The 72,089-nt window shown below is 38.6% G+C and overlaps 3 protein-coding genes across 3 annotated transcripts; 2 read left to right on the top strand and 1 right to left on the bottom strand.

The window, feature by feature from the left end:
- The first annotated feature begins 18,175 nt into the window (after positions 1 to 18,175).
- Positions 18,176 to 24,307, top strand: LOC148281250 (uncharacterized). Its single transcript, XM_088227020.1, has 2 exons — positions 18,176 to 18,644; positions 19,245 to 24,307. Exons 1-2 carry the CDS (start codon positions 18,176 to 18,178, stop codon positions 24,305 to 24,307), a joined length of 5,532 nt encoding a protein of 1,843 aa, XP_088083146.1.
- Positions 24,308 to 26,876: 2,569 nt separating this feature from the next.
- LOC148281249 (uncharacterized) lies at positions 26,877 to 33,008 on the bottom strand. Its single transcript, XM_088227018.1, has 2 exons — positions 32,540 to 33,008; positions 26,877 to 31,939 (listed from the first exon to the last, which is right to left on the bottom strand). The coding sequence occupies exons 1-2, from the start codon at positions 33,006 to 33,008 to the stop codon at positions 26,877 to 26,879; spliced, it is 5,532 nt and encodes a 1,843-aa protein (XP_088083144.1).
- A 1,355-nt stretch (positions 33,009 to 34,363) lies between these two features.
- Positions 34,364 to 48,883, top strand: LOC148281248 (integrator complex subunit 6-like). Its single transcript, XM_088226987.1, has 7 exons — positions 34,364 to 36,273; positions 37,023 to 37,250; positions 38,315 to 38,722; positions 40,281 to 40,481; positions 43,090 to 43,417; positions 45,590 to 45,931; positions 48,201 to 48,883. Exons 1-7 carry the CDS (start codon positions 36,097 to 36,099, stop codon positions 48,455 to 48,457), a joined length of 1,941 nt encoding a protein of 646 aa, XP_088083113.1. The 5' UTR covers positions 34,364 to 36,096; the 3' UTR covers positions 48,458 to 48,883.
- The last annotated feature ends 23,206 nt before the right edge of the window (positions 48,884 to 72,089 follow it).

Genomic DNA, 72,089 nt, shown 5'->3' with positions numbered 1-72,089 from the left:
TGGTCAAATCTCGGAAACCTTTTTAAAAACATATTATAATATATTATTTAACATTGACTTACATAGGTCAAGGGTTATCGAGAAATAATTTAAGGAAATGTTTTTTTAGTGTGATTTGATTTCCATTCGTAGACTGGTAAGAAATTATTTAAGGTGAATAGGCAGGAGGTTATATTGAGTAGAGGCAATGTAGAGGAGTGACCTCAATCCGAATTTAGAGGAGTGTACAGTTGTACAGGGGGTAAATGTAGACAGTTATGTCATACCTCTATTGCATTCGAAATTGGATACAAAAAATGTTTTTTTGCGCGCGGTAAAAATTAGAGCATTAAATAGTAAAGCAAAATTTTTTGAAAATGCTCGAAAAAAATAGTAAAAATAGTATTAATAAATACGCACTACTTAAATCGACTTCACTGGTTCATATGAACCAACCAATTATATGAAAGCTGTGAAGGATATCCGGTTGGCTTACCGTAAACGAACCAATCGAATGAACTAACAGAGAACAACCTGTGACGTCACACGCGGAGTTATTTCAGTAATACAAAACTTTAAAAAATCATACCACTGATAATAAAATTTTATTTAACTTTTTGTACCTAATGTTATTTGTACATTGGAGGGCTTATTGCCAAATGGCAATTTCTTTAACCAACCAATAAAATAATATTTTTATTTTCAAAATTCAAGTTACAGAACATATTCATTAGAAAATAAAGATTACAAAGCTAAAGATATATAAAAATAGAAATATCGTATTTGTTTGTGTTTGTGACCTAAAGTCAAAACTATTACTCAATGGTAAAAAGGAAAAAGAGGAAAAAGAGGAAAAAGAGGAAAAAGAGGAAAGAGGAAAGAGGAAAGGAGGAGAGATTAAGGAAGAGAAAGGAAATGTTTCTTCAGATGTGATTTAAACTGAGATAATGAATAACATCTTTGATGGTGGATGAAAGATGATTCCACAGTCGAGCCGCATGGACACTATATGAGTTAGAGAAGAAAGAGGAATTGTGGATGGGTATTAAGAGAGTGCCTTGAGAATTCGAACGAAGACGTAAACCATGAACTGATAAGCGTTGAATTTTTTCTCGCAGGTATATAGGAGCGTTACGACTATGAAATATTTTTTTTTAATTGGCTTCGTTTAATAGTCTATTAACAAATCGAAATATATTTATTTATTTATTTACGTACATAAGGTTATTGAACATTTTTTTTGAGACCATAAGTTCGAACTCCATGGGACTAAAAGTCCTGTGTTGCGATGGGACGACCAATTATATGACACAGACACGTGAGTATATCACCACAAATATAAGATAAGAAAGATAAAAAATAATTCTAAAAAATATTTTAAAAATCATATATATCTCACATCAATATGGTAAATGTATTTGAAAAAAACACTGAACTTTTTCGTATGTACATCATATCTGCAATTTGTCTCTTAAGTTTCAAACTTTTCAATTTTAAAATACTCCAAGCGCTCTTAAATATTAGACTTAAACGACAAAGAACGAAGGATTCTTTCTGTTCAGTTTCAATTGTATTTTTATAAATCACATAATGAGGAGACCAAACAATTTATCCGAATTCCGAATTACTACGAACAAGAGAATTATACAAACAAATTATTGATCCTGAATTTTTAAATCGCTCGGATATTCTGTGCATGAAGCCCAACATTTTTAAGATTTAACTTCGACAATATCGCTTACGCTTCTAAATAATTAGCTGCGGGACCAAAATTCGTTTCTTACTTTACAAATGCAACGCCCTGTGCACCATCAGGTGATCATATAAGGGTTTGATGGCGATGGTCGTTATCTCGATGTTTTCACCGAAAGAAACCTGATAATCTCGTGACTCCTCTTTCCTCTTCACACCACGACCTTCTGGTGACAACCGGGTCAACCGCGAATCGAAGCGATTGTTTACCGGAACGCCATCGTCGACTGCGGGAAGCACTCGTCTGCTGCATTATACACGCCCCATTGTGGCGTCGGCCATTTTTACCGACACGTTGCTCCTTCGGCGTCTCGTGTTCGGGAGACCCGTCGACTGGCCGAAGGCGGAAGTGACACAAGTGTGTACTTCGGAGGAGGAGTGCGGGGCGGGGAAAGTTGTCGTCCGCGTGGAGCAGTCGTTCTGTAGCTCAATCACAAATAACTATCGACGTGCTTAAAAATATGCCGAGCATTTGAGCGATCACAATGAACAATAATAAACATGCTTGTTATCGCAGTCATAAGTCAACGCGTGTGTTATCTCTAAATAAATACAGTTCACTGACGAAAAAACGGCGTTTACTTTAAAAATTAATACAATATATTGCATTTGCAAAATAGTAAGGAGTATCTAATACAAAAAAGTGAAAATTAAATTAAAATTACTATAGGGACTGCTTTTCTTAGCGCCGCGCCGGCTAAATGCGATGAATAGCATGATACAAAAAAGATAAATAAATGAAAATAGCAGTTTTAAAATATTTTCCATATTTGATTGCGCAGCAAGATTATACATCGCGAAACGTAAATGTTTTGACATTTACTATTAGGTATTCACGGGTTTTCCATTGTGATCGCGAATACGGTAAAAATCCATGATGGGAAATTGTTATCACGTCGATAGTTATTTGTGATTGAGCTACTGACCTTTTTGGTGGTATAAAGATATATCTATGCCGACCCCCCGGGGGTTGACTCTGTCCTGCAAGGGGTCCATGTCAGTGAACGAAAAATTGGGGGTTCGTGAGATGTAAATGGCGGCCCACAAGAGTGAATCCTATCTTAGCAGACCGTCACAAAAACTTAGATTCCCCGTAAATGTAATAATCCCCTTAACATAGAAAGTACCTTTAATGGTATTTATTTTTTCTTAACATTGAACTTTCGTGTCTTTTATTAATTTTATCCTCAACTCTCCCTTCCCGGGGATGTGCAGCTAGTACACATTGCATCTAATAACTTTAATATCTCCATAAATATGATAAAAATGGGTTTAAATTTTCGATATTCCTTCATTATACATTTACGAATCTGTTGAAATATTTTGCTATTAATTAGTTAATGCTTATTGGGAACCGAAATAGCATTTTACCGAAAATCGGAGATTAATCACCAATACAATAGAAAGTTTACCAATGTGTCAAATGTTGCATAGTATATGTAATTGTCTCATACACTCTTTACGTCTCACTCTCGATAATACAGGTATATTCGGGAGCGAGAGAGACAATTTCGCGCGTCACAAGCGCGAACAGTAAAATTTCTAGTACTCTTCTTAGACGCCAGTCAGTAGCACCCTGAATTTTGTCAGGGGTGGTTCTTTTGCCCGCGCTGCGAGCATAAGCTAATAGTTTTTTCATGTTTTAGCAACTATATTAATAATATTATCACTTTTGACTTCAACTATAAATAATTGAATCAATGGCGTATGAACATTTTTTTTCCGATTTAAAATCCCCGCGTGCGTAATGACTACACACCACCGGAACGCCCGAATGTTTTAGGGACAGCGAGGGAAAGGTTAAATATATTTTATTATATTTTTCTTATTTTTCAAGTCCCCGTAGTTTAGTTACATAAAAAGCATAAATAGTGGAATGATAATAATGATAGAAAAGTTTCCTTATATAGTTACTCGTATCATTAACTGTGTATTGAAAATAAAATGTATAATATCTATATATTATGTGCTTTTGTACATTTATTAATTAAGTTTTTTAGGAAAGCATTATACCTTCATAATATCGAGTTTTATTTTCTCAGTTTTTTTTTATTTGCTACGCATTTTTGTTTATTTTTTATATATTTTTTTATATTTGCCAAATACAAGACTCTTTACACTCAGACTCGGTCTTCGAGTCTCGTCTCAATCTCGAGACTCAAATTCGTGTCGAGATTGGAAGCCCCGATCCTTAGCGTTCTTCTCCAGCATCATATTTCAAAACCTCCATATTATGCAGGTATAACGCTCTCCAATGGCAAAGGCATTTTTCCCTTAAACATAATTTCATTTATGTGAAAGATGTCGATCTTAGAAGTAATCACGTTCAGCTGTCTGACTTACATCACTCACACATATTTGACATAAAAATGTATATTGTCTTTTGTTACAATTTAAGTTTACTCGGTGATCGAATGTTACCTTGCAGACTTTTTACACTGATAACAGAAGAAATGCTGTGGACTGTATGTCCATTTTTTACTCACTTTAATATTCTTCCGTTTATGTTTCTTTTTTGAAGCACTTCACAATACACAGTTGCGCAGATACCGGTATCTGCGCAACTGTGTATGTTGATGAGATGATGTTATGTATGTTTGTTAGACTGTTTATGGAACATTGGTTTACTTTGTCAGAAGTATGCAGATGCAGGTATATGACAAGGACTTATCAGAATGACACATTACACGATGTGACTTGTTCACAGGACGGTAGGACAACAATAATTTGAATTAGGAAAAATGTAGGTAGGATCGGGATATTTATTTATTACTAACTGACCCGACAGACGTTGTCCTGCCCGAACGTTGGCTTGCTTTGGAAAAATACTTTTTATTGATAAGTAGGTACCTAGGTACTTGTTTGTGATTGAATTCCAAAACTAAATATATATATTTTTTCAAATATAGCATTCTTTTTGCAAACGTCAAACTCCGGTCTTCTCAGCAACAGAAGGGTGTACTTATGTGAGATACGATTTTTAAAAATGTATTGAATTTAATATTATTTTAGTATTACCAAAAATCTAGTAAAAAAAATAAATGGGTAGAAATTATAAAGAATTTCAGAAAAGAATCTGATTGAGATCCACAAAAAACAAATACTGTTTGTAAACATTCAAAAACAAACTTTTTTTTTACACAAAAAACAAAGACTTTCCATGGATCTTTCAATGGATCTCCTCGAATGCAACCCTGGTAGATTGATGAATAAAACAATAATGCTGTTTACTTCTTTTTTACACATTAGATTGAGGATTTTAATATCTACGAACACGCGCAGCGCAAAGATCTATATTTCTCTGAAAACCGCATGAGTTCAGTGACATCACACGTACAGATGAATTATATGTATATAGATTTTTTTTTAAAAGTTAATTTTTCCTCCAAATATTTACATAGAGTTTTCATTACAAAAATACACTTTGAAAAATACATCTTAAAATTAAGCCATACCGTAATTTGGAAAAAATGCCCACAAAGACTTCAGCGTCTGAGCGTGGGCCATTCCTTTATTAATGATTGATACGAAACATTAATTTAAAAGGTGTTTTTCACATTATAATATTTCATAGTTCCTAGACTGGTACCTGAAGCGCAAGACATCTTACCTTCATGTAACAAAAAACGATCAAGATACACTACGATTGGTATACCAATGCAGTGCCCTATGCACCATTAGGAGCTGAAAGGGAATGATTATGATATAAATATGGTATGACATAGCTATGAAAATATATGCTATTACAAAACAGGATTTATTTGCAGAATATATTTTATTTTTGATTTAATTTTTTTTAAAATATGTCTATCTGTTCCTTTCATGCTAATCCAAGACCTCAAATCTAATTTAAACTGTAAAGTTAACATTTATCTTCAATATTATCGACAAATTAAAATTAAGTTTTCTAAAAATGTTCAATTATAGGTTATCGACGACGATATTTCAAATGTTCATGCAAACACACTCATTTTCTTACACAAATATCGTAGTCAGTCGAATATGGACAGTCGAAGATAGCTCGGTCAACTTCCCATTGCAATCGGGGCCCTGAGATTCAATGTAATTCCTTAGGTGGAAGATTATTACTGATGCTAGTGTAAAACATGTAACAACCATATTTTGAGTTTGTACAGCTGTTAATATTAACATATTACAACAGTGATAGAAGTTGAATCCAGTCTACCAATTTAGATAAACTCAAAATATTGTTGATAAATCCACCTGGCCTATGAAGGAGTATAGAAATTGGAAAAAAAAATATATTCAGGCGTTGCCTAGTATGTAAATGAAATAATTCAGTTACACTAATCTCACTCGCATAAATAAAGGTTTCAGCTCTTTGACTTCACAAGCATCAACAGATGAAAGAATTGAAGGGATATAGGTGTTCAAAGAAAGAATTGAAGGGATATAGGAAGTAAAACAAAAATCGCTGGAAGGCCTAAAGAACATCCCGATAAGTGAATTTAAAAAATGTTTTGAACAACGGAAGGATCGTTTGCAGAGATGCGTTGTGGTCAAAGGAGAATACTCTAAAGGTGATCAAAATTGGTGAAAAAATATTTTAAAAAATAAGAAGTTATAACGAAATTCCCGTTTTTTTGGGTCCCCCCTCGTAGATGTTCAAATATGAGGAGAATGGTGAATGTTACACAGTGTGTAAAGTGGCCACTTAAACCAGCCGGTGACAGGTCATAAGCCCTGTAGATGCCTAGACTTAAATATCATTTTCTCTTAAATTTTCTTAATTACTGTTGTAATATGTTAATAAAAAATGTAAATTTAGTACTTAACAAAGTTTCTATTGTTTTACATATATTTTTTGTTGTTATTTTCCCAAATAAATGAAAATAATTAAAATAAAATGAAAAGTTATCGAATAATTCAGCTGTTGAATAAATTAGTTATTCGATTGAAGCAAAACCGGTTGCACGCATCACTGAAGTCGAGTTTCCTTCAGTGGCAGCCGCGAGTGGTAAGTGGTAAGTGGTAAGTGCGAGTGGCATAGAGCTGTCGGTGGCGACGCGGTCATTCCGTATTCCGTCCATAGTCGGTCGCAGTTCGCAGTTCGCAGTGGAGATAGCGCGCTCCGCGACTCCGGTCGTCCGATAGTGTCCGTCCGCCCGACCCTTCTGCGCTACCCTCCGACCCCGGGGTTGTCAGTGCGCGTAACTGCGGTCATCCGACAGTGACGACTCGGTGACGATCATAGTGCCGAGTGACCGCGGAGCGATGGCGGCCGTGAGGACCGCGCTGGCGGTGCTGGGGGCGCTGCTGGCCAGGGGGAGCGCCAGCGCCCAGCAGCCGCCGCCCTCGCCGTGCCCCTCCGTGTTCCAGTACCAGACGGACGGCTCCCAGTGGACGGGGCTCCTGCAGCTGGCCAGCCCTCCGCTGGGGACCACCCTCCGGCTGAACCTGCGCATGTCCATAGCGGTGCAGCTCCCGACGGTAACTTATCATTTAGCTAAATTCCTTTTCTAAATGTTTTTTTTATATTTAATTTTTAAAAATACGTGGATTTGGGAATCCACCATCAGCGTTTGAAGAGTAAGACTGACAATAATAAATAATTAACGACAACGTGATAATATTTTTTATTATCAGTACCTAATGGTGCACGGGGCACTACATTGGTAATTGCGTGATATCCACAATGTGATGTGATGGCTAAGACGCCTGACCCGCGCAAATGTTTTGTTTTTGTTCTTTCATTGTGCGTCTTGTAATATAAATAATATAGATGTACATAAATTAATTATAAACATAAGTACGTATTATAAAGTTTTATATTTGAAGCACTAACTTTGTGGTTATTCATTATAATAAAATAAATAAAACAACTTTGTTTTTAACCACTATTTTTTTTTCTATTGACCGGTTTCAAAGCAAACAAGCTTCTTCGTCAAGGTTTACGTAAAAATCTAACTTCGAAAATAGTGATTTCAAATTACCACCCGTGTAAGGAAAAACGACTTGATTTATTGGGTCCACGTGTAGTATTTAGTGAACATGATAAAAATAAAAAGGAATCAATTCATAAGTTACGTAAACCTTGACGAAGAAGCTTGTTTGCTTTGAAACCGGCCGGTGGAAATAAAAATAATAATAAAAAAAATTGGTTAAAAACAAAGTTTTTTTATTTATTTTATTATAAATACGTAGTGTTTAAAGAGTCTGAACATTTTGTTAAATATCTCTGTTTATTAAGTTTGTCTTCTTTGTTTATTCTCAAATGTAAAAATATTTTTAAAAAAAAAGTATATCGTTAAGTGTCCTCGGCACGGGTAACCCCGGTAAGATAGCTTATCGTAGAAAATAATATGAATAAATAAATAAATAAAAATAAATGGTGTATTTGTTGTGGTTGTTTACTGCGTTGAGATTCTCTTAATATTTTTAATCCAACGTTTGTAATGTACAATACAACTTGTATTTATTACGCATTCCATAGCGAGACTATTATTGTTTGTCATTTGCATGCTACGGATGCATCTCTGGCCCGGCGACGCGCGACGCGCGACGTTTCGTTTGTTGTTGTAAATCTCCCGTAATCTTGCCGGTAATTGTAATCTATAAATAAAACTGTTAGAAAAACAACAATTCATTTAAATATTTTTACTTTTTAATTCCTGATGGAGGTGCAATGTTTATACAACCCCAATTTACCAATATAAACATAAAATTATATTAGATTGAGTTTTTCTACCGACATTTCTTGGTGGAACTGCATTTTAATAAAAATACGTGTATAGTTTTATTCCACTTTTATTTATATTTTTTTACCAGTGACCGGGTTTCGTCGTGACCGACATCGTCAGACTGATGGGACACTAAACAAATTTATATGTTATATAGAAGTGCAAGCAGGGGTTGTAAATAATGATTTTATATAATTATGGAAATAAAAGAGCTTAAATTAAAATAATTTAAGCATAAAGTAATAACAATTGTATGAATTTAAGTTTTGTTTGAATGCATTTAATAAAAATAGGTGAAAATTACATAATTTTATGAAGTTTTATAATAAAAATGTATTTGAATTACACGTACTCAAATTGTCGGCCTCGTGGTGTAATGGTCAGCGCGTTTGCCTATCGTGCAAGAGGTCTCGGGTTCGATTTCCGACACGGTTGATTTGAAATATTTATTTAAAAGGATGTTTTCACACAAGAATGTTTCACAGTCCCTGGACTTGTACCTGAAGCGTAAGACTGATCATCTTACCTTCATGTAACAAAAATGATCAAGATACGCTACGATCGGTGTACCAATGCAGTGCCCTATGCACCATTAGGCGCAGAAAGGTAATGATGACGATGTATTAAAATTTTATTAAAACTATAACAGGGGCTGCTGGTTGGTAGTTCCATCGACATAATTTATAAATAAAAGTGGAATAAAACCATATACTTATTTTTATTATTAAAATATTGTATTATTGTAACAGCCAAATTGAATGTATACATTTTTTTTATTTCTTACGACAGAATTCATAAAATAAAACATTGAAATTACCGGATAAAGAAAATTTTCAACAAAAGTTTGTTCAAATTATAGAAGTGAAACAGGTTATACCTCCTTTAATTCGCAAATTCAAAACAAATCTTTTGTTTTGTAAATCTGAATCTCTCGTCGGCCTCCGTGGTGTGATGGCTAAGACGCTTGACTCGCGCGCGGAAGGTTCCGGGTTGGATTCCCGGTTAGAACGGTAAAAAATAACGTGATTTTTCTCAAACCTGGGGGTTCTGTGCCGTAATTAATCTCTGTAATTGAGTTTCCTGGCCTGTTGAGGTGCAAATAAAGCTAGAATAATTTTTACTACAACATATTGTATACAGCTGAAAGTATTATACATAAATGTAATATGTATATACAATACGCGTATATACAATTTCTCCGGGCCTTAATTATAAACTTCTTATTTATTTATAAATGCAAAAATAAATTAATTATTATGCAAAACATTCCCAGGGCCTCGATTACAATGGGAAGTTAACATGTATCTTTAATTTTATCTACAAAGTAAAACTAAGTTTTCTGTTTGAAAAACAGAATATGCATACATTTTTTCTTCCAAACATTTTCAATTATAGTTTACCGACGAAGATACTTTTAATGTTCATGCGAATATACTCATTTTCGTACACAAATATTGATTTTTCTTTATACACTAAAATATATCTTCTCTTCAAGACCGTCGAAATAAATCCGACCTTCTAGTCGCATTTAAAATTCTCAACTCACTCTTTGATGCGCCTGAACTACTGAGCTCAATAAAATTAAAAATCACAACTAGAAACCTCAGACTAAACTTACTCTTTTATAAAGATAGGAATACCATCCTTATTATACCACTATTATTTATTTATTTATTTTATCTTAAAATAGTACAAATCTTTATTCTAACTATACGTTAATCATCAATATTTAGGAATTATTATTTATTTATTTACAATGCCCAAGCGTAACTCTATATCAGGGCTAGTATTATAATAGGGAGTTGACACTTATCTTCAATTTTATCTAAAAAGTAAAATTTAATTTTCCATATGAAAAATAGAGTATGCATACATTTTTTTCAACATGTTCAATTACAGGTTACAGACAAAAATACTTAACATTTTCTTACGAATATATACATTTTCGTACATGAATATCGATTTTACTTTAAACCATCTCGATATATACCGATGGAGATATGAAGCATTTTTAATTTCAATTCCAATTTATTAATTCTTATACATGTACATAATAAATAAAGTATCTTAATTTACATATGTAGAAAAAAAGCATACTCGTATACGAAAATAACACGTAGGTATACATATTATTTACGAATTTTAGGAAATGGTCTGAAAATTTAAATATTTTAGTAAATAACGAGAACTCGAGTATTTCCCCTTTAAAAAAAAATATCTTGAGAATGAAAGAGACGTAAAAAATGTCAATATCCAAAAATATATTGTTTAATGTAAAGATAGCCCTTCCAACAGGCAAAACCATTGGCAGGTTAGTCCTGTATATTGGAATGTGAAACAGACCGGCTCAGAGGGCTGATAATACGATATATATATAAAAATAAAAATATTAAATTTTGGGTTAGTTTAACAATTAACATTAACAAATAAACAAAAAAAAAACAAAAATACACTGAACTTCTTTTTTTTTTCAAAGCTTTTCGCAAATATCTCGGTAACTTCTTCAGCGGAGTGTGCTTCTAATCCCCTCTACTATAATATGAATCACTTATGGTCTTACTGTAAAATACTAAAAGTATTTTATGATGATATTTTTTTTAATTGAACCATCGATACTAATGTGATTAAATTAAATTTTAAAATGATGTAATAATTAAAAATATTTTTATCAATGATGAACTTTATGATTTCCCTGTTTATGAAATTATAATTGTATTATTTTATTATAATCCTCGCGGGACCGGTTTTCGTGAAATAAGATTTAATATTATGATGTAGATATTTTGTCATTTGCATATTTAACTTACTCACTCAACCAATAAGCGCTTCGTATGACTAACAGCTCACACACACATCTAATAAAACTAATATTTCAAATTATTCCTTATTTATTTGATTCGTGTTTTACATAAAACAAACATTGAATATTTGTTTATTGTAATTTTTCCATGAAAAACCTTTAATTTTCTCTATCACACGTTGTACTATTTATTAGCAATTTAATGTTTTGTTATAAGTGGGTCTTACGACTCATTCGTCATGCCGCACATTAAGAGGAAACCCAGTCTCACTTTGTTTCATACAAACGAATTTCCGTATTTTCTCCCTGGATTATGGCGCTAGAGCAGTTATTTTTTTACACACTATAGATTTTTACTATTGGCATTGTTGTTTTGCTTTTTTGATAAATTGTGTCTTATGGGACTTAGGACCATCCAAAAGCCTAAAAAAGCACCCAGTTTTATTTGCAGTCTTCAAACGTACACAGTCACACATTCTGATAGGCTATCTAAAAAAAATAATCAAAATCGGTTCAGTTTTGAGGCGTGGAAAACGGGACAGCGAAACGTCGATTTTGACGATTTTGGTTGGGCACAATCAGTCTTTTTCGCACTGCATCGGGGAAGCATCTGCGAGAGACAGACAGAAAGACGACGTTCAAATACCTATTCTTAAAAATTCCCTGCCGTCGCCTATCCTCCGAAACATTTAAAATGTTTTCTGCTTTATATTTGTTAAATTGTTTGAAAAATATTTCGTAATCACCAGCACATAAGCATACATATTTTTGTACGTTTATTCAGTCAAATATTTTCCAAATACTTCTGTGATGGTTACGAGCCCGTCTGTAGATTTTTCTTTTTTTTTCTGTAAGTTATTTTATTTGTAATTTTTGTTAATATAAAATGCGAACGTAGTAATTATTGTAATAAATAATATTATAAATCCTGTATTATATTTAACCAGCCGGATTCTTTTAAAAAATATATTGATAAACCCTTACGGGTTACATACATTTGACAAAATATTTTCTCTTTTAAATTTCATATTCTACTGTTAATGATAATATTTTTAACATCTTTTGTTTACAAAACAACCTTTAGGTTGTCTGAGTCTTTTGTTTAGTTTTGTCTGGTAGTTAATTTTATAATTTCAGTCCCTGGTTTATTAGTCTCGACTGTCCTTGTCTCTTTTTAGAAGGTTGTATATAATATTTTTCTGAAATTCTCGTATTGTGTCCATGTTTACTACAATTTTTTTCAAGTTTTAGTTTTTCGTCTACAATTACATCAGTGGGTAATTTATGATTTTTTTAAAGCGATTCTAGTTTAAAGAGTTCAGTTACATTTAATTGCTTAGTTTGTTTAAAGAGTTCTTTAGTTGCCGTTAGATAGGGGAGGTCATATACTAACTTTAATATTTTATTTGCTGTCTTTGTAGTCTGTTTGATTGAACGTACTCGTACGCATGTACGGTAGGTCAAAGTGTTAACTGTAGCCCCACGAGGCGGAATAATTTCTAAGTAAATTCTAAGTAAATAGTCTCCAAAACAAATATTGGATACCAACAGTAACCTACGGACAACAAACATACACGTAGATGTCAATCGGAGGAAGGATAAAAGCAGATTGAACGCGCTCAAAATGCGATCTTTCACGATTTCAAAAAAAAAAACTTCAAGTACCTGCAGAGAATGAGTACTCTGACATAATATTTTACTAAAATCAATGTCTTCCAGCCGACCAAACAACATACAAAAGATATAAAAAACCCCAAGAAATTAAATGCATCGATTTATATATAGTACTGTTTAGCGCGTTTTCCAGATGTTTATTGAAATGTATGTTTTTTTATTAGTTTTTATTTTGCATCTTGAAATAGGGCACATGTTAGTGTGCTTTAATAAAAACAATGTAAATGTTTATTTGAACACGTACCCGTATTTCTAAACCTTCTGTTTAAACTTTGTTTTTATTTTTTCGTAAATGTTTTTTCCCATTTCGTAATATTTTTTACTGCCTTATATAAAATATAATTTTGTAACTTCGCCGTTTTTCTTAATGGGAGTCTGATTTTTAACCTTTCTCTGGTATTGTGATCATGTTCATGTTAGCTTTGATCATTTTTTTTCAAAATTCTATGTTTTTTTTTAATGTTTATTATTTTTATTATATTATACGCGTTTACCTACCATTCAAGAAGTCTCGGGTTCGATTCCCGGCATGGTTGATATAAAATGTTTTTGAAAAAGGGCGTTTTCACACCAGAATATTTCATAGTCCCTGGACTGGTACCTGAAGCGTAAAACTGATCATCTTACCTTCGTGTAATAGAAAAAATATGGTCAAGATACACTGCGATTGGTGTACCAATGCAGTGCCCTATGCACCATTAGGTGCGGAAAGGGAATGATGATGATATTATTCGCAAACATCATCGTATTGAAAAATATTATTTTTTAAATTTATTTCAAGAGAGAGGGAAAACATTTTTGAGAAGGGAATATGTGAGTCTAGGCATTTACAGGGCTTATGACCTGTCATTGGCTGGTTTAAGTGGACACTTTACACACTGTAACATTCACCATTCCCCCCATGTTTAAACATCCACATATCTTCAACTCTTCCATCTGTTGACTTTCGTGAAGTAAAAGAGCTGAAACCTTTATCACGTGGGTAAGATTCATCCGGCTGAACCAAATCATCCACTAGGCAACGCCTGAAAACAATTTTCCAATTTTCACACTTCTTCTTTTACCAGGTAGTAATTCAACAATGTTTGAGTAAGTCCAAATGCTTGCAGACTGGCTGGATTTCCTCCCTAGGGAGTTATTCGTATTTCAATTTATTTCGACAGAGAGGGAAAACATTTTTGAGAAGGAAATATGGAAGTCTAGGCATTAACAGGGCTTATGACCTGTCGTTGGCTGGTTTAAGTGGCTAATATTCTTTGCTTTCGTGTTGGTACTTTTAATTATTTAAATATTTGCACTTGTGTATTACATTCACATACAAGGCAACGCCGGAAAACAATTTTTCTCCATCCCTGTTGTAATTTGTTGATCTTAATGACTCCCGAGGGGGTGAAATCCAGTCTTTTGTCTACGAACATTAGCCAACTGGTCCAAGAAGAAGTTTAAAAATTGAAAAATTGTTTTCAGGCGTTGCCTAGTATGTGAAATAATACAGTCAGATGAATCCCTTCACAACAATAAAGGTTTCAGCTCTTTAACTTCACTAAAATCAACAAATGGAAGAGTTGAAGAAATATGGATGTTTAAACATAGGCAAAATGGTGATTATTACACAGTGTGTAAAGTGGCCACTTAAACCAGCCAATGACAGGTCATAAGCCCTATAAATGCCTAGACTTCAATATTCCTTTATTTAAGGTATTCTCCATCCCTGTTGTAATTTGTTAATATATGCTTCCATTTTCTATTATGTTATATCCCAACTCAACACAGGACTCTTAGCCTCATAGAGTTAGGGATACTTTTTTGTTTTTTTTTAAATATGTGTCTTTATATGAATACATGAATAAATAATTAAAATTCATTGATTTTTTTTTTAAGAAAAGCTGGTGTTTTTTTAATGGGGAGACTTATCTCGCACATATAAACATAACAAAAGTTAATTGCGTTACACATATTAAAGTATGAGGAATGTTGAATCAGATAATTTGGAAGGAGAGAGGAAGAGAAACCAGAAAAGAAAAGGATCTAATATTAAAGGAATTAAAAAAGGGAGGTTACGCTTCTAAGGACACATAGTTATGTTTCAGGCGTTGCTTGGAGGTGACCAGAGACGGTGCATTTTTTACATGTAAAGTTTTCATCATGAAGAGGTAGGTCCTTACAAATTCTAGCAACTTGAACAGAAAAGGAATGAGATTTTTAAATATTTTTTTTAAACTTTTTTATCGTATCGCTATAATTGCTTAAAGCTTTGTTCTTCTGAAATTACTCCGCATGTGGCGTCAGCGGTTCTTTTCTCTAGGTCAGTTCTGCCGATTGGTCCATTGACGGTAAAAAAACTAGATGTCAGCAATGTTTTCCGTACATCCAAATGTTTGCAGACTGGCTGGATTTCCTCCCTAGGGAGTTATTCAGATTAAATTTAAATCATTTTCAAATTGTAAACAATCTAAAGAGCACCGCATTATTTGCTATATCTTTCATGTACGTACATAGCTAGTATAGTAATAACGTGTTTATTTATTAAACGTCAGTGGTTTGGACGATATACCAGACCTGGCGCGCGAGTTGACACTCGACCCTGGAGGCTGTCGGTGTGTCGGTGGACACCGTGCGCTCCGACTAGGAATAGGAAGCCGACATGGGACAAGTGAGGAGTATTAACCCGATACAACAAGAAAGATAAGCCGAGTATTGTGACTTATTGAAATACCGAGACCTGACCTCAGTGAAAACCCCGCCGGGCCACTATCTACACGCTACGTCACAGTAGTCGATTGAACCATAATATTTGAAAATTAATTAATTTTAAATCTCGCAATAGGTCACGTATAAACATATTCAAATATGTTTTTTAATAATAATGTTGTTTTTTATTTGATTTGGAAAAGGTGATCAGGGGCTAAAAATAGGCACCAGAGTTTCTTCGAGTTAGTTCAGCTGGTCGCCTACGCGGAAGATCGGAAGATCTCTGCAAGCCACCCGCGAAGCATTCATAGCGCCTGAACTGAGTGCAAGGAAAATGAGACTCATCATTTATGAGGACAACACAAAACAAAATTGATGATTGCCTCCAAAACACTAGCCATAATCTCCCACACCTCTTCACAGCAGGAAACTACAATTTTGAGGTGATAAACTCGTTTATATACCTGGGTTCCAGAGTCACCAGTGACAACAATACGCAGGAAGGAATCAGGAGGAGAGTAATGGCTGCAAACCGATGCTACTGCGCGCTTTAGAAATGATTACGGTCTAAACTGATACAAAAAAATACTGTACAAAACTCTGATCAAACCAATCCTGACATATGCCTCCGAAACCTGGGTTATAACAAAGAATATTGAGGGAACCATTGCAGCTTTCAAAAGATGAATCATCAGAGTTGTCTATGGTCCTGTGAGCGAAAACAACCATGGGCGTCGTCGCTACAACAGGGAGCTATCTGAAATCTACGGAGCACCGGATGTAATCAACTCCTCGAGGTGGGCTGGCCATTTAATTAAAATGGACAACGGAAACCCTGTAAAACGCCAAACTCTCTCTGTGCCACGAGGATGACGAAGACCGAGAAAGACAAATGCGATGGATGGACTGCATCAGAGCGGATACGACAGTGTTGAAAGTGAGGAACTGGAGAGAAAGGGCCGACCGGCAAGAGTGGAGGAGACTCCTGGATTCAGCCAAGGGCCACCTAGGCCTTTTGAGTATATGATGATGATATATATTCAATTCAATAAAAATCGCAAAAGAGTAACTCGTTTATTAACAAAGAAACCTTATTTTTTTTAATGAGTGAAACCGATAGAAAGACCCACGGTCTTTAATACGGTTTCGGGTATGTGCAGGAATGAACTTTTACCGCTAATTTTTGTGAAGTTAAAGTATAGGCAACGCACGGAAGTTCGCCTAATAGGTACCTATTGAAATAATTCAGTCTGATAAATGATCTCAACCATATTTATCATTTTCTGCATTCAATACAGATACAGTATTAAAGATTAAAAATAATGTGTCCTCGCTGAAGTAAGCCATGCCGAGTATACTCAATATTATACTTTTTTATGTATGTAAGAACGCGCGTACACACATATGTATATATTTCATTTCTCTCTGTATACATATATTCCCAGAAAAGGTTTCAGTTCTTTTACTTCCCAAAAATCGACAAATGGAATAATTTAAGAAATATGTGTTTTTAAACATCGGTGAACGTAACATAACAGTGTATAAAATGGTCAGTTAAACAAGCAAATGATAGGTTATAAGCCCTGTAAATGCCTAAACTCTTTAATAAGTAAATATTAGTTTTAATAAGTAAATATTAGTTGCGGACATAATTATTATTTGATTGAAGCGAAGAAAGTAATCGTAGAATAAATAATGTAAATCTGCCGCTTATCTCGTTTTGTATTTTTATAATAAACAACAAACCGTTAATAACTATTAATAGGTGCAGAAATTATTTTTATTGCCTGTTTATTCGTTTTACTCATGTTCCGGACGCGTAAAATCGAATAAATTAAAATAATACAATAATTAGAAAGGATCCCCGGTAAATGTATAGAACTGATGGCTGGGCTCTCAATAAAGATAAAATGGTCACTTTCGAGCCTGGCCTCAGTATTACCGGGGAAAAATAGCTAGGTTAAAATGAATAAAATGTATAAAAATATATTATGTAAATGTCATGTTGCGCGCGTCGCGGCTGCCGACGAAATGGCCCGTACGGGCATTGAGCGCCCGTATTTACGCCACCTGCGGCCGGCGGCATGTAGCGAGTGGCGGGGAAAGATTACCCCCACCACTCCGAGGCAGCCGGCGCGGGTGGGATGGCCGACTCACGGAGCTCGACGCGCACCGCTTTATAAGGCGGTCAAATGGAAATATTAAATCAGTTGAGTTCCTAACTCTGAACAGTTCACACGTGTTTTATTCCGTTCTCCGTCCTGTTCGCCTTCCTGCACTTCGCTCCGCTCTGCCTGCTGACTGCCTTCGCCTCTCTGCACCACTTGGACCGGGTGGAAAGTCCTTTTCAGGGCTATTGAGGTTGACTTGCGGTCGGCGCAGCTGTGCTCCTACCTTCCGACTTTGTCTTTGGCTCTGTCTGGGAGGGCGGCTTCCCACTTACGCCGGGAAGCTTGACTGCGGCAGACGCGGGTGACGAACCGGCGAAACTTTCATCGTGGTAACGCGTACGTTACATTTGGTCCTTCGGAGCTAAGGATCGTCGCCAGTGGTCTCCAGTCTACAACACACCTACAGCATGCCGGTCAACAGATCGCCTGTGTCGACGCGTTCGGGAACGCGTCGAGACGCCGGCACGGAGCACGAAGAGGAGCTTCAGGAGCCCCAACCGGGGTCTGTACGAGCACATCAGGAGGAGCCCCAGCCAGGGCCTTCACACGACTGCCAGGAGGAGCCTCATCAAGGACTTCTGGAGGAACAAAAGGACTCGGACGAGGGATCCGCACCCTCGGAGCGGTCCAACTCATCGGCGACATTTCGCCGACAGATGGAGGAACGCGAGGCGCATCACGAGAGGCAGGTGAGCAGCCTCAACGAGATCATCGCCGCGCTGAAGGCCGCCAACGCGAGAGAGGACGCCAGACGAGACATGGCAACCCCCCTCACGCCCACCATCGAGAGGGACCTCACATCGCACGGGACGTCGGAACCGGCTCACAAGCCGCTGCCGCTGACGTCAGACGCGTCTAGGACCGACGCAGCCCTCAGTACGAGGGAGGCTGCCGCCGCACGCCACGCCGCACGCTACGCCGCTGATCCGGAGGATACCGGAGCGGCGTACATCCAGCAGCCGAGCCACTACGACAGCAGCCGGGCGAGAGACGGGGCCGCTTGGAAGCGCCCTGTCACCGACGCGGAAGCAGCCTTCAGCACAAGGGAGGCCGCCGCCGCACGCCACACCACACGCTACGCCGCTGATCCGGAGGACACCGGAGCGGCGTACATTCATCCACCGAGCCACTACGACAGCGGCCGGGTGAGAGACGGGGCCGCATGGAAGCGCCCTGTCGCCGACACGGAAGCAGCCTTCAGAGCAAGGGAGGCCGCCACCGCACGCTACGCCGCTGATCCGGAGGACACCGGAGCGGCGTACACACTTCCGCCGAGCCACTACGACAGCGGCCGGGTGAGAGACGGGGTGCCACGGAGGCACCCGGTCGCAGAGGCGGACTCCAGGACGAAGGAGGCCGCCAACACACGCTACGCCGCTGATCCGGAGGACACCGGAGCGGCGTACACATTTCCGCCGAGCCACTACGACAGCGGCCGGGTGAGAGACGGGGTGCCACGGAGGCACCCGGTCGCAGAGACGGACTCCAGGATGAAGGAGCCCGCCAACACACGCTACGCCGCTGAGCCGGCCTACGCCGGAGCGACAAACGCACATTTACAAGGCCGCTACAATGAGCGGCATCGGGACAATGAGGCGCCACCCGCACACAGCCGAAGGGAGGACGCCGACGTACGCTACGCCGCCGGGCCAGGCGAGCCCGTAGCGGCACGTACTATACCACTGGGGGGCTACGAGTTTCGTGACCCGGTGAGCGCGTGGGTACAAGAGGGGCTACCCACGGAATACATGCCGCCGGGTGCCACCGGCGAGCCTGTGACGAAATACAGACAGCCGCCGGAGTGGCACACGTTCATGGCGAGGCAAACCGGCGCTAGGGATCTACCGCAATTCTCCGGCGACCCGCTAGAATGGCGAATATTTAAGGCGCAATTTGATCAATCGACACAGATGTGCTCCCTTACAAACGCGGAGAACATTCTCCGTCTGCAACGAGCCCTCACAGGACGGGCCAAGGCCACAGTGTCGTCTTTGCTGGTAGATCCCCGAAATGTGCCGGACATTGTGAAGATGTTGGAGGCCGCCTTTGGACACCCGGAGATCGTCGTGGACAGAGTACTGGAGCGGATAAGAAAACTCCCTAAACTGGCCGACAACGCATCCCTGGAGGCCCTGACGGACTACGCGGTCGCGATAAGAAACTTCGTATCGACCGTAGAGGGCCTCGATGGAAGCCACCTCTCCTCCCCGAAGCTTCTGTCCGAGATGACTCAGAAGCTGCCACGAGTCGAGAGGATGATGTGGATTATGTCACGAGCGGATACCGTGAGAAAAGCTACCCCCAGGGATCTGGCACTGTGGCTAGCGAGACTGACCGGTGCAATACCGAATGCGGGTTGCATCGGGATCAGCACGGAACCCGCCCGAGTGGAGAAAAGGCGTACCCAAGAAAGGCACGTGTTTCTCACTCAGGACAAAAAATGCCTGTTCTGCGACATGAGTGGACACGCATTCGGACAATGCCGGAAGTTTCTCCGGAAAACGGTAGAGGAGAGGTGGACAATTGTGCGTGCCAAGTTCGTGTGCTATGGATGCCTAGAACCGGGACACAAAACGACCACCTGTGAAGCGGCGAAGTGCGACGAGTGCCACGGGCGGCATCATCGGTCACTACACCGCGAGAGAGTGGACAGTACGCCGAACGAGCAAGTCTTATTGACAAGGCGAACGGAAGTCCCAGTGACCTTCAAGGTAGTGCCAGTAACCTTGAAGGGCCCGCGTGGGTCAATGGAGATCCACGCACTACTAGACGAGGGTTCATCGGTAACTCTCCTCGAGGAGGATGTCGCCCGTGCAGTGGGCGCCACCGGGGCCTGCGAGGAGTTGAGACTCATCGGTGCCAGTGGGAACACGGACACGCTACAATCACAGCGTGTATCCGTAATCCTCGTTAAAGGAAACAAGGAATTTGGTGTCCAGGCACAGACGGTGCGGGTCATGGATCTGCCGCACCGCAACCGAAAGAGCACCAAGACACACGGGCCAGGCATCAAGCCGAAGATGTTAATCGGTCTTGATTACGCCACCCTAATGGTATCTACAGGCCCGCCAGTCCTACAAGAGGACGGGCGGCTAACCATCGAGACGGCCCTAGGAGCCGTCACCTACGGCGGGGCTGTGCACCCCGCCTTTGAATTACCCCCAGACGGCCAGGGTGAAAGGGACTTAGCGGAACTGGTAAAGAAGAGCTTCGCCGTTGACTCGCTAGGTGTAACCACCCTGGAACGTTGCCGCGCCGCAGATGTGCGAGCGGCGGAGCTCATGAGCAGCTCAACCACACAACTACCATCCGGACGATGGGAGACCGGTTTACTGTGGGCGAAAGACGGAGATTCTTTGCCCTGCAACCGGCAAGCAGCCATGAAGCGGCTGCACTCCCTGGAAAATAAACTACGGAAGGATCCGATACTGGCGATCGCATATCGCGCCAAGATGGCGGACTACATTGAAAAGGGATACGCCGTCAAACTAAGCCGCGAGGAGGTAGACGCCCACCATTCGCGCAAATGGTACCTGCCCCACTTCGCGGTGACAAACCCCAACAAGCCTGGCAAGATAAGGGTCGTGTTCGACGCCGCCGCCCAGTTCCAGAAGACGGCGTTGAACGACCATCTACTGACGGGACCTGACCTGCTTTCATCCCTCCTCGGAAACGTGATCCGCTTCAGAGAGGGACGAGTAGCCATCGCGGCCGACATACGGGAGATGTTCCTGCGGATAAGAATCCGGGAAGCCGACCAGCAATCGCAGCGGTTCCTATGGCGGACGCAGGACGGGCAGGAACCCGACACGTTTGTCTTCGCGTCCATGATGTTTGGAGCGAAGTGCTCACCCAGCAGCGCGCAATTCGTGCGAAACACAGTCGCACGAGCACACGCGAAAGAATTTCCCGCCGCAGCAGAGGCGATCGAGCACAATATGTACATGGATGACTACCTAGACGCCACAGACAGCGAAGAAACAGCTGCAAGCCTGGTACGAGATGTTACCCTCGTACTCGGCAATGGCGGGTTCCGGCTCACCGGGTGGGCTTCAAACAAACCAGATGTCCTGGAAGAAGTAAAGGCCGACGACCGGGCCAATACAGCAGTCACCATAGGGGAAGAAGTAATGACGGAGCGGGTCCTCGGGATCGTATGGGATCCCAAGAGCGACCTATTTATATTTCGGCACGGAGCCGAAAGTGCAGCCATCCCGGAGCGACCCACCAAGCGCGGCATGTTGAGCGCCGCCATGAGTATCTTCGACCCAGTAGGCTTCATTGCGTGCCTCACGATACGGGCGAAGATATTGCTGCAAGCCATCTGGAGGACAAACACAGGTTGGGACCAACCGCTGCAACCGGACCACGCCGAAAAGTGGTTGGAATGGCGCGACCTGCTGGCAGCGAACGGCTGTACAATACCGAGATGCTCGCTGCAAGGGCAGAAAGAACCCGTGACACTGCACGTGTTCTGCGACGCGTCAGAGCAGGCATGCTGCACAGTGGCATACTTTGTGGGGGCCGATACCACAAGTTTCGCAATGGCGAAGTGCAAGGTGGCCCCCCTAAAGCCTCTGTCAGTGCCTAGACTAGAACTCCAGGCAGCGCTACTAGCGGCAAGGATGGCCGCCACCATAAAAAAAGAGAGTCGAGCTCTCATCACCCAAACCGTGTTCTGGACGGACTCGAGCACGGTCCTGTGTTGGCTGCGAACCGACCCACTGCGGTACAGCACGTTCGTCGCAAACAGGCTGGGCGAGATTGACGAGCTCACAGACGTACGGGACTGGAAATGGGTCCCCACCAAGGACAACCCAGCCGACATAGGGACCCGCGACAAGGGCCCACCCGACCTTGCGAGGTCGGGACTATGGTTCGGAGGCCCCGGCTTCCTGAGAAAAGGGGAAGCCGACTGGCCGAAAGAGAAGAAGTTACTACAACAACCGGACGAGAAGACGCTGGAGCGGAAACAACCCCGCCACTTCGTGGGCCACATCAGACGGACGGAGGCCCTACCCCAGGTGCAGCGCTTCTCGTCGTGGACCCGACTCGTCAGGGCGACGGCATGGGTGCTGCGATTCATCGCACGATGCCGCCGCCACGAGTCCCTACCGTCCCCAGGGGGGACCTTTGAACTTCACGCCTCAGAAACACGGGCCGCAGAAATCATGCTGCTGAAGCGGTCCCAGGAGACGGCTTTCGGAGAAGAGCTGGAGCTCCTGAGACGAAAGGCGCCTATCCCGCCGCACAGCCGCCTCCATGCAGCGGCACCCTTCTTAGACAAAGAGGGAGTCATCCGGATGGGAACGCGCATCCAAGCGGCACAGAGCTTCGCAGAGGACTGCAGCGCGCCGCCTATCATGGACGGGACCTGCCCATACACCCGGCTGCTAATCACGCACAGCCACCGGAAGGGTGGCCACCCGGGAGTCGAGAGGACGATCGCCGACCTGAGAGCCAGCTACCTCATCCTGCGACTCCGCGGGGCTGTGAGGAAGATAACACGATGGTGCCCGCTGTGTAAAATGCTGCGCAGCCGGCCCCAACCCCCGCTGATGGGGCAACTGCCTGAGGCCCGACTGGCCTTCAGGACGCCGCCGTTCACGCACTGCGGGCTTGACTTCTTCGGGCCGATGATGATCACCAACGGCCGAAGAAAAGAAAAGCGCTATGGGGCACTGTTCACCTGCCTCACCACACGCGCGATCCACCTGGAGCTAGCGTCGTCCCTCGAAAGCGACTCCGCCATAATGGCCATAAGAAGGATGGCCGCCCGCAGAGGCTGCCCACACGCGTTATACTCGGACAACGCTACCAACTTCAGGGGAGCGGACAAAGAGCTGAAACAGGCCGTAGACGAGCTCCTGGCGGACCCCAGAATGCTCGCCGAACTTACAGTTCGCAAAATTGAGTGGAAATTCATTCCGCCCTCATCACCTCATATGGGGGGAGCGTGGGAAAGACTCGTGAGATCTGTAAAACGAGCCCTCCACGCAACCCTCAACGAGCAGGCTCCAAGAGAGGAGACCCTCAAAACCATATTGGCTGAAGCAGAGTACACCGTGAACAATCACCCGCTCACGCATGTGTCAACCAAGCCCAACGACGAAGCACCGCTGACCCCGAACCACTTCTTGCTCGGGTCAGCCAATACACATCCAACTCTGGCATATTATAACAAAAAGGAAGAAGGGGCCTGCCTTCATAAGCAATGGAGGATCGCCCAGAAAATGGCCGACATGTTTTGGCGCCGATGGCTGAAGGAGTACCTTCCCACCTTGGCGCACAGGAAGAAATGGCGCGAGCCCGCGCCTCCAATACAGGTCGGGGACCTCGCGCTCATCATGGACCCAAATCTGCCGCGGAATTCTTGGCCTCGCGGCAGAGTCACCCGTGCAGAACCAGCAGCTGACGGACAAGTACGAGTCGTCGAGGTGCGGACCACCAACGGCACCTACACCAGACCAGCGGTGAAGATCGCCGTACTAATGAAGGAAGAGGAACAACGCGCCCAGCAGGAAAATAGTACAGACTAGCTGCACGGGGGGAGTGTTCCGGACGCGTAAAATCGAATAAATTAAAATAATACAATAATTAGAAAGGATCCCCGGTAAATGTATAGAACTGATGGCTGGGCTCTCAATAAAGATAAAATGGTCACTTTCGAGCCTGGCCTCAGTATTACCGGGGAAAAATAGCTAGGTTAAAATGAATAAAATGTATAAAAATATATTATGTAAATGTCATGTTGCGCGCGTCGCGGCTGCCGACGAAATGGCCCGTACGGGCATTGAGCGCCCGTATTTACGCCACCTGCGGCCGGCGGCATGTAGCGAGTGGCGGGGAAAGATTACCCCCACCACTCCGAGGCAGCCGGCGCGGGTGGGATGGCCGACTCACGGAGCTCGACGCGCACCGCTTTATAAGGCGGTCAAATGGAAATATTAAATCAGTTGAGTTCCTAACTCTGAACAGTTCACACGTGTTTTATTCCGTTCTCCGTCCTGTTCGCCTTCCTGCACTTCGCTCCGCTCTGCCTGCTGACTGCCTTCGCCTCTCTGCACCACTTGGACCGGGTGGAAAGTCCTTTTCAGGGCTATTGAGGTTGACTTGCGGTCGGCGCAGCTGTGCTCCTACCTTCCGACTTTGTCTTTGGCTCTGTCTGGGAGGGCGGCTTCCCACTTACGCCGGGAAGCTTGACTGCGGCAGACGCGGGTGACGAACCGGCGAAACTTTCATCGTGGTAACGCGTACGTTACAACTCACTTAACCTAAATGCAATATAATATTTTGCGCATGTCCAAATGTTAATTTTATTTTCACTAATCATATAACACAAATTATTTATAGCCACAGGAGTCACTACGACTCAATTAGGGATTATTCTTTTCTCATTCGTGGTTGTTTACTATAGATAATGAAAGTATAGAGGAAACTAGCGACATCTTTTATTGAAAAGGGGTATATTTTAAAGTTACGGTTTATCTTTATTCTGTCTCTTTGTCGCCCCGACAAATGTTCTCCGACTCTTCCTCCCAACTACCGAGGTGCCCGCCGCTGTCTTGACCTGATCGGCCTACCGTGTAGAGGCTCTACCTCTTCCTCTGTTTCCCTCCGCGCCACCGACCACTTCCAATCGCTCCAGGCTATCCTCATTGCCGCGCGCAACGTGTCTAAAGAATTGGAGCACGCGTTAATCAGAGTTAAACGGTCAACGTTAAATTTCTTAGTAATCTTAATGGATAACATAAAATATTTTAATTTAAATTATTGCCATGTAACCCTCGAAATCCTTCATCTTTCAGGATTTTTAGAATATTTCAGGACGACTTTTTACTTTTTTTGTGAGCTTCCTTTTGGGAATCGGAATAAGTCTAATTTTCTTTTCAGAATTTTTTGAAATGATCGGAAACGACATGACCAATCACAGTTCATTATTAGCACACACATTATTTATTTATTTGTTGATCTTAAAGCTCATTCTTGAATGAATTGGCATTTGAGCAATGTTTTTCTGTCGAAAAGGACAAATGCACGTCTAAGTTATTTTGTAAAACTAAAATCGACAAAATCGGTGTTTTGCTCTTTCGTTTCAGGAAGAGTTTAAAAATGAAATTTTCTGTGTACCTCTTCCGTTTTTCAAATTTAATTATCATATTTGAATACCGTACGCTCAAAGACGGCAAACAAAACTAGGCACTTTTTGGGGTTTTGGATGGTCCAAGCTTCCATAAGAAACAATAATTCAGAAAAAAAATACTATAGAAACACGCCAATGGTAAATATCTATAGTGTGTAATAAAATCACCGCTCTTGTGCCATAATCCAGGAAGAAAATACGGGAACACGTTTAAATGAAGAAAGGTGAGACCGCTGTAACGTACGCGTTACCACGATGAAAGTTTCGCCGGTTCGTCACCCGCGTCTGCCGCAGTCAAGCTTCCCGGCGTAAGTGGGAAGCCGCCCTCCCAGACAGAGCCAAAGACAAAGTCGGAAGGTAGGAGCACAGCTGCGCCGACCGCAAGTCAACCTCAATAGCCCTGAAAAGGACTTTCCACCCGGTCCAAGTGGTGCAGAGAGGCGAAGGCAGTCAGCAGGCAGAGCGGAGCGAAGAGCGAAGTGCAGGAAGGCGAACAGGACGGAGAACGGAATAAAACACGTGTGAACTGTTCAGAGTTAGGAACTCAACTGATTTAATATCTCCAATTGACCGCCTTATAAAGCGGTGCGCGTCGGGCTCCGTGAGTCGGCCATCCCACCCGCGCCGGCTGCCTCGGAGTGGTGGGGGTAATCTTTCCCCGCCACTCGCTACATGCCGCCGGCCGCAGGTGGCGTAAATACGGGCGCTCAATGCCCGTACGGGCCATTTCGTCGGCAGCCGCGACGCGCGCAACATGACATTTACATAATATATTTTTGTACATTTTATTCATTTTAACCTAGCTATTTTTCCCCGGTAATACTGAGGCCAGGCTCGAAAGTGACCATTTTATCTTTATTGAGAGCCCAGCCATCAGTTCTATACATTTACCGGGGATCCTTTCTAATTAATGTATTATTTTAATTTATTCGATTTTACGCGTCCGGAACACTCCCCCCGTGCAGCTAGTCTGTACTATTTTCCTGCTGGGCGCGTTGTTCCTCTTCCTTCATTAGTACGGCGATCTTCACCGCTGGTCTGGTGTAGGTGCCGTTGGTGGTCCGCACCTCGACGACTCGTACTTGTCCGTCAGCTGCTGGTTCTGCACGGGTGACTCTGCCGCGAGGCCAAGAATTCCGCGGCAGATTTGGGTCCATGATGAGCGCGAGGTCCCCGACCTGTATTGGAGGCGCGGGCTCGCGCCATTTCTTCCTGTGCGCCAAGGTGGGAAGATACTCCCTCAGCCATCGGCGCCAAAACATGTCGGCCATTTTCTGGGCGATCCTCCATTGCTTATGAAGGCAGGCCCCTTCTTCCCTTTTGTTATAATATGCCAGAGTTGGCTGTGTGTTGGCTGACCCGAGCAAGAAGTGGTTCGGGGTCAGCGGTGCTTCGTCGTTGGGCTTGGTTGACACATGCGTGAGCGGGTGATTGTTCACGGTGTACTCTGCTTCAGCCAATATGGTTTTGAGGGTCTCCTCTCTTGGAGCCTGCTCGTTGAGGGTTGCGTGGAGGGCTCGTTTTACAGATCTCACGAGTCTTTCCCACGCTCCCCCCATATGAGGTGATGAGGGCGGAATGAATTTCCACTCAATTTTGCGAACTGTAAGTTCGGCGAGCATTCTGGGGTCCGCCAGGAGCTCGTCTACGGCCTGTTTCAGCTCTTTGTCCGCTCCCCTGAAGTTGGTAGCGTTGTCCGAGTATAACGTGTGTGGGCAGCCTCTGCGGGCGGCCATCCTTCTTATGGCCATTATGGCGGAGTCGCTTTCGAGGGACGACGCTAGCTCCAGGTGGATCGCGCGTGTGGTGAGGCAGGTGAACAGTGCCCCATAGCGCTTTTCTTTTCTTCGGCCGTTGGTGATCATCATCGGTCCGAAGAAGTCAAGCCCGCAGTGCGTGAACGGCGGCGTCCTGAAGGCCAGTCGGGCCTCAGGCAGTTGCCCCATCAGCGGGGGTTGGGGCCGGCTGCGCAGCATTTTACACAGCGGGCACCATCGTGTTATCTTCCTCACAGCCCCGCGGAGTCGCAGGATGAGGTAGCTGGCTCTCAGGTCGGCGATCGTCCTCTCGACTCCCGGGTGGCCACCCTTCCGGTGGCTGTGCGTGATAAGCAGCCGGGTGTATGGGCAGGTCCCGTTCATGATAGGCGGCGCGCTGCAGTCCTCTGCGAAGCTCTGTGCCGCTTGGATGCGCGTTCCCATCCGGATGACTCCCTCTTCGTCTAAGAAGGGTGCCGCTGCATGGAGGCGGCTGTGCGGCGGGATAGGCGCCTTTCGTCTCAGGAGCTCCAGCTCTTCTCCGAAAGCCGTCTCCTGGGACCGCTTCAGCAGCATGATTTCTGCGGCCCGTGTTTCTGAGGCGTGAAGTTCAAAGGTCCCCCCTGGGGACGGCAGGGACTCGTGGCGGCGGCATCGTGCGATGAATCGCAGCACCCATGCCGTCGCCCTGACGAGTCGGGTCCACGACGAGAAGCGCTGCACCTGGGGTAGGGCCTCCGTCCGTCTGATGTGGCCCACGAAGTGGCGGGGTTGTTTCCGCTCCAGCGTCTTCTCGTCCGGTTGTTGTAGTAACTTCTTCTCTTTCGGCCAGTCGGCTTCCCCTTTTCTCAGGAAGCCGGGGCCTCCGAACCATAGTCCCGACCTCGCAAGGTCGGGTGGGCCCTTGTCGCGGGTCCCTATGTCGGCTGGGTTGTCCTTGGTGGGGACCCATTTCCAGTCCCGTACGTCTGTGAGCTCGTCAATCTCGCCCAGCCTGTTTGCGACGAACGTGCTGTACCGCAGTGGGTCGGTTCGCAGCCAACACAGGACCGTGCTCGAGTCCGTCCAGAACACGGTTTGGGTGATGAGAGCTCGACTCTCTTTTTTTATGGTGGCGGCCATCCTTGCCGCTAGTAGCGCTGCCTGGAGTTCTAGTCTAGGCACTGACAGAGGCTTTAGGGGGGCCACCTTGCACTTCGCCATTGCGAAACTTGTGGTATCGGCCCCCACAAAGTATGCCACTGTGCAGCATGCCTGCTCTGACGCGTCGCAGAACACGTGCAGTGTCACGGGTTCTTTCTGCCCTTGCAGCGAGCATCTCGGTATTGTACAGCCGTTCGCTGCCAGCAGGTCGCGCCATTCCAACCACTTTTCGGCGTGGTCCGGTTGCAGCGGTTGGTCCCAACCTGTGTTTGTCCTCCAGATGGCTTGCAGCAATATCTTCGCCCGTATCGTGAGGCACGCAATGAAGCCTACTGGGTCGAAGATACTCATGGCGGCGCTCAACATGCCGCGCTTGGTGGGTCGCTCCGGGATGGCTGCACTTTCGGCTCCGTGCCGAAATATAAATAGGTCGCTCTTGGGATCCCATACGATCCCGAGGACCCGCTCCGTCATTACTTCTTCCCCTATGGTGACTGCTGTATTGGCCCGGTCGTCGGCCTTTACTTCTTCCAGGACATCTGGTTTGTTTGAAGCCCACCCGGTGAGCCGGAACCCGCCATTGCCGAGTACGAGGGTAACATCTCGTACCAGGCTTGCAGCTGTTTCTTCGCTGTCTGTGGCGTCTAGGTAGTCATCCATGTACATATTGTGCTCGATCGCCTCCGCTGCGGCGGGAAATTCTTTCGCGTGTGCTCGGGCGACTGTGTTTCGCACGAATTGCGCGCTGCTGGGTGAGCACTTCGCTCCAAACATCATGGACGCGAAGACAAACGTGTCGGGCTCCTGCCCGTCCTGCGTCCGCCATAGGAACCGCTGCGATTGCTGGTCGGCTTCCCGGATTCTTATCCGCAGGAACATCTCCCGTATGTCGGCCGCGATGGCTACTCGTCCCTCTCTGAAGCGGATCACGTTTCCGAGGAGGGATGAAAGCAGGTCAGGTCCCGTCAGTAGATGGTCGTTCAACGCCGTCCTCTGGAACTGGGCGGCGGCGTCGAACACGACCCTTATCTTGCCAGGCTTGTTGGGGTTTGTCACCGCGAAGTGGGGCAGGTACCATTTGCGCGAATGGTGGGCGTCTACCTCCTCGCGGCTTAGTTTGACGGCGTATCCCTTTTCAATGTAGTCCGCCATCTTGGCGCGATATGCGATCGCCAGTATCGGATCCTTCCGTAGTTTATTTTCCAGGGAGTGCAGCCGCTTCATGGCTGCTTGCCGGTTGCAGGGCAAAGAATCTCCGTCTTTCGCCCACACTAAACCGGTCTCCCATCGTCCGGATGGTAGTTGTGTGGTTGAGCTGCTCATGAGCTCCGCCGCTCGCACATCTGCGGCGCGGCAACGTTCCAGGGTGGTTACACCTAGCGAGTCAACGGCGAAGCTCTTCTTTACCAGTTCCGCTAAGTCCCTTTCACCCTGGCCGTCTGGGGGTAATTCAAAGGCGGGGTGCACAGCCCCGCCGTAGGTGACGGCTCCTAGGGCCGTCTCGATGGTTAGCCGCCCGTCCTCTTGTAGGACTGGCGGGCCTGTAGATACCATTAGGGTGGCGTAATCAAGACCGATTAACATCTTCGGCTTGATGCCTGACCCGTGTGTCTTGGTGCTCTTTCGGTTGCGGTGCGGCAGATCCATGACCCGCACCGTCTGTGCCTGGACACCAAATTCTCTGTTTCCTTTAACGAGGATTACGGATACACGCTGTGATTGTAGCGTGTCCGTGTTCCCACTGGCACCGATGAGTCTCAACTCCTCGCAGGCCCCGGTGGCGCCCACTGCACGGGCGACATCCTCCTCGAGGAGAGTTACCGATGAACCCTCGTCTAGTAGTGCGTGGATCTCCATTGACCCACGCGGGCCCTTCAAGGTTACTGGCACTACCTTGAAGGTCACTGGGACTTCCGTTCGCCTTGTCAATAAGACTTGCTCGTTCGGCGTACTGTCCACTCTCTCGCGGTGTAGTGACCGATGATGCCGCCCGTGGCACTCGTCGCACTTCGCCGCTTCACAGGTGGTCGTTTTGTGTCCCGGTTCTAGGCATCCGTAGCACACGAACTTGGCACGCACAATTGTCCACCTCTCCTCTACCGTTTTCCGGAGAAACTTCCGGCATTGTCCGAATGCGTGTCCACTCATGTCGCAGAACAGGCATTTTTTGTCCTGAGTGAGAAACACGTGCCTTTCTTGGGTACGCCTTTTCTCCACTCGGGCGGGTTCCGTGCTGATCCCGATGCAACCCGCATTCGGTATTGCACCGGTCAGTCTCGCTAGCCACAGTGCCAGATCCCTGGGGGTAGCTTTTCTCACGGTATCCGCTCGTGACATAATCCACATCATCCTCTCGACTCGTGGCAGCTTCTGAGTCATCTCGGACAGAAGCTTCGGGGAGGAGAGGTGGCTTCCATCGAGGCCCTCTACGGTCGATACGACGTTTCTTATCGCGACCGCGTAGTCCGTCAGGGCCTCCAGGGATGCGTTGTCGGCCAGTTTAGGGAGTTTTCTTATCCGCTCCAGTACTCTGTCCACGACGATCTCCGGGTGTCCAAAGGCGGCCTCTAACATCTTCACAATGTCCGGCACATTTCGGGGATCTACCAGCAAAGACGACACTGTGGCCTTGGCCCGTCCTGTGAGGGCTCGTTGCAGACGGAGAATGTTCTCCGCGTTTGTAAGGGAGCACATCTGTGTCGATTGATCAAATTGTGCCTTAAATATTCGCCATTCTAGCGGGTCGCCGGAGAATTGCGGTAGATCCCTAGCGCCGGTTTGCCTCGCCATGAACGTGTGCCACTCCGGCGGCTGTCTGTATTTTGTCACAGGCTCGCCGGTGGCACCCGGCGGCATGTATTCCGTGGGTAGCCCCTCTTGTACCCACGCGCTCACCGGGTCACGAAACTCGTAGCCCCCCAGTGGTATAGTACGTGCCGCTACGGGCTCGCCTGGCCCGGCGGCGTAGCGTACGTCGGCGTCCTCCCTTCGGCTGTGTGCGGGTGGCGCCTCATTGTCCCGATGCCGCTCATTGTAGCGGCCTTGTAAATGTGCGTTTGTCGCTCCGGCGTAGGCCGGCTCAGCGGCGTAGCGTGTGTTGGCGGGCTCCTTCATCCTGGAGTCCGTCTCTGCGACCGGGTGCCTCCGTGGCACCCCTTCTCTCACCCGGCCGCTGTCGTAGTGGCTCGGCGGAAATGTGTACGCCGCTCCGGTGTCCTCCGGATCAGCGGCGTAGCGTGTGTTGGCGGCCTCCTTCGTCCTGGAGTCCGCCTCTGCGACCGGGTGCCTCCGTGGCACCCCGTCTCTCACCCGGCCGCTGTCGTAGTGGCTCGGCGGAAGTGTGTACGCCGCTCCGGTGTCCTCCGGATCAGCGGCGTAGCGTGCGGTGGCGGCCTCCCTTGCTCTGAAGGCTGCTTCCGTGTCGGCGACAGGGCGCTTCCATGCGGCCCCGTCTCTCACCCGGCCGCTGTCGTAGTGGCTCGGTGGATGGATGTACGCCGCTCCGGTGTCCTCCGGATCAGCGGCGTAGCGTGTGGTGTGGCGTGCGGCGGCGGCCTCCCTTGTGCTGAAGGCTGCTTCCGCGTCGGTGACAGGGCGCTTCCAAGCGGCCCCGTCTCTCGCCCGGCTGCTGTCGTAGTGGCTCGGCTGCTGGATGTACGCCGCTCCGGTATCCTCCGGATCAGCGGCGTAGCGTGCGGCGTGGCGTGCGGCGGCAGCCTCCCTCGTACTGAGGGCTGCGTCGGTCCTAGACGCGTCTGACGTCAGCGGCAGCGGCTTGTGAGCCGGTTCCGACGTCCCGTGCGATGTGAGGTCCCTCTCGATGGTGGGCGTGAGGGGGGTTGCCATGTCTCGTCTGGCGTCCTCTCTCGCGTTGGCGGCCTTCAGCGCGGCGATGATCTCGTTGAGGCTGCTCACCTGCCTCTCGTGATGCGCCTCGCGTTCCTCCATCTGTCGGCGAAATGTCGCCGATGAGATGGACCGCTCCGAGGGTGCGGATCCCTCGTCCGAGTCCTTTTGTTCCTCCAGAAGTCCTTGATGAGGCTCCTCCTGGCAGTCGTGTGAAGGCCCTGGCTGGGGCTCCTCCTGATGTGCTCGTACAGACCCCGGTTGGGGCTCCTGAAGCTCCTCTTCGTGCTCCGTGCCGGCGTCTCGACGCGTTCCCGAACGCGTCGACACAGGCGATCTGTTGACCGGCATGCTGTAGGTGTGTTGTAGACTGGAGACCACTGGCGACGATCCTTAGCTCCGAAGGACCAAATGTAACGTACGCGTTACCACGATGAAAGTTTCGCCGGTTCGTCACCCGCGTCTGCCGCAGTCAAGCTTCCCGGCGTAAGTGGGAAGCCGCCCTCCCAGACAGAGCCAAAGACAAAGTCGGAAGGTAGGAGCACAGCTGCGCCGACCGCAAGTCAACCTCAATAGCCCTGAAAAGGACTTTCCACCCGGTCCAAGTGGTGCAGAGAGGCGAAGGCAGTCAGCAGGCAGAGCGGAGCGAAGAGCGAAGTGCAGGAAGGCGAACAGGACGGAGAACGGAATAAAACACGTGTGAACTGTTCAGAGTTAGGAACTCAACTGATTTAATATCTCCAATTGACCGCCTTATAAAGCGGTGCGCGTCGGGCTCCGTGAGTCGGCCATCCCACCCGCGCCGGCTGCCTCGGAGTGGTGGGGGTAATCTTTCCCCGCCACTCGCTACATGCCGCCGGCCGCAGGTGGCGTAAATACGGGCGCTCAATGCCCGTACGGGCCATTTCGTCGGCAGCCGCGACGCGCGCAACATGACATTTACATAATATATTTTTGTACATTTTATTCATTTTAACCTAGCTATTTTTCCCCGGTAATACTGAGGCCAGGCTCGAAAGTGACCATTTTATCTTTATTGAGAGCCCAGCCATCAGTTCTATACATTTACCGGGGATCCTTTCTAATTAATGTATTATTTTAATTTATTCGATTTTACGCGTCCGGAACAATAATTAAAAACATTTGCTTATTAAAAAAAATATTTTACACAGGTTTATATTTTAGATACATAACATTATTTATATAGCATTGGTTTTTTATATTGATTTCTGCATTAATGAAAAAAAATAAAGTAATATAATTAGAAGCCCGCACTGGCCACCATATTGTGATAATACGTTATGAAATTCATGCAAGCTACTGCCGCCCGCGGGAAGATTTTAAACTGGTGATGATTTTGTTCAAATTAGGGCTCTCGTCTGAAGCTTTGTTTGATACACTGAGGACATTATTTTGGATAGATGTCTTAGTTTTGTCATCTTCTAGTATGTTTTCACTTGGTTATCTCGGGAAAAACTTGAGACTCTTAGTCATCTGCATACAAGGCAAGTACACGGCGACTCACGCTAGATGCTAAAGTGGGCTTATCTTGAAAATGTTTTAATTTTGCCACATCACGCCACTACTTCAGGAATCGCATGGATCGTGCTTCTCTAAAGCGTGAAATACTAAATGTTTTGCCTCAGTGTAAATTAATGCAAAACCTTGCTCCTGAGTATCTAAAAGAGCTATGCATTCCAGATGAATTGGCTGAAAGACGTCTTACGCTTCAATCAGCTACATCTCCAGCCACACATTAAATTCAGTGAAGGTGCATTCGCAGTTGCATGCCCCAGGGCGTGAATGCTCTTCAAACAAAAGTGCAAAACTGTGAGAGTGAAGTTTAGTGATGTTTAAAAAATAAAAATCTACTTGTTCTCCTAGTTATTCAGATAATCTTAGCCATCTATTGAAAAGAATGAATCATTTTATGTAAATTTATTTAAATCAACTTAATATTTGCAAATGTTAATATTTTATAAAATATAGGTTTACTGCGTAAAGCACTCTTGAGGTAATGAAAATGGTGGTATTTCAGGAAAATTCATTAGTGAAGAAGTTATTAGTTTCATTCCTTTAACTGTCAAGTTAGTTTCTTTCTGGTATTGTCATACCTTCAATATCATCACTTTCAACACCAGTAACAAAAAAGCTCACGTTTTTGTGGTTGTCCCGCTAAGGCCGGGTTGTTTGATCATTAGTAACATATAGTTAAAAATCAAACCGATAGTTGATGTTTTCAAAAAAGTCTTCCATTTAAAGATTGTGTTTTTAAAATTGTCACTTTATATTATTTTTGAATTTTTACTATTACTAATGATCAAACAACCCAACCTATGAAATTTAACTTGTCCGTATTATTAAATATTATACTGAACTGCAATATAAATGTACATTTATTTCCTAAATTATAAATTTGTCCCGGAGAAGATTGTTGTATTTTTTAAGTGATAAAAATGAAGATTTCTTTGAGATCAAATATATTGTTACATTTAAGTGTCATAATCCAGGAGTTTGCAGTAGTGAATTTATGTTATTTGATTTAATTACCTACAATAACTGTAAAATTTTAACTACAAACGTATTTTTATAGATGTTGCATTTAAATTTCCAATAAAGTAAATAATGCACATTTGTTTTCAAAGTGGTATTTATAAGTTATGATATTAATGGACTATAAGTACAGGTATTGCAGACTAATGCATTCATTTTATCAGTATTGTTGTATTAATGAATAGTGGTCAATTTAATTTATTACCGTGAACATTCCATAAAAGTTTCACATACTTAGGAGATGTGACATATTTATTGATCCTTTGAATGGACTTAACTAATCAATGTATTTCTTAATCCATTTGGTATGTATGTAGTGCATAATAGTATGTGCATCATATTGACATGAAAAACTGCATAATAACTGTTTGTTAGTAAACATGCAAACTAATGTCTGTTGCTAAGCATTTTGTAAGCAGAATAGTTAACAAGTTTCCGTATTTATTTTGATTGATTTTATGATTTATAGATTTATATATGCACAGTTAGTTGACAATAACTTATATACAGTCACAAAACATTTAAAAAATCTGTATGTACATATATGTATATCTAAAGTAATAGATCATTATCACCGGGTCATATCAGATATCTCAACAGAGTACCCCTTAAAAAAAAAAACAAAGTCTAGGCATTTTCAGATCTTATGACCTGTCATTGGCAGATTTAAGTGATTAATTTTTTGATCACATTTCACAAAAAAACTCCACTGACGATAATAACTATTTTAATGCTACTTACTTACAAATACTGATTATAATATATACATATATGTATCTTGTTCATACTGTTAATATTTATACTAGTATACATAATTGAAAAATTCTTTAGGCAATAATGATTTTTCAAATGTTCTTTTTATTTTGTTTAATTCAGAAATCAACTTATGCATTCTTTCTTTATTTCGCAGCCTCCTAGATCAGCCCACCCAGCTGTGAAGTTTACATGTTCTTCCCAGGAACCGATGGTTATAGATAATTTGCCTTTTGATAAGTATGAACTGGAACCTAGTCCTCTTACACAATTTATATTAGCGAGGAAACAACCAACTATTTGTTGGCAGGTGAGAATTTTAATCAATTAGTAGGTAATACAATCTTATTTTTTCAGGCCATGTACAAAAATCTAACAAAAAACTTAATAAATATCAGATTAAGTTTTTATGTTCTTACTGGAAATCGAAACCAAAACCTTCTGTGCTTGAGTCGCGGGAGGCTGCGTTTTCTTCGCAATAATGCAGTTGATTAAAAAATGTATCAATTGACCCATTTACTCTGAATCGATGGCACAACATTTTGTGTTAATTTGTAAATAAAAAATGTTTGCCTCAAAACATCAATTTTGTGCTGATGCTTGGCATCAGCACAAAATTGTGTTTTTCTTTTATGTAAGGTGCACCGGTTTTTGTGTCTCCATGCAGATTATCAAAAAGTTATCTTGGGAGTAAAAGTAATTCTCTTGAAAAAATAATTAAGACAAATAAAGTATAGTAATTCATGCAATGTTTACAACAGTGTTTTTTAACCTTTTTGAATACGCGACCTCTTACGTATAGAAAAATGACTGGCGACCCCCCCAGGATGCCAGTTTTTCATCTTTTACTTTTGCCTTGCTTGTGCCCGCGACCCTCTGGGGGGGTCGTGATCTACAGGTTGAAAAACACTGGTTCACAAGATAAAAAAGAGCAATGTTAATGTCTTTTAATCGGTTATATTTTATTAATAAACTCATAACTGTGATAACCTTTATCCGACTAGATTGATTACTTGTGCATTTTTATTTGTTTTAATATTATGTATATTTCTATTTCAGGTATTTGTAGCTAATAACTGCAAAGGCGCAGAAGTAAGCCACCCTTTTGGCTACCTGAAAGCGAGTACCAATCTCACCTGTGTCAACCTGTTTGTCATGCCATACAACTATCCCATTCTTCTTCCCCTACTTGACGATCTCTTTAAAATCCATAGATGTAAACCAACGCCGGAATGGAAACTAATGTTCCAGCAGTACATTGACCGAATGCCTTCTTATTATGTTACCGTGAGTTACCCACTTTTTCCTTTTGACTTAACCCTTCAAGTTTAAGATTCGAAAATGCTTTTGAGAATACAATAATTTCACACCAACCAGAATCCTGGACGGGTGTTTTCGACTCTATGGTTGCTCTCGTGTATAAATCCTGGATAATGATATCGAGTGGAGATAAGTCCGCCTCCTTGTGTATTGTTTGAAACATTCGCCTATCATTCTACCATTCTTCTGTTGTTCTGTGCACAGTTCTGGGTTAGATTCCTGGTGGGTGGACATGAAATATTGATTTTGAAGGTTTTAAAATTGCAGTATTTCATTTTTCACCTTACTTTCATGTAACAGATGATCGAAACTAAGCTGAGTTCGATTTACCAGTGCAGTGCCCTATGCACCTATGCAGTGTGGAAAGGGGATGATGATAATGAATAAAATAATATATTCTTATAAATGTGAATGTTTTGTCAAAAAATATCATATGGGACCAAAAGTGGCATGGCTTTACCATTTTAGGTGTGTTGAAATGGCAGCAAAATTTTTCTAGGTAATTTACCTGCAAAATGTTCATCTCAAGCTGGGCCGTGGGCCAGATATTTTTCACTTTGTACTTTAATTAACTGTGTTAATCTCAATAACAAAAAAAAAGAAAACGTATAAAATAAGAAAAAGCGATATTATTAAATTAATTCCAAAAATAACAATATTATTGAAATATGTTAAGTTTATATGGAATGGAGCCATAGGAATAACATTTTTCATAGCCAATTTAAATGTATAAAAACATAACAGAAAGAAATTACTTCAGTACATAATTTAATAAAAAACTTTAAAAATATTTAATTGAAAAAATATATAACAATTATTGTTTGTTACAATGTTCTTAAACAATTGAAATTCATAATGCAACTGTATTTCAATAATTTATTATTTACAATGTGCTTAAATATAAACACACTTAGAATTTCAACCTGTAGATAATTTAATGTGCTTGTTATATATAAATATGAATAAATACATATTTTATTTGTATGCAGTAAATTATAGCTATGAAATTATAAAAATGATTTTCTTTCTAGCCTTTAAAACGAGCTCTTACAAAGATGGGAGCGCCTACACCATTAGTTCAAAGCTTAGTCCCCGACTCCCAAGACAATTCTTTGAGTTATTCCGTTGTCAATTATCTGAAGCGCCTTAAGAACCAGGCTAAATTAGAATTTGATAAATTATGCGGAGATGTATTGAACAAAGTAGGAACAAATTCTACTCCGGTGAAGGGAACCGAGAGTGTACGGGTCAACCCAAGATTTCCTCTGAAGAAAGACTTGACGACCCACCCGTGCTTACAAGACAAATTCACAGCCTTACGAGACCAATTAAATGAATTTGGAGGATTTGTGGTAGGGCTCTCGAGAAGTCGACATAGAGCACAAGCGCATACATATAGAAACCCATTTGATATACAAAGAAGAGATTTACTAGACCAGGTGAGTTAAACAATTTTGTATACTTGCGCCGTTTTTCAAAGCTGGGGTGTAAAAATTAAGGAATATTCAAAGGATATTGCTCAAAGAATCCTACTTCTCTTTTTCTTAAAGTGCTTTTTATGGCTTATATCTTAAATTCTTATTCTGCAAATAATTGAATTCTCCATATGTATGTATTTCATTGGACGCCAAACACTTCCTTCATTCACCGTTGTAATAAATGAAAAAATTATCAAAATTTTAATAATATTTAACTTCATTCCATTATTATAATAGATTATTACAAATGAATTAGACCTATTATATGCATAATCAGTGTAAAAAGTTGTATGCTTTAGTTTTAATTTACTTAATTTAATTTGTAGTATTGTTGCATCACAAATTTTCATTATTATATCTTCTCACTACGTTTCATACCTGGAATGTATTAACACGTTCGCCGTTATGCTGGGTGCCTACAAAATCGTGTCCCTCATTTAAGCAATGATGGTTATAGTTGTCAGTCTTAAACCAGTCCAGTCAGTTCAAAACCAAAAACAGTCCATTGGTAGTGAAAAGACTGCTATAGTCTATGCGAAACTGAAGTAATTATATGGTAGGAGGAGATATTGTGCCCCTATAAGAAACAGTCTGCCGCAAAGGTATCTCAGTATGTTAGTCAAATATAATTTACTCCAATCTGAAGATAAATGTTCAAAAAATATGAAAGCTGTGATATATGTACATATGAGTGAATCTAATGAGAAAAGTTTCCGCTGAGCCACTCCTATGAAATAAAAGTATCCATGAACATGTTAATGAGGAAGTTCTATATAAAAATGTTTTGTACTGCAAAGTTTCTTGAAAATTCATGAAAAAAATATTTCAATAAAAATTAACCACTTTGAAAGTCACTGGTTCATATGAATCAACCGATGATATGAGAGTTGTGAAAGATTTCCGGTTTACGGCAAGTCAACGGACCAATTGGCAGAACTGACCGAGAAGAAGCAGAAGGGAACTTGAAACGTGGAGTAATTTCACCATCATTTCCTTTCCGCACCTAATGGTGCATAGTGCACTGCATTGGTACACTAATTATAGCGTATCTTTATCATTTTTGTTACATGAAGGTAAGATGATCAGTCTTACGCTTCCGTTACCAGCCCAAGGGTGGTACTCCAAATGCTTTCGCGGCCGTATTATCTCGTACGAGTATTTCCATACAAAAGACACGAAAAAAACATTTTTTTCGTGCCATGAGAGCGGCTCAGAATAGCACCCCAAGGACTATAAAATATTCTAGTGTAAAAACAACCTTGCAAATAAATATTTCACATCAACCATGTTGGGAATCGAACCCGAGACCTCTTGCATGGTGACCATTACACCACGAGGCCGATGTAATTTCAGTAATACACTTTTTTTTAATCACTGCACTGCGCTGACAATAAAATGCATAAAAATCTTTAAAAATAAGTTTTGGCTTAGTTTATCAATAAATAAAAAAAAATCTACTGAACTTCCTTATTATTGATAGAGATACATTTTGCGAATATTTTTTTGTTTGCTGTTTCAGGTTGTAAGAATGAGAGCAAATTTCCTTCAACCATCTCTTGCGCACACCAAATTAGTGGATGACGACTCCTTACATTCAATGCCAGTGGCCCAAATGGGTAATTACCAAGAGTACCTCAAGAGAATGACTCCCCAACTTCGGGAAATTGAGTCAGCACCAGTAAGACAGCACATGTTCGGAAATCCATTCAAAATTGATAAGGTTTGTTGACAATATTTAACTTTTCTTTGCACGTACAACATATAACCAAATTTTATACATCCCATAGTATGACCCATTTTTAGGAGTAATTTTTTAAGATAAAATTACATTTAATTTTTTTTTTTCTAAATAAGTATAAGTTCATACTAAAGTTAATCTCAGACATAGGAATGAAACAAAAAATGTTTACATCTCAATATCTTTTTTCTTAACCCGAAAATCTAATTTCTTTCGGTTTTATTTTCTTATAAAATTGACATAATTTATGCTTAAGTATTTTTTTCTACATTTAACTCTAAGGAACTGGTAAAAAATTATGGTACCCAATTGTTTTTGATTATGGAAGTTTTCCTCGGGTACACATTTTGGAAGAAACTTGACCGCAACGCTAGTTTTATAGCGGGTGATATTGCTACTGTTGGATTTTTTTCCCTACTTTCAATGATTTTATTATATTTCGATTCGTTTGTAATTTCGGAAGTACAAGCAATTGTTGTTTGTTGTAGGGATTGAATTATTTTTAAAAAAACAAAAATTAATTTAATAGAATATCTCTTTATTAACTGAAAAATAAAATAAGCAGATTTTTTGACGCATTTTTTGTCAATATTTTACGAAAATATACAACTTAGTAGAGATTTAAATGGTTCAAGAATTTAATGAAGGCGTAATGTCGCAAATTATTGAAAATGTGCTTTTTTTTTCATAGATGAATATTTTATGTACATCCCTTTCATATAAAACCTACTGCTCGACCAAACAGTAAAAGAAAACCAATTTCGAGAGCGAACAAAGGTGTTATATTATCAATAAATGTACTGGTGTTCAAAACTTAAACCTCAGATATTTCTGCTTTTTTTTTTGTCTCATAACACCTTCATCCACTCATGTCTTCAATTGTCAATTTTAAAAATGGAATAGATTGGTTTTTGGAAAGGTTAAAGTGCGTCAACAAATAACTTACATTAAAATGAATTTAAGCATATCAGCTTTAAGCTGCTCACTTAAAATTAAAACATTAATAAATAATAATAAGAATAATAATATCAAGGATTTACATTAGTTATGATAATTTTTAAGATGATTATTTTTTTAATGTCAAATGCAATATAAAAAACTGAAACTTCATAATGTAAAAAAATATTTTTCCCTCAAAGTAAAAAATGTTATTTTAAATATCACTTAAAACATGTACCTGTCACTACGACAACACTTTTTTCAAGGTTATTTGAAAGCTCTTTTAACAATTTTTTCTTCACAGCGCGTTATACATGCTACTACGTTTTATAACTTTCCGTATTGTAATTAATATAAAAGGGATGAAGGTAAAAATTTCTGAGCGACATGTAGCCAACTTTCCAAGAGAGCCAATGATTTTTTTTTTCTAATCCAAAAAATAAATTCTGGTGCAGAATGGGGGGGGGGGGGAATGGTGATAATGGTATAACTTGTATGTACCATATGATTAAACATAAATGGGAATTTCTAATTTTAAATGCCCGCGCTGCACCAATCGTTATTCTTTTTTGTAGCCACGTTGACAGCACTGTTTTTAACAATCTGTTTGACGGCGATCGGATACTCAGTATTCTGTCAGCGTCTGTTTGAGTGAGTGGAAAAATTGCTGTGTGGCGATTTTTACAATGGGTAAAAAATTTGCACAACGAGCGTGCCGCAAATTTTGTGTTACTCATGAAATTTTGTGTGCTGAATCATTGAAAATGTTGAATAAAGCCTTTGGAGAATCAACACGGGCATACGAATGGTACCAGAGGTTTAAAGACATTCTTGAATGCATGAGCAATGAGTATGAACTGGACGTCTGGCAACGTCAAGTACCGAAGAAAACATAGAATCGGCAAAGCAAATCGTGTTGAAAAATCGATGCGTACCAATCCGAGAGCTTGTTGTGTTATTGAGCATCTCATCATTGAGGTGTTCTGGGTATGAAACGCGTCACTGCCCCCCTCGTCCCAAACACACAAACGCTGTTTCATACAGCAGTGATTATTTCGGAGTTTTTGGCCAAAAATTTGACTAATCTCACGAGTCAAGCACAGTATTCTCCAGACCAGGCCCCGTTTGAGTTTTTTCTTTTTCCAAGACTAAAATTGCTATTAAGGGGAACACGCTTTGAAATGATTTATGTCATAAATGAGAATTCATTGCGAGAGCTAAAGGCCATACCTTTGCAAGGCCTATGAAAAGTGCATGGACAATTGGATTAAGCGTTGGCATCACTGTATCGTCGCAAATGGCGAGTATTTTAACGGGGATTATAAAAAAAAAATTGAAAATTAAAATTTTCCTTGCCAATTTTTTGCCAAATTCCTGTTTATTTTTGATCATAAGGTATATCTAGGTACAAATATATGATAATTTTTTTGCAAACCTCTAAAAAAAACCACCACTCGCTCCTGCTGTTCACCCTGTTCCCGGCACTCACCCTCCTTTCAATATCTTTCTTAGTTTTACCATCCCTAGATAGTAAGCAAACATACTTCTCAGGTGCACAAATTCCTCCCTATTTTGTTATATATAACTTGTCAAATTAATATTAATATTTTTTTTAGTAGACTTAAATTTTGCAATATTATAACTTTTCCAGCGGATGATGGTGGACGAGGCGGACATCGACCTAGTGGGGGGCGGCAGCGCTAAGCCAACCAAGCGACCCGCGCCCTCGGCGGGCGGCGAGGCGCCTGGGCCGCGCGCGTCCAAGCGCAAGCCGGGCCCGCTGCCTGCGCACGTGGCGGCGCGGCGGCCCAGCAGTCCGGGCCCGCCGCCCAGCAGCCCGGGCCCGCCGCCTGCGCCGCCCGAGCGTCCCCGCCTGGTGGCCAGCCCGCCGCCGCCGGACCCGGGTCCGCCTGAGGAGGCGCCCTGCCTCCCGCCCCTTCCCGCCCTGCCGCCTGTAGTCAAACCAATGCTCAATGGGGGTAATTTACAGTTTTTTTTATTTAAATTTATATATTTTTTTAAAAAAATATTTAAAAGTTACGAAAAATACATTTAAAAATATAAGACTGCCACTTTTATTGCACTTAGTCGAATCATTTAAATCAGTGTTTTTCTGGCAACCCCCCAGAACTTTACTTTCATTATACTATTTGTATAGTGATTTCAATGATGGTGTATTGAATTTTCTTTCTATGAAAACCATATTACCAATAATCGAGAAATCAAATGTTAGGTAGAAGCAGTAGTATGATCTGTAAGATTCGTACGGCATGCTTAAAATTGAATTCGCATAAAATTGACGTTCTCTGGTCAATAAAATAATGATTTGCAGGCTTCTCTTTAACTTTAAACAATAAACAAAATATTAAAGCTTTGAAATTAATTGTCATTTGCCACATTCTACCCATGTAAACTGTTGTACTATGAAAATAAAACCATGATTTGACAAATTTTTGAAAAATAACCAGATGGTCTTCTCACTGAAATTATTGTATTTTTATTGCAGTGTAGGACCTAAAATACTGGCTTGTTACTTTTACCCTACTTGTGACCCTGACCCAGGGCAGGGCTTTGCGTGACCCGCAGTTTGAAAAACACTGATTTATATAGATTACTACAATACCTTATAAATTCGGCCCTTTCATAGTGTAATATAGTGTTTACACAAATGCTGAAAAATTCATGAAGAATCTCGTGATATACATGGTGTTTCCGGAAAATAATGTTATTTTTATTTTTTTTGATGCGACTGTGCATCGGAGCACTCGTGGACCAGTCGGGAATGGCAGTGGGAGAAGTCAGCTAAAGAACGCTGGTTCTCTTCAGTCTTCTCTGGCCATCCGGAGTGTGAGGACCGGCATTTCAGCGGAAGCTGTTTTGGGACTTTGTACAAAAGTCAAAATGCAACGCTCGGTAGAGCAAAGGATGGCGATCAAGTTTTGCGTCAAACTTGGAAAGACTGCCACGGAAACTGTTCAAATGATCAAGACAGCCTTTAAACTTCTTTAATGCTCTGACGGATCGGCAAAAGGTCGGCGTTCCCTCGCCCAAGAAGGCCAGGGTGAGCAGGTCCAAAATCAAGACGATGCTCATTGCGTTCAATCTGGCACAAACAATCAATATAAAAGAAGTTTTCCATCACGAGTTTGTACCACCCGGTATAACTGTGAAAGCTAAATTTTACTTCAAAGTGCTAAAAAGATTAAAACACAGGATTTAACGCGTCCGGTCAGATATTGCAGATGAGTGGAAGTTGCGTCACGACAACGCGCCGTCCCTCAGCGCCTTCCTCGTCACCGACTACCTGGCCAAAGCAGGGGGTTCCAATGATTCCCTCGCCCCCTACAGTCCGGACCTGGCTCCCTTCGACTTCTTTTTGTTTCTACGCCTGAAAGGACCCATGAAAGGAAAGCGTTTCGAGACCATCAAGGGGATCTAAGCAGCTTGTACCGCTGCCTTAAAGATCATTCCGGAGGAGGCTGACCGTGGCGCATTCGATGCCTGGAAAAATCTTTTGAGCCGATGCATCAATGCAGTGGGAGCCTATTTTGAAGAATTTTGATGTGTTGTAACGAAAAGTTGAATAACTTCTTTGTAATCGACTCACTGACATTACTTTCTGGACTCACCATGTGTATAACTTAAGATGCATTAAAAATCGTCATGACGGTTTCTATCTTTCTACTGAAATATTTTTACATATTTTCAATGATCGGATTAATGAGTGCCAGACATTATCGGGATATGCAAAAATCTGTATAATTGGAGTATCCAATAAATTAAGTCAATGTTTTGGAAGAAAACACAAAATTTACTCTTATCACATTTTTAATGCTTTTGAAATAATACAGAGAATTCGAATCACATTTAATACTTACTTAAACATGCGCGCCCGCCGCCAGCGCACCTTTTTTTATTCTTTTTTATAACATATCCTTTGTTTTTAATTTTCTGATAAAGATCCGGATTTTGGCAATCCCCATGACTGGAGTTCGGATAAACGGAGTTCTATTGTAATCATTTTGTATAAATATACATATTTAAAAACCATAAGCCTTGTTAATATCTAGACTTCCACATTCCTTCTCGTAAATGTTTAATCTCTGTTGAAAATATTATTTTAAAATTGTTGTTTTCGTTTCTCTTTACAGATAGCTATCTGTCTGTGGGCTTAAAGCAGCCGCGTTCCCCTTCTCCTGAGCCGCCTCCGTTCCCCTCATACGCTGTCTCACCGATGGAAGACGACCGAGAGATCAACATGATCCTTCACGAGGCGGCCGCCGCGGGCATGATTGGCCTCGCCAACCGGCCGCACTGCGGTCCGCTCACTGCCCACATGCCCCACACTCCTACCCCGCACACGCCCCACCCCCTCGCTCACACCCCGGTACACACCCCTGCCCCCCTCACCAGGAAGGAACTGGCGGAGATCCGGAGACATAATCTCAATGTGAGGGCGCAAATATACAAAGCGGTTAGACGCCCTGGGAAAGGTAAATATCCTGTTGTTTTCCCCCCCCCCAATATTTGTTTGGTTTTTCAGGCAGTTGAAAAATTCAGTTCTTTGTGTGAAATCCCACCAGAATTCATTGTTCCTGGAATGGCACCTGAAGCTTAAGACCCTCATATAACATATGATAAAAATACTATTAAAAATAATATTCTTGGAATTTGTGTGGAAAAGGGGGGAATGATGATGAATTGAGAATAATTGAGGACACAGGTGGAAGAACAACCTAACGTTGATTATCCATGTAAATGCATATTTAGTATACTATGCATGCCTTAGTTATCACCATACAACAAATAGTCTTCCTAGGTTGCAAGCAAATGTTGCGGCATGCAAAAATATCAACGAGCCTCTCAAGTTGGTCCCTGCTTTTGGTAAAGAAAATGTCCAACTTGACTCACTTTTACTTATCGGTTGTAAGAACGATTTAAGACATTGACTCATTCAGAAGGCCGTATAAACATGACCATATATGCAAATAACTTTAAAAAATACCTCATTTAATAGCGGAGTAGCAAACACAACTTTCATAGAAAACAAAATATGCAATTTTCATAACAAAAAATTCAAACACAGGTTGAAAATGCTTCAAAAACTTTAACAGCGATTATCTTGAAACTCTTTTTATTGGGCTAGGTTTTTTTCCACCTGTATCCTCAATTACAACTACCGGTGTACTAAATTTAGTAAATGTCCATTTGCGGTACCAGGCCCTATAGCATGGAATGCTCTCTCAATGGAAGTATGAAACTGTGAGAGTGAAGAATATTCCGGAAAAACTACTTGTTTTCTAAATCATTTGAATTAGCATAAATTTTAATAAAAATTGAATTCATGATTGTTAAAAATTGTTAATTTTGAATGCAATAATAAAAAATCATAGAGAAAAATACATTTTACGATGAAATACTCGATTTATTTTGAATATATTTTATTAGTGTATTATGTTGTGTAACAATTTTTATACTCGGAACAAAAGAATATTTGTTTAGATTATTTTTTTTTGCAATCTCAGCTTTAGTGTTCTGGATATGTGGGGCTAAAAGCAAAAACGCCACGGTCCATGATCACTGTTTTTGGGAAAACCAACAAAACCAGTAGCGAAAAGACTCTTCCGAAAATGCAATACTCAATAATATACTAAAATAGTCGAGAATTTCCCTTTATCCTAAACGCCAAACACTCGAGATCATTCATATAAACTACCCTGAACGGCTAGGATACTCTTGAAAGGCAATTATTCTTTGAATTCTTCACAGGATTTTCTTGCTTTTAACAATTTTATAATAATATCAATTTTACAATACTCTGAAACGTGAAGTCTAAAAAATCGCTCTCCTGCACATTTTGTGTTTCGGATTGATATATCAAATCAATAAACGTTCCATACTCACCAATAATATTATTAGGTCAACCAGTGGTTACCTAAACTTTATGATCACAATATTATCTCAGAATTTTTTAGTACAGATTTATTGCATTTATAGGAAATATGTAGTATGTAAAGATAAGAGGTTGTCATAATACATATATACATTTTCCTATGTTTTATTATACATATATATATATATATACATATCAATATAAATTACAGCAGAATAAAGACTCTTAATTTAGTATTTTTAAATAAATATGAATTTATTTTGTAAAAACCTTCAAACATACAAACAATTCTATTGTGAGCTATATTTAGCATTTAGGTAGTTTTGGGTCGACGAAACTAGCGTTATTTTCATATATGCATGTACTTTAAGTGAAGCTTTTATGCCATTTTATTAAAAACTCTTAACTCCAATGGACTATTGAATGATCTTGTATGTAGTTCATATCCAAAACTTGATTATCCTTGACTGCAAATAAGGTACAATTTTCATAGACTGATTTGTAACTAAATTCTTTGAGCAAATTTTAAAGGCATACATACATAAAAACACATTTGTATAAATAAAAAAAGACAATGCATATATTACGCATATATATAAATATTTTAAATGGAAAACGAAATTTTTAGTGTTTGATATCTTACATTGGGAAAAATATACAACTTTTTCATTTTTCGTTATATATATTTTTACAATTTACGAAATAAACTACTCGGCAAGTTATATAATATGTGCAATTCTAATGACTAGTGAGGAATCAAAATTAAAAAAATTGTATTAGAAATTGGACTCTGTTAATTATTATAATACGTATAAATTTTTCATATGGATGGATTTATTTTGATAAATAACAAATTATTTTCTTTTCAGATTTCACAGACTTATTCAACCTTCTAAAATGTCTCAAAGGCGGGGTGGCCATCAAAAAAGTTGTACTACAGGAAGTGATAGACGAATCTCTCAGATTCAAGAGAAAGGTTTTATCCAACCTTCTGAGGGACTTTGTAACAGCCATGGAGAGAAACGGCAGTAGCGCAGGGCACGGCTACCCTTCTATCAGGAATGACTACATGAATGATTGCATCAGTGAACCAACGTACGCTCCGCATAGCAATCACCACAGCTAAGATAGATCTGTGCCCGGTTTAAAACGAGACGCGAGCACGTTAATAAATAGTAAAAAAACAATATTTAATTTCTATTGAATTGCAGTAGAAGTCTGACTGACTGAACGGCCAACATGTTATTATTCCAACACGATGAAAATGATTTTATTGTAAATATAATTTGTTTGTAAATCTCTCATGGCTCTGGCCATCTTTTTAAAATTCCGAGTACTTTATGTACATTGTAATATTTTACCGTACAAAAAGCTGGTGGAATTAATAACCTAATGAATTTTATCGAGAAATCTTTTTCCATTAGCAATTTTGTTTATAATATTTATCATGCCCACTGTAAATTATCCTTCACTGAAACTATAGTTTCTTTTTGTTATTAAAACTAAGCTTGAGTTTATAATTTATATGGAATATAAATAGTATTTGGAGAAAGTTTTTGAGTATTATTAATTGCAGAATTCTACTGTGATTCACAACCTCACAAATAAAATAAATTAGTGTTCGGTGAACTCTTGCGCTTTTGCTTCTACGATAATGGTGATGAAAGTTCAATGTGTATTATTAAATTTATGTTTTTGAATATATAAATAATATTAATAAAAAAGTAATTGCGTTAAAATTAATTTGTTGAATAATTTTTAAAACCACGATTACATAGCTAAAGCGTGTTCTACCGTCACGCCACCAGTGTTGACAAGTTCAGTTCCGGGATTCATGTCATAAAAGTGAACAAGTCCGTGTCAGAGAAACAGCAAATGGATCCGAAGGTATCAAATAAATAAACATCTTTAAATTACGAACATTTAATAAATGTGAGTTTAATGAGTTTGGTGATCTCCCAGCTTTAATAGTGATCAAGTAAAAAGGGACAGAGTTTTGGTATGAAGTTTTAATACCAAATATGAAATCTAGTTTAAAATTTTTACACTGATATGATAAATGATTGATTTGATGTAAAATGCCAAATATTTATTACATGATTGTTATATTTTTATGAGAGGTTTTTATTTGTTAGGAAACCCTATTACACATTTTAGGGTTTTTAGGTTTTGATGTTCAGTGCCATCTGTGGGTATCTTGTGGAACCGTATCAGCTGCTTCTCACACAGTGGATAGGTAAGATAATTTGTACCTTGAATAAATTCCTGTTGATGGCAGTGTGATTTTTTAATTATTATGTATGCGGAAAATTAACATATTAAAAAAAAAAAAAAAAAACAATCTTGATGCTTAAATAATATGTTTGAGATCTTATCTTATCTCCGATATTTAAATTTTCAGATTATTTCCCAAAAGTCAAAAATAACTTGTGCTGGAAAAATGACAATCGAATTGTGGTGGGGTGGGATTTGAACCTCGAACCTTTGATCCATGAGTCCACAAAATTACCACATTATCACTACCCGGTTAATTTACTTGCATATTATATTATATTATGAAAGGTATAAGAGGTAAGTGTGTATAATAACACATATATGTTGTGTAAAAACCTCGAGAGTAATAATAATTCGCCAGAGAAGCCCTCTAGCTGTATTGCATAGAATAAAAGTGTTCCAAATTTTTGGTTTATTTTTAGTTTAACAGCAACAGATAATTTCGGTTTGCCCTTGCAATTCTCGACCTGAGTACATGCGGCCCCGTTGTATTGCTGTAAACTGTAGCTATCTTCATGGTTGATAATTATATAATGTTTTTTGTCCGTACGGGTGACTATTAGGTGGTGTGTTATTACTCTATGGTAAAAACACTAAACATGGAATATCACAAAGTTGCTTGAAATATTGATTTTAATAATTTTGTTTAATCAATTCACCATTTTTCGTTTTTTTTTAGGAACTTTTTAAAATAAAAAAACCTCATTTTTATAAAATCCAGTATAAAGAACAAAAAAAATGTTTTATTTGGAAACGAAGATAACCAAAAAACATGCAAAAGATAATAGTGTAAATCTCAATTTAAGATAATGATTGTCTATGCATTAAAAAAATTCTATCAATAAAAAAAGTTGGATATCTGAACAGAGACTTAAGTTTTTACAGGGATGTATAGTATAAGTACATACAGTAGAACCTCGACTATCCCGATTAATCGGGGACGAGAGTAGTCCGAATAACCGAAAATCCGGATAGTATTTTAAAAAAAAATATATCATCAAAGGAGAAAGAAAAATATATAAATATCTACATATTTTTTTTAAACCAGGTTGTGGTCACGTGCTAGTATTGTAGACTCACAAACCAAAGGTCCGAGGTTCGAATCCCACTACCACAACTCGATTTCCATTTTTCCAGCACAAGTTATTTACTACTTTTCTGAAATGGTCTGAAAATTTAAATATTTGAGTAAATAATAAGAATTTGAACATTTCTCTTTTTTTTAATAATTTTTTTTATTGTAAATGTGTTTATTGAAATATGTACATATATATAATATGATTAAAGCTTTATGTTTACATAGTATATGTAGATATAAAACTTTTGTTTTAAATTATTGACAATAAATACATCAGTGATTGATTTTGACTTAAATTTAGCTTTCCTTTTAAAAGCTGCCGAATCATGTATATTTTTGAGACATATAATATATAAGTTGTCTTCAGTTACATTTTTCCTTTCTGTCATACCACTTCATGGCGGCATCTGAATACTGAAAAGTGGAAGCGAAAAAGCTTTTCCCCATGTATTTTCAGTTTTCCAATACCATATCACCCTTTATATCTTTCGAGCCAACCTGAACTTGCTTTAAAATTTGGATCTCAGCTCAAACTTGTGTTAAAAAATATCGCTTTTTACTCTTCAATATAATCATAAGTAGATTTTTGGCTGTTTAGGAATATTGAGACAACTAATTTCAATAGACAGCGCTGTGCAAATGAGTTAAATTTGTAAAAAAGTAAGTTAAATCATTGGATCGAGATCGAGATTTTACTGTACATGTATTTACAGGGTGCAATAAATGTTTCTTGGGTTTGCATTTCCAGGCATTGACGAGGGCCATTTTAGTCCAGAAAATAGTATGAATTATAGTTATTAAAATATTACATATTTAATTTTGGTACTACCTAGGTGTTTTGTGATAATACAGTATGTACTTGTGGTCTTATATTTTTATTTTCTTTTATTCAAATAAATGGCACTTAAAGTCTATTCATTATTGCAAGAACTAAATAAACTAAATAAACTAAATGAACTAAATAAACAAACCGGCCACGTGATATCCGACAGAGAATAGCCTATTTCCCACATATCATCTTAATCTAAAAGGCATGGTAAAATGATGGAGGATTGACATTCATTAGATTCATTTGTACCTATTTAAATTTGATAATATTTATCTTTTTAATTTTTTTTTATGAAACTCCATAGTCAATCATTTTTATAAAAATATCAATAAAAACACTTCGGTTAATGTGTAACATTTAAAAAAATATTAGTGTTCTTATAATTTATGGAAATATTTCAATTTTGATGAACATTTTCAACGAGTTGTAAATAACTTACTATTAGAAAATGGAAATCAAGTTGAGGTAGAGTGGGGTCCGAACCACGGACCCCTGATCCGTGAGTCCGCAACACTAGCCACGAGACCACAACTCGATTAAAATAATATGGTAAAACTTAACAAAACAGATTTTAATGATAATTTTATCAAAATCATTATTTAAATTGAGCAAGTACTCTCAGGTAAAAATCCTGCAAAAGGAAATCGACTGGAGATTAGTCAGTCTCATGGCGTACTGGTTATTGCGTTTGCCAGGCATTAAATAAACAATAAATATCGATCTACCGTATTGTATTTTATCATGCCATGTAGATTTTTGCCGTGGTGTGAAATGGGCCAATCATGCGATATCACGCAGTGTGCTCGTGGTTTGCACGTGCACAGTGGTCCAGTCTCCGTGAATGTAGGGTAGTACCTTTTACATATTAGGTTGAAAACCTGTTAGTAAATATATGTACGTATAGGGTAAGTAAAGTTAAGTTATAAGTAAGGCCCGGACATTTTGTAGCGTAAGTGTTTGCATAGTGTGGTGTTACTCAGTAAAATATTATAGTAGGTTCCTATTATTTAATTTTAATTCTCTTCAGTTACGAGATTCAGATTAATTTAGTCAATTAGTTTGTTTAAATAATAACAGTTTAGGGCAGGATGGGTAAAAGATCTGTTACAACCAGCTGTTGAAAACCAGCTTTACAAACATAAACTGTTTCTGACATAAAATATTTGAGAATTGAGATGATGAAAATTGTACACAAAATACACAAGACGAAGGATAACATTAACTAAAAATGCTGACATACCTGCACAAATATATTACCTGACAACAACACCACCACATTAAAAAAAGCAAAGGCAAACGTAGGACAGACAAAAATACTACACACTGGACTTATTTAAAATGAACCTGAAAAAGCACACGATTACTTCACTTACCAGACGAGACATAAAATGACTAGACCTTTTAACATTTCTTATATAACTCTAACGAGTTTTTAAAAATAATAAATAATTCAATTTTTTTAACCACCTCTAGTACCTATGTAACTGTCGAAGCGTAAGACTGATTATCTTACCTTCATGTAACAAAAATGATCAAGATACACTGCGATTAGTGTACCAATGCAGTGCCATATGCATCATTAGGTGCGGAAAGGGAATGATGATGTTTTTATTTATTTAAAGTAAGTCTTTATCTCAAATATCGCGCATAGGCGAGATTCTTAGTTGATATTTTTGAATTTGAGGTTGAATTGATTTAAGTAGATCAACAAAAGTTTCCACTATTTAACTCCTCCAAGTTATTTTTCTTTATATTCCTGTAGCTCAATATTGTTCCTTGTTATCAATGGTGTTAATAATAAAAACCAACTATAGCGAGAACCATAACTTTAAAAAATGTGCACAACATCGTGAAATCGTGACAGGATCCGAATTTAACTCGGAAGTGCTGTGAAACCGCAAAAAAACAAGTGTAAAAACTCAATCTGAACTCTATGCGGGCGTTATCGTGTTAGTGGGTAGTAGTAATTTTGCAAAATTTCATCGCTATGTCGCAGCCCACGTTTGAAGATGCAAGATAACGGCAGAATAAGCTTTACGAACGAATTATAGAGGACGCTGACTACTGACGATGCATACTGCTTCGATGGCACACCCTGTAGGCCTTTATTGCGGCGGCATCAATCTTCACGAGGGACAGAAACATTGAAGATATGGACCCTTTAAAGAATCTATCTCTCCTGTTGACAGTGGAAGCGGATAAGTAACAGAGTTTCGGGACTCTGTTTCAACCTTTACAGACCTGATACAAAACGCTCGAAATAAATGATCAAAGCTGGATCTTATGCTCGTGTCCCGAATCTTCTGACGATGCCGACGGCGACGATGCGAGATATCATGATACTACCTAGTTGAATTCGAAAGTTAGCGCATAAAATACCACTTGCCTTTTTGATTTGACCATCCAGAACCATAAATCACCCAGTAACAATAACTCCGCCGCCTCACACTTTGTGATGTTAGTGCTTTTTAACCCACGTAACTGACAAATTGTAATTTGTATAATAGAGAAATATCACATTAGTATGTGATATACCGATAAATACCTATAAAAATATACGAATACTGATAAAAATATATGAAATGGATTTAGAATAATTAATCGTATTTTCAAAATCAATATGGATATTGTAGAGAAATGTTTTCATACATAGATTTAAAAAATAACTTTTAAAAAAATACATCACTAGAAAAACGCAAAGTTGTGACATGAAGATTCGTGACAATGTTCTTAACAAATTTGAATGGTCAGGAACAAATAAACATAAATCAACAACAAATACAATTTTTTTTAAATTAAAAGAACAACTATAATTTCGGAAGGGCACTATTTCCATTCCTAATAAGACCAAGAGTACAGATTCGTTAAGGATTTAATTAGGATAGGAGAACAGATTCATTAAAACCCCTAGGGCCGATTAGGTGAGCCCGAAGGGCCGAATTTACTAGCACATAACAGCTGACTCTTGTTATTTTAAATTACAGATTCTTCTCTATTCAATTTTAATCGCTTACTTACCGAACTTTTTGCGTTGATGTTGAATATATCTGTAATAATATTACTGAGGTCTGTAGGACCGATTTGATAAAATCAATAGGACATCGATTATAGCTTACCATTATATTTGACTAACCATAATAATGTTTTACTGTAACATTATATTAATTACTATTTATTTTAAATCATTTCCACCGTTTGTATTTTTATCCTAATATAAATATTAATATTAATAAAGCGCGCCCAGCGCCTGCGGTGAGCCAAGAAACTAGCCGATTATTCCAGCTTATTTTTTTATACAAATAAGTATACTTTTAAATTGAATTCAACAGAGAGGGAAAACATTGTTGAGAAAGGAATATGGAAGTATAGGCATTTACAGGGCTTATGACCTGTCTTTGGCTGGTTTAAGTGGCCACTTTACACTGTGTAACATTCACCATTCTACCCATGTTTAAACATCCACATTTCCTCAACTCTTCCATCTGTTGACTTTTAACAAATGTAAAAATAAATTTAAATATGAATAACTTCCTAAGGAGTAAATCCAGCCAGTCTGCAAGTATTTGGACATACTCAAACAATGTTGAAAGTGTGAGTTTTTTTCTCATATATTAAACTTGCAGATTACACAAATTATTTGAAGATTCTTGATTTGAAAACAGTATTTCAACTATTTTTCTTTGAGATGGTACTTTTGACATGAGACTATAATTACTTTCGTGCGTTATATTACTCGACGCGACCGTTTTTAGCACTATTAATTTCTAAAACAATTCAGCCAGTTGACATTTCAATTGAATACCTAATATCGACTGAATTCATAGTGCTATTTTTTATTTATTTTTTAATGATTTATGTATTAAAGTAATAGATAATATATCTATATAATATCATATATCACGAAGTTACGTCGTTTGAGTTGATTTCATGGATGAGAGTTGTTGCAGAACCTCAGAAAAATATATATTTATAGTAAGTATATATTACTTACATTATATTATGTACCTTCTATATAGGTACAAAGATATGATATATTTTTATAGCTTACCTGTAAATAAAATCACCATTCGCCACTGATATTCATTAAGGTCCGTAGGGCCGATTACATGAGGCCCGAAGGGTCGAATGTACTAGATAGTAATAGTGTGCGATAGACGACTGTTGCCTGCTAGTAACAGTTTGATTGTGGAAATACGGCGTCTAATGGATAAAATAAATTTACTTGCAATACAAAAAAAAATCATAAATGAGTGCTTACAGTATAAAGTAGGTACTTAACAAAAAAATATTTGACATAAAATTGCAATGAAATATTTTTAGCACCTTCACTATGCATAAAAATACCTGTTCTAAAAGCTACAAATATACAATATAATAAATAAGAATTAAGAAATTATAATAAAATGTCACGAATAAAAAAATAATTATAACCTCTCCATAAAAAAAACATTACAAACAAAAGTAAAACATATATTAATATATTTAACTAAACAATCTAGACAGCCAACGATCTAATAAAAAAACTAAAACAAGGTTTAATAACGTTGAAAAATGGATGTATTAGCTTGTGTTATCGTAAGAATACGCAACAGAATAAATAAAAAAAATCAATAAGTTACCTTAAATATTTCTAATAACAACGGAAGGAATTGGGTGCTCTAACAAATGTCAATCTGTCAATATTTGAATGCTGTTTTAAATAGGATTACGGGTTGCAAACTAGCGGAAAAAAATAGACGCCATAGAGGAGACTTGCAGCAATTAGAAAACAAAATCCGAAATTATTATTTCATTTATTAGGGGAAAAATAAAATCAGTGTTCAAAAAGTAAGTGTTCGTTCGTAAATCTCACCATTTTCACAGCCGCGTTGCAACTTGCAACCAGTATAGTACAATAAATTATAATATTTAGTTAGAAATGTAACGCGTTATGTCAGTACCATCCGTGACGTCACGTCACACGTAATAAGATGTCGCATCACGATATAAATCGCGCACGAGCTGAAATCTGTGTAATATTATATTATAGTGAATGTTCAAAACGAAATATTGTGCAGGCATGCAAGTATAACAGGACTGGAGGTAAGTCGCCAAAAGGGTTTTTTTTGTGTAACACCGAAATAAAAATAAGTAAATTTGCTACAATCCTTTTACATAGGTAACAAAATAGTTTGTATAACATTGTGCATGCAATTCTCTTTTTAAAACTTTAGGCCTAACTTATAAACCTGGTATAAAGTTATACCTAGGGATAGTGACATAACTTCTTACCAGGTAAGGCTTTCATACACGTTCCTCAAAATTGTTTTCGGTTAAAATCTTTATAAAACACGGTAGTAGGTAGGTACTAGGTACTCGTATGAATATTATGAATCGGGTTGTGGTCCCGTGGCTAGTGTTCACTCACAAATCAGAGGTCCGAGGTTCGAACCTCACTCTACCCCAACTCGATTCCCATTTTTTAAGAGTGAGTTATTTACAACTCGTTGAAAATGGCCCCAAAAATTGAAATATTTGGGTAAATCATAAAAACGCAAAGATTTTTTTATACTTTTAAGTAATTTTTTTGTCAAACAAGCAGATGAGTGGAATATTTTTTACCGCTACGTGAAAAAATACCGTTTTAAAATAACTCTGCTTCTGTTTCCTTTTCTTGGGTCAAATAATACAGTCTGAAAACGCGTATTCTGTAAACACTAATCAAGTATATTTTAAATGGCAATATAAAACAAAAAAACATGTATATTTGTAAAATTTCTGGGTAGTAGTTCATTGACTGGTATGTGGCAATATTGGGGCTCCCGTGGAAAATAATACATAATAGATAAGAAATTCGACTCGCGCACGGGGGCTTCTGGTTCGAATACCGGACGGATCACAAACTACTTGTTAAAAAACTATCAAACCTAAGTGAATTTTTCTGGCATTTAAAAGTGGAACCTCGTAAAATTATAAAAACAAACTATCTGTACCCACTATACGCCAAAACATGCTGAACATCAAAAAACATGGCTACCCCGGAAACCGGAAATCTATTATATCGTAAAAATTGTATAATTGATTGATTATTGTAAACACGTATTTACATGAACCCGTGACGTTTCAAAGTAGTTCGTTTTTATTATATACATTATATTTTTTTCATACTGCTCTAATTTTTACCGCTTGTAAGAAAACATTTTTTGTATCAAATTCTTCATTCCCTTATGTAAATTACTCGTTGGCTTTGGAGCGAAAACAATTTTTTTTTTTTTTTAATCGTACATTTAAACTACGTTAAATAATGAAATGTACTAAAAGTAGTTAATGTTTAATATTTATGTACATAATGTATTTATATTTCGACAAAGGCACATAGCCAGATAACGTAAAACATAAATGTACTAAACACCGGCGTAATTTATTCCATAAACCGAACGGGCCTAGAGACGCAAATATTGTACCCAGATTTGCCAATAAATATTTATACGGCTCGACAAATAGTATTGAAATTGGACACCACCTTAATCACCCAAGAATATTAACAACATTATGTGGGTCTAGCTATTCTATAGGGGGTTCATTAGTGATGCGAATGATCAATGAAAACCAATTATTCGATAATTTGAATCGGTCTTTTCTATCGAGTAAACAATTGTTTTGATTAATCATAATCTTTTCTAGGCAGATGAAGAATACAGTTCTGTGTATGAAATAGAACCCTGGACGATGCTTTCGATTCGATGGCTACTCTCAGGCAAAACTCCTAAAGTGAATCGAGTGGGGATAAGTCGGCCTTGCAGTATCATAGTTGGCGCATTCGCCTACGATGCACGAGGTCCCGGATTAGATCCCTGTTAACCCAATGCAGGACAATGTTTTATTTATTATTAATATACACGGCACGCAGTGCCTTTTACCTTATAAAGATGCATATTTAATAGAATACAAACACTTCAATATAATGTGAAAAATAGAAAAATCAAACTGAAAAGTATTATGTTACATAAATACTATAATATGGCAGTTTCGTATAAAGAACATACTAAGATATAGATTATATTAATTTTTATTTTTAAAAAATTAAACGTGTGCTTATAGAATTTTTAATTTAAAAAAGGAAAAGTTTTTTTAAGAGGTACAAAATACAAGTATATTAAATAAAATAAATTTCTTTTAAATCTATAAAAAAACAAAAAACGGAAATAATAATAACAATTAAAGCCATTAAAAAATAAGGTATGCACGTAAATATGGTAAACAATAATACCCAAACAAAAGTAAACATAGAAAGCACTATGATCTAACAAATGTAAATTACCGTTCACCATCTTTGAAATCATTAAATCGAGTAGATTTACTCGTATATAAACTATACTTTTTGCTAAAAATATCAGCAACGTCGGAATAGTTATTGCCCAGCACATCCGAGTCGATTTAGAATAGCATTATATGAGTATACTCGCATACTGCTCGCGAATTGTTGAACTAAACGGAAGTACTTGACGGGTCCTTTGTCCAGGTAGTTAATTAGTGCTAATAGATTTGGGCAGTTTTATGTAAAGTTTTTTTTCTCAGTTAATTTTAACAAGATTAAAATATTTCATATATATTGTGTTGATATACGCCTTAAAAACCAAATAAATCATGTTATTTTTTCAGATATGTAATAAACTTATTGCATTTAAAAAAGCTGAGTGGAAGATTGAACTCCCATCAGAGTAATAATGCGCCACGGCTCTAGATCCGGCATTTTTCTCTACTGCATAGAACAAAAGCGTCGCAAATTTTAGGTTTGGTTTTTGTTTAACAACAGACGTTTTACGACAGTTTCGTCGATGCGCTTGCGATTCTCGACGTCAGTACCCACGGCCCATTGTTTTCTATAAACTATGGCGAACATTGTGATTGATAATCCTAGAATGATTGTTTTCGTATGTGCGGCTCTACAGCGGCATACTACTCTACAGGATTTACCAGTGAATGTTATTACGATACTCTCGTGGAATAAAACTTATAAATACGAAATTTCAGGTAATACTCGCTTTGTTCTAGGTGTCCCATAAAGTATTAACGTCCACAGATAAATATACTCTGGAATAATATTTTTCGAATAATTTACCGATTATTCTTGGTTAATTATTTGGATAACCGCAGCTACAATAGGGAAATATCACGTACTACGAATACAGGTAAAAATATATGAAATGGATTTAGAATAATTAATTCGAAATCAATATGATTGTTGTGGAGAAATATTTTCATATATAACTTTTTTTTTTAAATGTCACTAGAAAAACGCGATATCTTTGGCATCGATAGTTGTGACGTCAAGATTCGTGACGATGTTCCATAAAAATTTGAAAGGTTTGGAACAAAGTTAAAAATTAACATGGATCGTGATGTATTAGAAGTTTGGCCAATGGAATCACCGTTTTTGCGGGAATTCAAAATTACAAATTAAAAAAATATTTTTTATGCTACTAATAAGTCACAATTTTTTTTTTTACTCGACAGTATTTCATACACCTTCATTACTTTTAAAATGTAAAAAAGTGATATTTGGCTATTATTATCATATCTAAAAAAACAAGCCAGGTTTTCAAAAGTAACAAAAATGATAAGGATACGCTGCGATTGGTGTATCAATGCATTTCCCTATGCACCATTCGGTGCGGAAAGGGAATGATGATGATGATTTATTGGATATGTAAGTACGTACGTTCCTATTTTCTGTACATTTAGGTGTTCAAACTTCAAACATAAGCAGAATGGTGAGTGTTAAATAGGGTGTAAAACAATTTATTTAACCAGCTTATAATGTGTCCATACTGCCTTTTAAAAAAAAAAAACAGTTTTTTTCCAATTATAATGAATATTTCTCTTTAAACAGCTAATGGTAGGTTATAAGCTTGTAAATTACTGAATTTTTTAACCCCTTAAAAACGTTCTTCATCCTAGATGAAATATTAATTTAATCATAAGATGACGCTTTTAAAATATACAATATATATCTAAAAATGTTTGCTAAGTATTGAATCCGAAGATAATGATCTACGAACTATCTTGATCTTCTGACATAGGACGGAATTTACTTTCGCAAAGAATAGAGTTACAAGTTTCAGGCTGTGAATAGGTCCCAACGGACCTTTGTTTGGACCCTGTCGACTTTCCCAGATCCTTATATCCGGAGAAAATCCCTAGCATTATTACTGCTTATTGAAAATTGCATTTTGCGTGGAGAATACTGCAGGATCGAATTTTGCAAATAAAAGCGGTTTTTTACTTTTCTATGTAAACATGTTTTTGTCAACGATATTTTAAGTTTTTTGCGAATCCATAAAGGTAAACCAAATGTTCTAATAACAAGCATAGCAATATAGATTATAGGAAATATCTTTTTATTCATTTTGTTCAAAAATAATGAAAAATATTAACAAAAATATAATTATTCACGTAAAAAAGACATTTACATACTTTTAACCAATTACTTAGATGTAAAAAATAAACAATTTTTTATTACTTGTAATTACAATAATAATTATAAATGTGTTGAATAAATTTAAAAATAGGTTGAAGTTTTTTTAAATATGTAATGTGCCTAATAATTAATGAATAATTATCATATAAGTGCCAACTTATGAAATTGCCGTTTTGAATAGAAAATTAGAAAAGAAAAAATAAAATTACGTCATCATTATCATCATTCCCTTTCTGCACCTTATGGTAAATATGCTAATGGGCACTGCATTGGTGCACCAAACGCAGCGTATTGATATTTTTTTTACATGAAGGTAAGATGATCAGTATTACGTTTCAAGTACTAGTCCAGGAACTATGGAATATTCTGGTGTGAAAACACCCTTTTAAATAAATATTTAAAATCAACCGTGTCGCGAACCGAACCTGGAACCTCTCGCATGATAGACGAACGCGCTGACGATTACACTACGAGGCCGAAAATTAAATAATTGACCGAAATATGATATCATATTATCTGTACAGTTTTGTCATTTTAATGGATATTGTTTGAAGTCTTTGATGTAAAAGTCCAGTAAGCGAGAATCGAAAAATGCTATGAAGCAATTTTTCACTGACTCTTCGGAGTTAATTTTTTTCCCTTGTTTTTAACAAAATTAAAATACGAAAAAAATGACGTAATTTGTGTAAGGTTCAGGGACTATGGTAGATGACAGAGAGCCCTCAGCTTCAGCTCTTGCTGCTTAGAAACCGTCTGCCGTGAAGTGTGTTGCCGGGCGTTATCGTGAAGCAGGGGTGGAGATTGCCCCGCTTTGGTTGTTTACCGCGAGCTTCTCCATCGTATCTGCAAGTTGAGCCTGATCTTACGAAGCTGTAATAGATAACATAGACACAGAACTACCATACTGTGACGGTAAGCTTCTTTGGGTGATTTTTCGTTTTGGGCGATGTTTGGTTAGTCACTGCCAACCACTGCGATAAACGCTTATCGTTATCGTACAAGATCTATTTCTCATCGCAAGTATTAGTTCGACTCAAAATTCTCTCGTTATTTTGTCGGCTAAGCAAAGCAATGCAGGAATAGACGTGAGCTTGCCGCTGGGTGCATTCAGCTCATAGGGTACTCACTTCTCAACCATTTTTTTTATATCCATAACTTTATATTGTGGCGGTGTGTATTCAGCTCATTTTTGAAGAAAGTCTTTCTGTCAGTTGGAAAATCCGACACATCCTTTCAAGTCAAATATGCGTCTTGTAGGTAACTCAAATTACTATAAAATCAGTTATCTATTAATAAACAAATACAACTACTTTCTACCAAGTAAAATTATCCTTTAAATTACTGTGTGAAAAAAAATCCTCGAGTCACTGCGTGGTAACCTGAGGTTAGGAAATGATCGCTAAATAATTACTGTCTTTTTAGCTCATTAAACTTATATGTTCGTCTTGTTTGGTGATCTAATTAAATTACATCATCAACATTATCGGGTTGTGGTCCTGTGGCTAGTGTCTCGGACTCACGGACCAAAGTTCCGGGGTTCGAATCCCACTTTACCCCAATTTGATTCCATTTTCTAATAGTGAGTTATTTACAACTCGTTGAAAATGGCCCTCAAAATGAAATATTTGGGTAAATCATAAGAACGCAAATATTTCTTTCAAACAAAAAAGAAACATTCCCCTTCCACATCCAACAGTGCATAGGGCACTGCATCGGTACACCAATCTTTTCTTTAATTTTGATCATTTTTTTACATGAAGGTAAGATGATCAGTATTACGTTTCAAGTACCATTCCAGGGACTATAAAATATTCTAGTGTGAAAACACTCTTTTAAATAAATATTTAATATCAACCATGTCGGAAATCAAACCCGAGACCTTTAGCATGGTAGGCAAACGCGCTGACCACTACACCAACTGACCAGCTGACAAAATAGATCGAAGAGATTACATTTCTTTCTCTCAAATGAATGTTTTATATATTTGTCACAGGATACTCGATATTTTGATATTTTCGGAGATCTGGACGGACAAAATATTTCATTCAAAATTTCTAATATGCCTCCCTAAATGTGTGATCTAATTTTTTTGTTGTGTGCTAAGGTTACTTGAAGATTGTAAATGAAAATATTTGGTTTTTATTACAGTTAAGTTTAATACAGTTAAGTTTAGAAGCTATGTATTCCTAAAGATCTATGTATCCGTTAAACGCTCGACTTAAAAAAATCATTGACAGTGTGTAAAAAAAATATATGTAAAGTACCCAAATTTACACCACTAGTTTTTACAGGGGTGATTTTTTACTTTGTTTGATTCGGAATAATTTGCAAATATTAAAAATGGCCATTCAATAATGTCACTTGGTTGAATCAACATTTTGAATTGCTTACGTTATCGTTTATATGAATAATCCAATTATTGTTAAATGTTTTTTGAGGTCCCGGTACTTTAAGTAAAGTATACAGATTAAGTAAAAAAATACGGGCACCTGTTTTGATTGTCCGCCTCGTGGCGTAATAGTCAGCGCGTTTGCTTACCTCGCAAGAGGTCTCTGGTTCGATTACCAATAAAGAAGACACGAAATATTTATTTAAATAGTTATTTTCACACTAGATTATTTCATAGTCCCTGGACTGGCACCTGGAACGCAAGACTGATTATCTTACCTTCATGTAACAAAAATGGTCAAGATACGTTGCGATCGGTGTACCAATGCAGTGCTCTATGCACCAATTGACTCGGAAAGGGAATGATTATGATGATGTCTCAATTTATTTTTACAAATTTGATTACGCAAAGCCCATCTTCCGCCATCAAAAGTATTTTATTTGAATTATTTTTACTGAAACTGAAATTTCCAAGCCAACTAAAAAAAAGTATTTGTTAGCCTTTCATTTTTAAAGTTGCAAGAATAATTTTGTATTATATTTACGAGTGACTGAATTTAAAAAAAATGAAAGCATGTTTTATTTTTCAGGTACAATGACTGAAAAACCAACCCATTCGAACGTTGCATTAAAAACATTTTCTAATAATTCTCATAAATCTTGAACAAGTAAATAAATTAAAATAAACGTATCCATCCCATAAACATAATAAATTTATTCCCGTTGGCGTAAATACTTTATCGAAAAATATTATTTTCCAAGGAAAATAAATACATCCATTAGGGCTGAAAATTATTTTATGCGCTGTAATTATTCAACGGCAAATAAATAATTTTCAGTGGAATAGCTTGAAATGGTAAAGTTAAACCTCTGTCTGTAAGGGTTACTTTGAAATACCTAGTCGTGTAATAAGAGGATTTTGATTTTACTTTCCATGGTCATAATCTCCTCCCCTTCTCTATCCCCTTCCTCGGTCGCCAAGGGTCGAAGGAACACGACAGAAACATCTCCCCTATTTTCTTCGAATTTAAAAATCAAACGACAATATTTGGAAATTACAATAATTAGAAAACCATTGTGTCTTTTATTCATAATGTGAATAACTTATAAATAAAATCACATATATTTAAATCTGGATATTATTGATCTTAAATCATTAACATTTATAAATTGCTACCGTACATTCACGAGACTGGACCGCTGCACTGTGCACGTGCAAACCGCGAGCCTACTGCGTGATATCGCATGATTGGCCCATTCCACACCACGGAAAAAATCTACACGGCATGATAAAATACAATACGATGGATCGATATTTATTGTTTTACAATTATTTACTTATTTAATGCCTGGCAAACGCAATAACCAGTACACCACAAGACCGACTAATCTCCAGTTGATTTTCTTTTGAAGGATTTTTACCTGAGAGTACCTACTCGCTTAGTATAACTAATGATTTTTATAAAATTTTGCAATATTCTTTGAATCGGGTTGTAGTCCATGGCTAGTGTTGCGGACTCACGGATCAGAGGTCCGAGGTTCAAATCCCACTCTACCGCATCTTGATTTCCATTTTCTAATAGTGAGTTATTTACAACTTGTTAATGTCACCAAAATTGAAATAATTGGGTAAATTATAAGAACGAAAATATTTATTTAAAAAAAATAGTATAATATATTAACCGAGGCGTTTTTATTGATATTTTTACTAAAGTCATAAATTGTGGAGTTTTATAAAAAAAACGAAAAAATTTTATACCATCAAATTTAAATAGGTACTAATGAATCTAATTAATATTGATCCACATTAAGTTTACCGTGCCGTTTAGATTAAAATGATATGTGTGATATACTCGTAGATCCGTCAGACGTGGCTGGTTTGTTTATATGGAAATTCTTGAAATAATGAACACACTTTCGCTTTTATCCGTGGCTTTGCTCATGTGGTATCAGGGAGAAATGATTTAGGAAATAATTAATTATTTGCGTCATTTATCGACAAGAATTTTTCCGATGGAATGATTATCGGGATTGAATGAAGCTTAGTCTTCCAATTATTGCGATGAAAGAAATACGATGATCCGTTAGTGTATGGTTGCATAGTATTGTTATTCTGTTCGCAAATCCAAAATCCTATTACAACACCAAAATTGAAAGAAAAATTTAACTTACCATAGATAAAGCAATAATTATAGAAATTTAAAGATTTTTTTTTTAAGAAATACAGTTCATACGTGATTTGAATGTACATAAAAAAGAGGCGTCTCTGACATTAGTTTTATACCGTTTCGTAGTAATTACTGAATGCAGCTTGTTTATCTGAAATCCGTGTCGTTTCAGATTAACGACAATTCACGGTATAATAACCCAGAAAAAACTCATCGTGCAAATTAATAATCATCATCTCTCTTTCCGCACCCAGTGATGCATAGGGCAATGCATTTGTAAACCAAATGCAGCGTATTTCTATAATCTGTAACATTAGTGAAGGTAAGTTGATCAGCTAGATTAGGTGCCAGGCCAGAAATAATGAAAAATTGCGGTTTATATTGGTTCTATTTCACATATCGTCTGATTTACTTGCAAAACTCCTATCGCAAAAAAAATATATATTACAGGAGGGTGAAATAACAAGATAATTTCAACAAATTATACCGTTATTTTACGCTCCTGTAAATTATTTATTTTTGGAGATTGGAGTTTTGCAAGTTAGTCAGACGATATAAGGGTACAAATTGCAAACCCGGCAAAATCCATCTTTCTTTATTTTGAGCAAATCACAAAAAACTGATACAATACTTAACTTCAACTTTTTTTAAAAAATATTTTTTTTATTACAATCAGTAAATTTTTTCAGTTTATACGTAAGCAGTGATAACATAAACATAATTATGTCAAGAAACTTAATAAATAAACAAATTGAATTTTATACGTTACCAACTTTGCAATACTCAAATAAAGGTTATCACGTTTGCTTCAAAGCCGATAATTTAAAAGTCAAGTCTTACAAATAAAACCGTATTTTTAACTGACAATGTTAAAATTAATGTAAAAATTTTTATTCTGAATAAGTTTCAATCAATATCTCACTTTTTTTAAATTTTTGGTTTTGCCGGGTCTGTAAGTAGTACCTACACATATAATTGTATTATTCATCCACGTGGACGCAGAGATGGTGCAAATTAATAAGAAAGTTTAATCGTGTAACGGGTATTTTTTTACAAGTGGATATATCCTATGTGCCAACTGTCGCGATTAGACAAGATGGCGAAATTAATTATTCTGGTACATATTCAAATCATAGGATCAGTATCTCCATTCGGACGAGGACCGCGACTCTACAAGTTTCGATTTGTGGCCCATTATCCGGAAATCTTACTGTGGATGCTAATGATCTTGCTGTCTTGCAAGAGCCGGAAATGGGGCAGGAAGATATACATTTAATGGGAAACGCACGCACCCACATTCACGCAAATTCGCATATACGGTCACGCAAACTTGCACACACCTTTGCGCAAATTTGCACACACAATCGCGCGAATTCGCATTCTTACGCACACGTTCGCGTTCAAACAGTCCGTGTTATCCATTAGTCACTTAACCCTAGATTCATGAACATTTGTCTCACAGACCGCGCAAAACACGTCAGCACTTATTAACTTTGATAGTGAAAAATATAGAAAATTTAACTACGAAGAACGTTCAAATATATTTTGCTAATTTTTATTACATTTATTTATTTATTACAAACAACGTTTAGTATTTTTAATGTGTAAAAATCTAAATTCATCAATGTAATAAATTCATCTAAGAGGCCAATGTTTATGAATATCAGTGGAGAATGGTGATTTTATTCACAGGTAAGCTATAAAAAATATCATATATTTGAACCTACATAAAAGGCACATAATTTCAATGTAAGTAATATGTACTTACTATAAATTTATATTTTTCTGTGGTTCTGTGTGATACAAGAACTCTCATCCATGAAATCAACTCAAACGACACAAATTCGTGATACATTATATTATATAGACATATTATCCGTTATTTTAATACATAATTCCTTAAAAAATAAATATAAAATAGCCCCCAACATTACTTTTGACTTTTAAAAAATCCCACGCAATTAATAAAATCCTAAAAATCTGTAATATAGTTACATCATAGGACGCCTCTTCAAACTCTTAATTTTTTTTATCGAGATTTATTGTTACGTATTTATAATCAAATCGTCAATTGGCAGTTTCTTACTTAGCGCCTACTCGTATAATATAAATATGTACTTCGGGGTGGGTACATTGTACGTACATGTTCAGATTCAGGGGTGGGTAATTTAAATAAATAATAACGGGGACCGAGTCTGCAATGGCAGACAGGTAAAGAGGACCACTAAATTAAGCAGGGCTGCCATTTGTCCCTAATTGAATACTTTAATCCCTGATTTAGTAGCTTTCATACTTTCCACAGTGCCTACGCAATTTATTTATAGATTCAATCAAAGTTACCTTAATATCCACCGAAATATGTAAGTGAATGTAGAAATCATAATCATCAAAATGTAATCTGCACCTGATGGCGCATAGGGCACGGCATTATTCAAATACATACATCGTATCTCTCGACCATTTGTTAAAGAAAGGTAAGGCGATCAGTCGTACGCTTCAGGCGCCAGTCCAGTGACAATAAAATATTGCATTGAACAACCACATTTATAATCAATTTTTCAGGTCCCTCTGCCAGATATTGAACCAACGACGTCAAGAATGGTAGGTAAACGCACCGACAACTATACTGCGAGGCGGATTTTTCTCTACTCAATTCCTATTTTCAGATTTTTTACCTAAGAGTAGCCATCGAGTCGACAACGTCGTTCGGGGTTCGAGATCTATTTCACACGCTAAACTGTATTCTTCACCCACCTGGGCACATACAAATACTATATGCAATATGAGACAGATTGTAGTCCCGTGGGTAATGTCGTGGACTCCGGATTAGGAAGGCCGTGGTTCAAACCCTGCACTACCACAACTTGTTTTCCACTTTCTATCACGATTATTTACAACTTTAAGAAAATTGGCTCAAAATTGAAATATTTGGATAAATCATAAAAAAGGAAATATTTGTTTTTTAAAAAGTATCAATTTATTCGGTAATATTTTTTTAAGAAAAAAAAAATGGTTCCAAGTAAAAATTGCATATTTGAAGATACCTAGTTAAAGTGTTATAAAACGAATCCAAAATAGATTTCTGTACGAAACGTAATGAATGCACGAATAATCGATTTTTACAATTGGAGTACCTATTATTAGTAGTATTACTAAGTATTAAAAATAATACTTTTTGTAGAATTTTAAGGGGGAGTGGCCTGAAAAATGATAAAATGTAATATTTTGATGGGATATTTAAAGTACTTGTAGTAATCCTAGTCAAATTTTAAAAATACCTCAACAAAATTTGAACTTTCTTCTAGGGCTCAATATCTTTTATTTTTTTATTTTTATCTTGTAATATAGTGAAAAAAAATCTCAAAGATTATGAAATCACTGAAAACAGTTATTTTTAGAATAGGTATTTAACGTATTTGTAAATATGGTACGACCTTATTTTTTAGTTTATCGTAATGCGGAAATCTTTTTCTAAGACTCAATCTCGTTTTTTTAAAAAAATGAAATTTGTTGGGTCATTATATTGTATAAACTGTCGCTTTTTTAAGGGTGTAAAAATCCTATACAAATCTTTGAACAAAAAAGCCAGATTACAAATGTCGATTTATTCACAAATAAAATTTCAATAATAAAAAATATTTCCCTCGCGTTCACTGCATTTATTTGCCTATTTGCGCCCCTTTTGTAATATAAATGTAAAAAATATTTATTTTGAATTTAAAAAGTTACCCTTTTAAGATTCCTTTATTCATTTATTTATTTATTAGTTATTTACACGGCACAAATGCCTTTTATAAACATAAAAACATTTACATATTACACAGTTGTTTTATACATTGTTCTATATAATAACTTTGGGATTTGAATACTTAACATACTTAATAATATATTTTTTCAATATTAAAAATAATAAAAATAAAGATAACGCGGTATATTCCAAATATAAAAAAATCATAAATCATTGATTTGTTGGTATTGTTGCAATATATATTGAATGCCCTAGGTATAATACTAACTGTCTCCTGATAACTCGGCAATAGTTATTCCCACGTATCTGATATATTTAGTGTAGGGTATTGTTCCTATAGAACAAACCATTTGAACTTTTTCAAAGATGGTGAATAGTAATTATATTTATTTATTCATACATTTCATGATATATACAGTTTTTTGTTCACTTTGCCCTGCTGTATAAAACAGTACTTATGATTTTCTTGTTGTATTACTGTTGAATGTTTTATTATTTAAACTTTCTACCGAATATCCAGTATAATTTTAAGGTTATTTTTTTAAATATAAATCTTGTATAATTTTTAGGTTTTTTTAAAAATAAATCTTGGGTATAAAGAAATTTATGTTAAAGATATATACATATATTAAGCCATATGTTAGTATTTTAAATGTTTGTAAAAAGCAGATTTGCCGTTTATGTTAGTAAAATAAAAAATAATATAAAATAAGAGCTCAGGAGTTCTCAACCGTTTTAAAAATAAAATATAAAAAGAAACGAAATAAATTATGATTCTTAGTTTGCTTTTGTTTTGTACATAAATATGTTTATTAATATCACATTGCAATAATTAAGACCTTTTGAAATGATTTTTTTCATTTTATGATTCTTAGTCTTAAAACTCTATGTAATTGAGAATGTTAAATTCAATACTTTGATTGATCTTAAAGGTATTTTAATTTTTGATTGATTTTCAAAGATAGTGATATTATGTTTTCTCTTTCTAAAAAGACACGTTTATAAAATATAATATTTTCATTTTAAACATTTTTCGTGAATTCTGCATAGTTCGCAATTGCACCAACAAATGGCCAAAATTTTATTGGCAGTTTATTAAATCCACCTCGTGGTCTTGACGTTTGTCTTGAATGTAAAATGTCTCGGGTTTGATATTCGGAATAACCAAACACGAAATATGTATTGAAAAATGTGTAACTTCACTTAATGCTGCATAGGGCACTGTATTGGTACACCAATCGCAGCTTATCTCATTATTTTTTGTTACATTTTAGTAAGATGATTAGAGTTACGCTCCAGGTGCCAACCCAGTGACCATGAAATTTTCTAGAAACACATTTTTAAATAAATATTTCATGTCAGTTTTGTCGGGAATTGAACCAGAAACCTCTCGCATGGTAAGCAAACGTGCTGACCATTACACCGCGCAAGAAAAATGACTAAGATGGTGTGCGGTTGAAGTATCGATGCGGTGCCTTACGCACAATTAGATATGGAAATACGTAAAACACACGTTTGCATAATTTTCGAAATGTTTCCAGTGCCAGAGCTTTGAAGAAATATATGTATCTTGCTTTACTACATCTAAATTGTTAAGCGTACATTTAAATACATTTTATTGACATATATTTTTCAATAACAAGTCTCTTATTTCTTATCATATCACCTGTTGTCTTTGTTTCCGTAACCCTTAGAGCGAATTTTCCGATTTTCAGTTCGTCGAACTACACAACCCTTACGGGGGACGGAGGGGCTGTCCCAATTAGTTGGGCTTACACATTATCCGAGGGTAAATCGTCGGATTAGGGGCCTAGGATTCCTAATTTAATAATAACATAACGTGCCTTCCATAGCAACAATTAGACTATCGCTATTGGCTCATATTTGCCAGGGCTGCGCTCATGATTACGGTTTCAATTTTTATCAGATTTACGCCATGTAAATATTTAAAAAGGTAGTGGTAAGCGTGGACACTAAACCAGAGACAAAAAATATCAGATTACCCTTTAGAAAAAAACAAATTCCTTAATACACTTATTTTTTAATCGGAAATTTTCGAGGTTGAACTATTTGCATAAAAAATAAATTGATTTTAAACTGTAACTATAAATAGATAATCTCTCACTTGCACTCGCACACACACATATACACCCTCCCACCCACCCTCTCTCTCTCTCTCGCACACACACAACCTGTTTTGACATACCTAGTAACAAATTTAGGCTCTAATTGGAATAAAACTAAAATTAAATTTTATATCTAAGCATTATTATATTTAACTGTTGTTTTGATATAATTGTTGTGTTGTATTATGTTGCCTTAATAAAATACAAAAAATAAAAATAAAATATTCTATAAAGCGTAAACAACTGTGATAAAATAGTAATCGGGTTGTGGTAGAGGCTTAATCCTTGAAGTCCGGAATTTCTACGGAACCACAACTCGAATATGAAGAAGTTGTATGAAATGGAAGCAGACATCTTTCAAGGGAAGTTATGTTTTTTTAAATATATTTTTTTGCATCACAAGCCAAGAGGCTAATTTCATCCAGAATCGAAACCGCAACCCACCCGATTTTCCCGTGACCAGGTGGGATGATAAATAATGTTCTAGAAGGGAGGCGGAACCAGACCGGACGCGAGTTTTCACATGCTTGAAGCATACATCGCATTTTAAATAATATTTAAAAATTAAGTGGAGCTGTTTTGCAAACTAACATATTATTCTTACAAAGTATTCACTCTTTACGTAAATGTAAAAGGCATTTAATGAAGTTGATTTAAAAAAGGTAAAAAAGTCATATCCATTATAAC

Source organism: Micrasema longulum, unplaced genomic scaffold (genome assembly GCF_059751315.1).
Source record: "Micrasema longulum isolate JH-2025_06_02 unplaced genomic scaffold, ASM5975131v1 h1tg000482l, whole genome shotgun sequence".
Lineage (NCBI taxonomy): Eukaryota > Metazoa > Arthropoda > Insecta > Trichoptera > Brachycentridae > Micrasema > Micrasema longulum.
The sequence above is the reverse complement of the archived record's forward strand: the minus strand, read 5'-3'. Positions and strand labels throughout refer to the sequence as shown.

Coding starts and splice junctions, on each gene's coding strand:
- LOC148281250 (XM_088227020.1), top strand. CDS start 18,176: ATGCCGGTCAACAGATCGCCTGTGTCGACGCGTTCGGGAACGCGTCGA. Junction 18,645..19,244: donor TAGGACCGACGCAGCCCTCA/GTACGAGGGAGG, acceptor ACCCGGTCGCAG/AGACGGACTCCAGGATGAAG.
- LOC148281249 (XM_088227018.1), bottom strand. CDS start 33,008: ATGCCGGTCAACAGATCGCCTGTGTCGACGCGTTCGGGAACGCGTCGA. Junction 31,940..32,539: donor TAGGACCGACGCAGCCCTCA/GTACGAGGGAGG, acceptor ACCCGGTCGCAG/AGACGGACTCCAGGATGAAG.
- LOC148281248 (XM_088226987.1), top strand. CDS start 36,097: ATGCATTCTTTCTTTATTTCGCAGCCTCCTAGATCAGCCCACCCAGCT. Junction 43,418..45,589: donor CAAACCAATGCTCAATGGGG/GTAATTTACAGT, acceptor TTCTCTTTACAG/ATAGCTATCTGTCTGTGGGC. Junction 45,932..48,200: donor GGTTAGACGCCCTGGGAAAG/GTAAATATCCTG, acceptor TTTTCTTTTCAG/ATTTCACAGACTTATTCAAC.